At 36.6% G+C, this 72,089-nt stretch overlaps 1 pseudogene; it reads left to right on the top strand.

Annotated features, from left to right (window-relative positions):
• Nucleotides 1–27,876: 27,876 nt before the first annotated feature.
• Nucleotides 27,877–38,498, top strand: LOC131921543 (large ribosomal subunit protein uL1-like; annotated as a pseudogene).
• The last annotated feature ends 33,591 nt before the right edge of the window (nt 38,499–72,089 follow it).

Raw genomic sequence — 72,089 nt, 5'->3', positions numbered from 1 at the left:
TGTCACCTCCAATTTACCAGTCTATTCCAGCATTGTTAACATTGGGTATTACTCATAGCATCAATTTAATATTTGATGAGAAATTCCTCTTTCATTTCCACCCATTTCAGAACCATCTAGAAGAGTCTTATGCTGACATCCTCATATAAATTTAGGATCACTTTTGTCTTTTCAAAAATTTAACTGCAATTTTAGTTGACAATATTTAAATTGGAATAATAATCAATCTCAAGTTGGTTGGGAAATAATTGGCATATAAACACAGCCACTGAACTTTGGAGAGTGGACTATCTTACTGAACTTCATACGCCTAAGAAAAGTTTTATTCCTCTGTTGATTCAGGTATGACATAGAATTCCCTAGGTATTTGCTTTTGTTTTTCTATTCACTGTTCCTCCTAATTACAGTAACTGCTCTAAAAGAAATCTATACATTTTTCTCACAAATTCCTACTAGTTATGGTCTACCTCACTAACTCTCATAGTAATCTAATATTTTTCAGAGCTACTCTGGTTTTGACAGTGTATTATGTGTAATATTAACTTGATTTATTTTTATCTTTTCTTGTGTAACTAAGTAATGTAAATAAGACCACTAAGAAAGTGGGGCAGAACTGATTATTAGCAGTTCTCTAGCACACAGCTCTAGGGTTAAGTCATAAAAATTTTAAACTTCATTCAATATGCCTGTGCTTTGGGTGAATGACCACCAGTGGCTGGTTACCATTGTCAAGACAAGTAATTCCTTCAATGGGTAACTCTGTACAGCATGGCATTAATCTATATAACCTATATTCACCCTTTATAGTAAGCAATGGAATTGTGTTTTAATTTTAATTTTTCTTTTAAATGTATGTGAAGTATATTGAACCCAACTACAAGTACATATAGTTTGATACATTTTCCACAAATTGGCATGGATGTGGGATGAGTGACCAGACTGAGACACTGAACATATCTGGTACCCACAGAAGTTCCCCTCTGTGGAGTAAGCATTATTCCACTCTCCAATAGCTTATATTAGTTTTGTCCATTTTTCACTTAGATTGAAAGAATTATGCAGTGCCTTCTACTTTCTTGGCATGAAAGACAAAACAATAAACTTTGAAGTGGCTGAAGACATTTCAATTAAATATTTAGAGGCTCATGACTTCGCCACTGCTCGGGATGAAGCCACAGATCTCAGAGTAGACGCTTCCTAACAACAGAGCTCCACATCTTGTCCCTCCTCCTGCACTCCACGTTCTTGTTAGTGACTTAAAAGTATAATTAGCTGCATACCTGCTCTGATGCTGTAAGTGGCCTCCTTGTGCATGCAGTTAAACTCGCTGGCAAATAGAGCCAATCAAGGTTTATAGGGCTTGAATTTGGTCCCAAGCAAATTAGAATTTGAAACGATCGTGAAATACATGGAGTCAGTTTTTAGACTAAAAAATGAGGTGTTCATCAATCTAAGAGAGTTAGTGGTAATTGCTTAATCCATTCTCATACTCTTAAGTGTCACGTTCTGATGTGCAACGAAAGCTGTTTCTGTCGGTTCCCTACTTGGAGTGGGTAGGGAGGATAAGCTTCTTGTTTCTACACCCTTCACAGAAGAGCACTCCTGTCTCTACTTATCCAAATCAACAGTAAAGTGAAGCCTCTTTTACCTCTGCCTAACCATGCTGAAAATAAAGTACAGAATGTCTGCACATGGCTGACATAGCAGGCGGCTGAGCTGGTGGCACAAGGCTCCACCATAGTTACATGCAAGGACTCTGTATGGAGAGCCTAGTTGCAAACTCTACATTTGCTTTTCTGTGGGCAAGCTCTTAACCTTAGTGTTCTCATCTTTAAAATGGAAATGGAGCGCAGTTGTTTTTTGTTTTTTTTTTTTTTGTTTTTTTTCTCTCAGAGCTTTGGCTGAGTTTAAAGGTGCTTAGGTAAATAAATTCCCTACAGCAGTAGCCAGCAAATCATACTTAAAGTACAAAGATTTGATTTGCTATTAGTGGTACTTGTTTGAATCAGTTGTTTATTCCACTCGGTAAAGCAATTCCTGGTGCTCTGCCCTGCCTCCCTCCAAAGCACAGCTTCCCTGCAGACTCATGAGTAGCTCTGATGGGTCCTCTGCTTCTCATAGCCAGAAACACAAGCCACCACTGTTACCACTGCCTTCAGCATCAGAGCTTGTAGCCCTGGTGGCCCTATCAAGCCAGGTGCAGTCACACACCTTCGATAAGCTGATTAAAATAGACTAATAGTGAAAATCATAAAAAAGGAGATTTAATCAATGTGACCACAGTGTGAAAGGGAACAAGAGTTCTAGAGGAGGCCCCCTAACAAATGCCCACCTTCAGGAGCCTGACATGACTTTATGGTTTAAATGGGGGATAAGAGTTATATGTATTTAAACAGCCCCAGTCAAGGTCTGATCCTGCCTATCATTGACCCATCATTGACCTATCATTGACCCATCACTGACCATCATTGTCTGAGCTTATCCTGCAAGGTGGTCTGGCAAGCTGTCCCACTATGAAATCTCTTTCTTGGGACATCAGTTCCCCTTCTGACTGGCACTAGGCTTCAGCCCTTGTCTTCACCCATCATAAGGTTAGCAGATACTTTATTTCCTAGAGTCCCTTATTTCAGTCTCATAACCAAAGAGAAGGATACAGGTGTCTCTTTAGAGTATTTGCACCCCTTCCAGCATGCAGGTTACACCATGTGAGTAGCATATCTGCATTGCAGCACACTGTAACTCTTCCTCCTCTGTTTCTAGCCATTCTTTCTCTCTATCCCCTCTATGGATAGACATCTTTACATAGCTTCCTAGCGTCTCTCTGTACTCCTTCCAACTGCTTAAAAAAACAATTTGGAAAACAGAGTCTGAGTTAACCTTTGGTGGGCCTTGTGCTATATCTTCCACTCTATTTAATAAAAGTAATGGACACTCTCTGGTGGTTGATTTATTTGATACATTTTTTTCAAGACAGAGTTTTTCTGTGTAGTTTTGTTTCCTGTCCTGGATCTAACTCTGTAGATCAGGCTGGCCTCGAACTCACAGAGCTCTGCCTGGCTCTGCTTCCTGAGTACTGGTATTAAAGGAATGTGCCACCACCACCTGGCTTATTTGATAATTTAATGGGCTGAAAAACACCTTGGGGATTGATGATGACACCTCTGGGTGCATCTCAGAGGGAATTTCTAGAAAAGATTGACTGAAGGCGAAGACTCACTCTGGATGTGGACAAGATCACTGCATGGACAGTGGGGCTGAACAAAATGAAGGAGGAAAAGGTAAATGTTCTATAAATGCAAGCAGCCCACCTTTTTCTTTGGGCTTCCTGCCCATGATAAAGAAGCTCCTCTGCTACACATACCCATTGACATGATGCTTTGCCTAAGCACAAGGAGCCAGGCAGCCATGGATGGAAGGTTCTGAAACCGTGAACCAAAATAATTTTTCTGTTTTAAGTTGTTCTGTCAGGCATTTGGTTACAGTGATAGAAAAAAAGTTGAGTATAAGTGCCTTCCTTTCCATCCAGTGGAAACCAAATATTTCTGTTGATTCTTTTTCTGCCTATGTCTTGGACACATCCTGGGATCTGATGGAAGAACAATTCACGGCAACATGGTATAAACTAGGAAAGAACAAGAAATTCTAGAACCAAGGTTGGAGTTCATCTCACTCAGGGATGATTTTGGCCACTTTATGGATATTTATGACAGCAAAATGACATCAATATTTAAAGCATCTCTCCATAAACCAGGACAAATAACCAATGCGGAGTTTTGTAAAGATTAAGTGAAATTGTAGACTTCAAACCTTTGACACAAAACCTGCCATAGAGGAATTTCTCAGCTACTGAGAAATGTTTTACTATGATGAGCAGGCAATGACATTTTGAATATTTTGAAATGATCATTTTTTACTGAATTATTGAAGCAAGTATTAATATTTCTTTTCCCTCATTTTTTTATAAGATATGTAGTCTTCACTGGCCTTGGCTACAGACAATGCTGGCCTTGAACTAACAGAGAGCTGCCTTCCTTTTTCTCCCAAGTGCTGGTGTAATATTTTTATCCATTTTTATTAGTAATTAAAAATGCTATTTATGTTGAAGTGAATTATATTATATGGCTTTATACTAAAGTAATGTAAAACTTAAGTCCTACAAGTTGTGAAGATAACACCAGAAGATTTGATTTCTGCTCACAATCTTTAAAATATAACTTTTAACATATCCAGAAATAATACTGATAACTTAAATTTAATAGTTTAATATTTGTGCCAGATACTATTCCAATTATTTAAGTGTGTGTCTTAGTAAAGACATTATTAACCATGTTTTGCTTCTTACAGGGCTTCAAAATTAAAGCAGCCCCAACTCTACAAAACTGGCTTTATAATTCACTTTGTCTTCCTTAGCTCAAAGGTTTTAAAAGGGGGGAACACATTAGAGGGTTCCACACCACTGCCTCCCACAGTCCAGACATGAGCAGATAAAATGATCAGTAAGTGTCATATGGCAAATATGATTTCTGTAAGATCATGGATAAACTGTTAGAATTCTTGCTTCCAACTTTTTACTGTGCAAAAATGTGGTCTGGATACTGCAACATGTGCTGCAATGTAGTACAAAGACCAAGAGATGCTGCGCACTATAGGATTCTTCTGTCTGGTGAATCCTATATTCTTCTGCCTACTTAACTATATGAACTAATCATTCATACAGGACAGTAGATATCCTTTGGTAATACATTTTATAATATAATTTCCCAGTGGGAGATTGAGAGATTTCAGGTGTCTGCCTGTGTCATGCTTTTATTGATATTTTTTAAGTGCCGGCTGAGAATCACATTTTGTTAGCCAGATGTCAAAATGCACTAGTGGGGTCTGAAACTACACTTTGGAAACACTGGCTTAGGAAGTGATTGAATGAAAGTGTTAAATAAGCATTTCATGGAGAATGTTGCTTTGTGTTATGCTCTGCCATGCTGCATAGATTGAAAGTCTCAAATTCAAGTATTGTAAGAAGTGAGCTTCTATTTGGTTATTGATCAATTCTATCATATGCCCGTTAAATAGGATTTGTACTTTCCAATAGGTACTTACATGTGCAATTCTAATATTTTGAATAAAACAGACAGTAACAGCAAGTGCAATGTTAAGAACACCCATAATACCAGCAATTAGGCTTGGGGCTAAAGGATTGTGATTTCAAGTCCAAGCTAAGTGATGGGATCCTGATTTGTTTTTTTAAGGAGAGAATAGTGAGAACGCATGCTTGAAATGCTTTTACTGCCCCAACAGAACAAAATGGTTTAAATTTTTTTCTGCAATTCAAAATCTTAAAGTCGCCCTTGACTTCCCAGTGCATGTGGTTTTAGTGGAATTTTTAAACAACACAAGCGTGTCAAGGACTAGCTTCTGCACACAGGTCACTCCACTTCAAAGCAGTGCCCTAAGACTCTATGCTTTTCTGCCTTCTTTGATTGGCTGGGTGAAATGAGGACCAGCAGTTTATGACTTTTCTCTCTTTTCCAAGATTTCTGCAGGCAGAGAAGTCAGGTGAGGCCAAGATCGGAAGTGTATTCAAATGGTCAACTTGGTGGGCCACTCTGGCCTTCCCCATCCTACTGTGGCATCTTATTTGCCTCTGATTCAAGGCTGACCTTATAAAAACTCTGTACAGTATACACAAAGGTCAAATTATTTTCTGTTGTTTTCTTTCTCACATTGTTCTTTAATTTTATGTAGTACATAGTTTTGAATGTTTAATAGAAGGGAATACTAAATGAAACTCCTACTCCTAGCAAAAGCAAATACTTCTCCAAAATAATATATTTAAAATTTAATCTTTAAAAAATTGGTGATGTATTTTTATTGCATATATTGTAATTTAAAACTGTCAATTAAATTAATTCTTATTTTTGCAATGATACCAAATAATATTAATAGTCAACAACATATTTAAACATTTTCTATGAAAAATGTCTTCCAAGTTTCTGAATTTTGCACTATAGTTCTAAGAAGAACACTTGCAACCATTAACTTTAAATTTTTCAGTTTTCCATTTTCTTACTATCTCTCATCAACATAAATTTTATTCCACTATTTCCAAATAAACTTTCAATTTTAATTCTTGAAGTCTTTTGACCAAATGTATCATGTTACTTCCTGAATACTGCTCTTTCTAATATTTTGAGTGAGATGATTATACCATGAGCACTATGATGAAGAGTGCGAAAATTGTCTCTGTTCAGTTTTGGCAGTAGTTGTACATCATTTGGAACTCAAAAATTTGCTATACATCCTAGTTTTTTGAAAAGTCAAAATTGTATTTATTCTCATATAGCTTTGTTTGGTTTCTGAAGGAGCACACAAATGACAACCATACCAAGACATAAATCAGGAAAACAATTTCATTAACAACAACCTCAGAAATATCTTAGTATAAGTTAAACTATCAAGGGAAAAGCTTGTACAATGAAACTTTAAAGCACTGAAAAATAAAATTGAGGAAGATACCATAAGAAAGAAAGGCACCCCATGCTTATGTGCTTGCAGGATTAATATTGTGAAATTGGCCATCCTACCAAAGCAATTTATAGATTCAATCAATTCCCATCATAATTTAAGCCCAATTCTTCATTGAAATTTACAAAAATATATCTTAAATTTAATATGCAAATATAAAAGACCCAGGATAGCCAAAACAACTCTGAACAATAAAAGAAGAGGTATAGGTAACATCATCCCAGATTTTGATTTATACTGCAATTATAGTAATAAAAACAGTATAGTAGTGGCATAAAAAGATACAAATTGATTAAAAAAATAGAATTGAGGACCCACATATAGTTCCATACTACTAAATGTACCTTATCTTTTTGACAGGTAGTCCAATAATACACTTTGGAGAGAAAAAAACAAACAACAACACCCTCAAGAAAAGGCACTGTTCAAACTGGATGTAGAAAAATTAAGTTAGAATCTTGTCACCCTGAATAAAACTCAACGACAAATGGATCAAGAATTTCAATATAAGACATAAAAAGCTGATATCATGAATATGATAAAAGAGAAATTAGGGAACATACTTTGAATCTTCAATAGGTGTGCTTCATTTAGAATAAACATAGAGATCAAGAAATTAGTAAGTAAATTAGTAAATCAAGGTTTAGAAAATTGCCACTTTTCCTCTACACTGGTAACACCTAGACTTATAAGTAGAAATTAGTAAGGGACCATGATGGGGAGATTTCAAAGGAGAGAGATAAAATATAATGCTATGAAAAGCTAAAGGCAAATGATTTCATATGAAGTGTTCAATAATATGTGGGATGAAAAGGCAAGGTATAGGAGTGAATGTGGTGAGTGATAACACTAAAGATATTTTGAAAATGTCATAGAGAAATTACACACACACACATACACACAGAAATAAGAAGAGTAGTTTAAATGGAGTTATCTTATAATGGGAGAACAGTATCTCAAATAGATGACATGGAAGAATGAATAAAAAGCCCAGTGACAGGGATGTGCTTCCTGGTTTAAAGTTGTTGACAGATGTGGATGAGGTCATAATCCCCTAAACGTTACAGGTTATTACTGGTGCTCTAGGTTACCTTTCAGAACTTGACAGTAGGACCTTATTGCTGAAGACACCACACACTTGGTAGGACATGGAGAATTCAAGCTGATATGCACCTGGAATCTTTATCCCTAATGGCTAGCTTTCATGGTAATGAAATGTGCTATGCATGGTACCAGAGGAGAAAAGGAATCACCAATGTTACCTGGATTGGACTTTGCAAGCTACAGTGACTTGCCTGGCAAGAGATATGCCCACTGGCACAATAATGGCACAAGTGGTGTTTAAGCAACCAACCACTTTATGCTGAGTTTACATCCCATTTCACAAAATAAAACTCATACCTGGGCACGATTATTGTGGGAAAGAATCTGTAGGTAGAATAGTTCATAGGCCCTAGAAAAGAACCTACTACTTTATTCTGCTAAATGTGCACAGTATTAAACTTATTCCTAACAGCTTATTGTTATACCCTTAGATTAGTGCATTTGTCAGCTCTCATTAGAGAAACTTCTATTTGCAGTAGATAATGATCAACACAGAGATATAAGACTGGTACAAGTGCAGATTATTAGAAACTGTAGAATGTTAAGCCTTAAATGAAACATGTTTATTGAACCTTTTTTTCCCAAATAATCAGGGGATAACATCAAGGAACAGCAGTAAAATTTCATATATGAACTCACACCATCTGAGATAGCATGCCAAAGACCTGCACACACTCAAACCAGCAACAATTCTAGCATGGAGACAGAAGTTGGGAATAAAGTTTCACCCTTAACTACAGAGATATTGACAAATGATAGCTACTAGAAGAGGGAGAATAGAGTCAGTTTTCTGTAATAGTATGGTCTCCTGTGGGTTGACCATCCTCCACTGAAGGTCAGATGCCCACAATTGTATAGGAAGAATAAATTGGCCTTCATCATTCAAACAGTCAAATAGGTCACAGTGGTTGGTTTGAGAAGTGGAGATAGATCTGAAAGGAGTGGCAAGAGGGAATGAATACGATAAAACATGTATAAAATTCTCAAAGAACTACTAAAAATGAGAGAAAAATGTTTTAATTTGATATTTCATGTGCTTTACTAATGAAAAACCACATATTAAAATTTTGAAGTAATTATGCCTTACCATACTGCGTATTTTTACATTGATATTTAACTTGTAGAATTTTTAGTTAAATCCACGTTTTCCAGACTCTTTGTACATTCTTATCTCCCTTTTCCATTATACAATTATTTCCATTTTCTATATACAATCACAAACTTCACTATATACTGGAATTAAAGACTGAAGTGTGAAAGAAAATCAAGGTTTAGAAAATTGCCACTTTTCCTCTACACTGGTAACACCTGGACTTATAAGTAGCAATTTATTTTATTGCTCATCATAAAGTAAAATTACAGGGAAGAGTATGGCACTAAGATAGCACTGATTATATGTCAAAGAAAATGAAAGACTGAGAAACAATTTAGATGTATGTGTGACTGGAAGGGAATGAGAAAGGTAATATAGCTTAGGTAACTTTTAATATCAGTAACAAAATTTGGACATTATGAAACGACCATTTCATGTAAGCTAATCTCGAGAGTCGCATTTAATTCCTGTGTGTGTGTGTGTGTGTGTGTGTGTGTGTGTGTGTGTGTAGGATCTGATATACTAGGCATAAAATATCTTCAGATATTCACAGAACTCATCACACATAAAGGGCATTAAATGTTCTCTAACAAAATGCAACAGAAGGGATCTAAATAAAAGAGCCATGTTGTTATAGCTAGTTTAGTATTGCTATGACAAGTCAGCATAACCAAGGCGACTTACAAAGGGGTAGGTTTATTTGGCTTAGAGTTACGATGGGATTGAACTACAGTTCCAGTTCAAGAGCCTGTCCTGCAGGGAATTGTGGCAGCAAGCAACAGACAGAGTGGCTGGGGAAAACCTGAGGGATCACACCCTACACTGCCAGCAGGAAGTAAAAAGTGAAGTGGGCATAGCACTGAAACCCCCAACTCTCCCCAACAAGATCTCACCTTCTAAATCTACCCAAACAGCACCACCAACTGGGGACAACGTATTCAAATGCCCAAGATGAGGTATGAGGTACCTCTCATTCGGACCAAGATACATAGTGTAATGGGTAATTTTTAATTACATACCATACTTCAAGCTATCCAACAATGAAAAAGTTTCTCTTCAAAAGCCTGATGGACTTCTAATTTGTAGAGATCTCATCATTACACCAAAACAGAGGATACTAGAGAAAGAGAGCTTATAGATCCTCATCACTAAATCCTCCATGGAAACATGGCAAAACCCACAGAGGACTGTCGCACTGAATTCCCCTGAAATTCTTTTGAGAAAAATGGAAAGCTATTCCATGCTGATTAATTAAATGATGCTTAATATTAAAGTGTTAAATCTATAAAATTAACATATATATATATATATATATATATATATATATATATATATATCATACAAACTTTAAAAAAGTCACAAGATGAGGGCTGTCAAATGCTAAGGTTCACAACCAAATGACAAAACTCACAAGGTGATTCCAAAATAAATATGAAAAAGCAAATTAAATGAAAACAAATTTGTAAACAGAGAAAGGTAATTTGGGGTGATGGAAGGTTTAAGCAGAGATTGGGATAGAGGAATGGGGCACATGAAGGGGGAAGGATGGTTACCCAAAATGAAGGACACATAAAATAAAAGCATATGGAATCTTATTATTTTGCAAGCCAATTAAAATGTAAGTTTTAAAAGCTATTTATGAGGAAGAGATCCTGCATACCTAGATAACCCTACTCTTAAAAGTCAGGAGAAGCACAATGCAATACCATGAGTTGTTGAACAGGGAGTTCTCAGGTCCCCAAGATATAGTCTCCTACCACCATTCTTTATTGTACACAAGAACTAGTTGAAATGGCCCTATTGTTAGAAATACCATGCACCTTGGCTTCAAGGTACAGAGAAATTAAGTTAGAAATGATCTGGAAGCCTCTTCCTTTCTGGCTATCTTTCATAGTACCAAAAACTATTACATAGGTTGCTGAGGGAATAAACAAATCAATGTTCTTACCCAGCCATGAAATTATGATGAACATCACCAACCTTTGAGGCAAGACATGCCTACCTAAAAACCATGGCATAACTGTTATGGGGTTAACCAACTGATCTTGCAGCACAGAGGGAATTAATACATGGCACGGGAAACCTGGTCAAAATCCATGGCTGAGGTCTTTGACCCTACAGGAGAATTTAATATTATAACAGGAGAAATTGGTGCTGTTATCCAGATAAAGTTTCACAGTTCCATGTTGCCTTCTAAATATTTGTTTATATCCCTCGACAAATGTTATTCCTGGAATCAATCAAGTACACTTCTCTTTGCATTGAATATCAGTGAATTCAGAGACAATAGCTGCTTAGGATTCTGAGAATGAGTGGCAAAGTTTGAGTGCTCAGTCCTAAACAGGGCAGTATATGTGGCTCAGGTATCACCATGGATGAGGGTGCAGACAGAATGTAAGAGTGAGAAGACAGGGAGAAGAATGATGAAATGCTGTCTTCTGGACATGTCAGTCAATACTGTCATGCAGTTATGAGTTCGCAAAAATTACATCTGTATGAAATTGTTATACACAAGTCTGCAGACTTATCAACAGTCAATTCTGAATGTAGAGTGTCCATAGGACACTACCCTGTCTAAGAAACTCGGGCTACTGATGGATTCAGTAATTGTTTAGAGTTGTATGCCCATTGAAAAGTCTACAAGTCCTCAATGAACAGTTCCAAACCCATGTTCACAGATTACCCTGATTAAATTTAGTGGGTCTAAAAAGAAGTTTGATAGGTAACAGTAGGAAAATAATGGGCTTGAGCTTAATAGGAGTGGGAGGGAGACCAGAAAGAGTGAGGGATTACTGTAAGCATGCACTTTATACATAAAGGAAAATATTAAAAAAAACTGTGTTGGTTTGAATGGATTGGTAATAAAATCAGCATTATCCATAATGCAGGCATTATGGTATTGCTTTAAGGGAAAGAAATAAAACACATTTTCTCTTGGAGCAATTCAACCAAAGGCCAGTGCAGATTTGAATTCTCTACTCTGAATGCTGTGTCTTCATGGGTCTTCTCTTATTCCTTGTCTGTCTTTTATATGAGCATGAATCTGTGCTGTAGGAAGCTGTATTGTGAATCTGTCTCTGTCCCTGTGTAGGTCCCTAATGAAGGGCCTTTGCTTTGTATTTATTGAAGAGCACAGAAAGCATCACTATTCACAATGAAATACCACTAACTGACTTTGGACTATAAGCAAGAGAAAAACACATATATTGCACTAAGTCAACTTTCAAAAATTATTTTCAGAGTAGCTAAACCTGTCTAAACAGACGTAAACAAATTTTTAAAACAGAACTCTCAAAAGATATAAATTCCAGAGCACTAAGCCTACTAGGTTGTGTTTTATTTCCTCAAATCATATTCCAATGTTTAAGCCATGTGCATAATAGCAAACTATCCCCACCTTGGTACCACGTTAATGTCAGAGAACACTGAGGTTCCTTCAGCTGTTAGGCAGCAAATCAGAGAGGATGTTATGCATAATAAGGCTAATATCCAATTTCCTCAGTCTCATCATCGGTTTCTGCTTAATACCCCCTCATTTCTTGTACTTAGAATTCACTTGCTTTCAGAAATGAAAGATTAATTAGGTCAATTTTTTGTTGTTTTTATACCTGGACAGCCTCCATTCCCTAGCTGTACACCTAACACTCTGTCGAGGAGTGCTGTGGCTAAATACACCAGCATGTCAAAAGAATGATGCCCAGACTCCAGAATTCCAGAACAGTTTAAGTAATTTTTCATGATACAAAACTAATTTCAATCATTTGCATAAGACAATTTACTTCGAATACTTTCTTTTGTCTATTTTAAAATTCTAAAGCTCATTTCAGATGTGACTCTGAATCAACTACGGATTTCTAGAATGATATTAGCCCATATTATTTAGTGAAAAATATGACTATGCAATTATGATAATCATGATAATAATATGTTCTATTAACATTATTTGAACAGCTGCAAATAAAGTCAGCATTTTTTTCAAACTGCTAAGATTCAATGTTTATATTTTATCCAGGTTATTTTCTTCTTGGCTGACTTGTAAAAGCACAAAATAATTATTCTGAGTCAACTTTTTTTTTTTTTTTTTTTGGTTTTTCGAGACAGAGTTTCTCTGTGTAGCTTTGCGCCTTTCCTGGAACTCACTTGGTAGCCCAGGCTGGCCTCGAACTCACAGAGATCCGCCTGGCTCTGCCTCCCGAGTGCTGGGATTAAAGGCGTGCGCCACCACCGCCCGGCTCTGAGTCAACTTTTTTAATCATAGTTTCAAAGAAGATTATTTAAGATTTAAAACCAGTGTCCTTAATCTTAAAACAGATAGCAGACATCACTGATAGCTAAAGAACAAATGTTATTAGCCTTTGTGTGAAAAAAAGTAGGGCATATTTAACTGCTTTTAAAACCTTAACTGAGTCTGAATCATTACAGCTAAATTGTAGTCTATGGCAATTATGAAAAGCAAATCGCAGACTCAAGGCTCTGGAACCTTACAGTCACTTTTATCCATCATTCTGCTCATGGTTTTATGAGATTGCTCTTTTCACACACGGCTTAGCTACTGCTTTAACCTTGAACATTTCTTTGGAAATAAATGACCATGCTTGAAAAACAAACATTAAAGCAAACTAAATAATAATGTGAGGTTTCACATTATTTACTAATTTTTAAAAAGAAAAGTTAATTTGCATGTGCCATATTAAATCCCTAACCATGTCCTCTTGGATATATGGTTTGCAATCTGGTCACTTTCATAATTTTAAGGAATTTTTAAATACATTATCTTGAAGAAGTTTGCTTAGAATATGATCCTTGTATGACTCAACAATACAAGGATTTCATTACCACTTTCACTTGAGGTGAGAAAGGAATACACAGACAATAGAGAATAGTCTTTGGAACTATTGTTTTAGAAGCATGGAGTGTAGGAATTACATTTTGAGCCCAGGAGCCAAAATCACTACCTCATTGACACATGTCATGGCTTGTTCTTACTTTTGGTGTTTTGATTTCAGAAGTTTCTGTCCACAGCATCTATTATTTTGTGAATTTAGGGAAGGAACCACATGTACTTACTCCTCATTTGGGCCTTTGCTTATTGAGGTTCATTTTTACTCTTGTTTTGTTTTGTCCGTAATCTTTCCTATTCAACAGTCCTAAAGTTCACAGCTTTACTAGCTTTTGGGTAAAAGGCTACTTTAGTATGTCTGTGTGCTTTGGCTCTCTACCCTCCTCTCTCATCTATCCCCTTTCTACCATCTTCTTTCCTCTCTCTCTGTCTCTACTGTTCTGCTCTGTCCTCCTGTTTCTGTACATCCAATCGATTGTTACATTTCATCTTTAATCCTGGCCATTCGTTTAGTCCCTGGGACAAGAATCCTTCATATCTCTCACTGCTGATGTTTGATAACCTGGAAACATTGTGGATTCTATTTCTCAATCTATGTAGTATCGCTTGTCCTAGTCAATTCTCATGGGACTATTTTGTTTCATTTGAAGATTCATATCATTTGTGACTTGAACTGTAAATCTCTCTGCCTCACATCTCATCCATTTCACGTTGCCTCAACAGAGAGGGCAATGTTTACAGCACAACAAAATTACATATTACATTGATGTTAAATCCCTTAGTTTTCTCTCGTCTTCCCTCCATAAAACACACCTTTGACTATTCTAAATCCATCTTTCTAGTAATTCTACTTTTTACCCTTTGAACATGCTCATTCCACAACTCACAGTGACTTTCTCTTTGTTTAAATGTCCACAGTTACCACTTCTTTTAGGGTAAGCACTGTGTTGGGTAGATACTGCCCCTCCTTCTATGATTATGAATACAAAAGGGGCATCTGTAGGAGTCGTGGAGTGTAAAGATGATAGTTTGGTCATTAATCGTTGTTCTCCTCAACCATATGTTTTTGCTTTATGGTTTCTGTTTTGTTTTCCTAAAATACACTTAATTTGTTTTTGCCTATTTATTTATTTATTTATTTATTTATTTATTTATTTACTTTCTCTCTCTCTCTCTCTCTCTCTCTCTCTCTCTCTCTCTCTCTCTCTCTGTGTGTGTGTGTGTGTGTGTGTGTGTGTGTGTGTGTGTGTGTGTGTGCATGCATGTATGTATGTGTGATGTGATATCTATATCCCATGAGTATGCCAGGTGTATATGGGTACAGGAAATTTGGACAGAAGACAATTTGCCAGAATCATTACTCTTCCTCCATGGTGTGGGTCCTGGGTATCAAACTGAGGTCATCAGACTTGGCAGCAAGTGCATTTACCTGTTGAACCAACTACCTGGCCCCTGGCTTTGTGCTTTTAACAATTTAGAGGGTACTGACTAATTAGGACAGTTAGTGTGAAGCAATAGTCTAGACCCTTGAGAGATATTAAATAGGTATATCTGTCGAAGTCACATGTCCTAAATAAACTGAGAATGTGTCCAGCATCTTTTTGTTTCTTCAGGAACTGGTATTGATTCGCTTTAATTAAGAATAGATAAGAATTTTTTTAGTATGTTAAATAAATAGGGATGAGAATTTTAAGCTGATTTGACTGAGAAAATGAAGAAAATATATTTACTTCATATTTTTGTAATAATCTACTGAAATTTGTCCTTTCATGAAATATATCATTCAATATTTTTCAGCATAGCACTCCTCTGAAAACAACATTGGACACTGTGAATGATAGTTATCACTAATTGTTTAAATGCTTATCAAATTGCAGTGAACGATACATCTATCTTTCTCAAAATTGTTGACAGGTTTAGTCCTGTATGTCTTTAATGAGCTACTGAGTGTGGGTCACATCCATTTTGTACAGCAACAAAGTCTCTCCTTCCAGTGTTGTCTAAGTTCCAGAGTCAGACACTTAGGCGAGTTTCTTGGTACCTCTCAGTCTCTGAGCTCATCCAGCGCTGTGGAAGAAGACTTAGATGGTCAAAGCAATCCATTTAGAATATATTCTTACTCTCTCTTTTCTCTTTTTTTCTTGAGTTTCTTTTTGTTAGTTTGGTTGGTTGTTTTTAGAAAGGGTCTCAACTACGTAGTTTAAGACAGCCTCAAAATCATGATAATACAGCCCAAATGCTAGGATTACAGGTACAGCCACCATGCCCAGCTACAACTTTAAAAAATGACACTGTTTTCCACATATAATACCATACACATTTATTAAATTTCAAGTTTATTCAGCTTTAATAGTTATATTCAATTATATATCCAGCACCCAAAGATAATGCAAAACAATTCCATCACCCTAGAACACCCAATCATACCAGTTCTTAATCAGATGTTGTTCTTTGCTTTGGGATATCAACTAAGAGTGTTCCTTAGATGGAATCACTTAGTAAGAAAAAGAAACAATGTTTTAAAATCCAGCCTAAAAATCCACCTAAAGATTGGACTTACATTACCTCAGGGTGTCTGTAACTGTAAACACGATTTGACAACAAGCTATGAATTATGACATTGGCTTGCATTTTATTAAAAAATGCCAATACTGATTTCTGGATGCAAAATGTGGTACTCTAGTAACATTCAGAACTTGTATATCCTTTTTTTTTTGAAAATTTTACAGACAAGTAGTGTATTTTCATATTTTCTACCCCTCCATCTCTCATTCACTTCCTCCAACACTTAACTTTCTCCCTTAAATTTATGACTTCTTCTTTAATTACTATTTTTGTGTGTACTGTGGTATTTGAATGCAATTGGCCCTCATAACCTCATAGGGAGTGGTGCTATTAAAGATGTGGCTTTATTAGAGTGGATATGGCCTTGTTGGAGGAAGAGTGTCACTGTGGGGGCAGACTGTGAGGTTTCCTATGCTCAGGATATCACCCAGAATCTCAGTCGACTTCCTGTTGCCTACAAGATGTAAGACTCTCAGATACTTCTCAAGTATCATATCTGCCTGCATGCTGTTATGCTCCCTACCGTGACAATAATGGACTGAACCTCCAAAACTGTAAGCGAGCCACCCCAATAAAATGGTTTTCCTTTATAAGAGTTGCCATGGTCATGGTTTCTCTTCACAGCAACAAAAACCCTAACTAAGACATGTATGCATGTGTGTGTGTGTATATATATATATATATATATATATATATATATATATATATACATATATATACACATTATATATACATATATGTACAAGTTAATATAAATATAAGCTGCTGAATCTATTTATTGTTGCTCATATGTATGTGTGTAGGGATGACCACTTGGGATTGGATAACCTATCAGAAGTACATCTCTGGAACAGACAGATTTTTCTTCTCTTAACAACCATTAATTGACTATAGCTCTTCATTTAGGGGTAGGGTGGTGTGAGATTTTTTTCATCAATAAAGGCACTGTTAGCTGGTGTTGTTGTTCAGGTCTTGTTAGAGCCACTATATTTTTGCAGTTTCCTGAGGGCATCTTCCCTGTCCTATCTAGAAGACAATGTCTAGAAGCAGGTATTGTGGTCCTCTGCCCTCTATTTTGTGATATTATCCTGAGCCTTAGGTACAGGGATTGTGCTGTTGATGTTGATGATTGTTGGGAACCCCACAATCAGTTGTTATCTACATTTTGAGTAGTTGAGTCTTTTTTAATGGTCTCTGTCTACTGAAAGAAACAGTTTCCTTAATTAAAAATGAGAATTACACTTATCTGTAACTATAAGGATATGTATAATATAGTTAAGATTTACACTGACTGAAAAAAGTGACTAGTAGTTTTATCTCTTCTAGGATCTATGGTCTTATCAGCCAGGTGTAGTTTATTAGATTTACAGTTTCAGACAAGAATTCCCTCCTATATATTGGGGCTTATGTCGAATTAAAAGGCTGTTAGTTACCGCTAAGATACAGGTGCCACTATTGTATCCCTGGGACTGTCTTGCTGAGTGGTGGTTCACAGGCTTTATACATGGGGATGACTATTGGCTGCTTTTTTTTCTCTTGACAGCTTGCATAGAACCTTTGGATAGTATGAGAGGCCATCCTTAGGGAGGGAGCTGCCAGGTCAGATCCAGCTTGAGTCCATCAAGTGTAATCAAGTGTCTGAAGTACATAGGTTCTTCAGAAATAAAGGATTAGCTTCAAGTAGAACTTTTATGTTTTGTAGGATGGTTTTGATGATTTGTTTGCTGTGCTGGTCTTTATCTCATCATTTGATGAAAACATATACTTTTGATTACATTCCTGGACAAAGACATGGAAGCAGGGCACGAGAGAACAATGTGATTGTTTCAATCTTGGGTATACTAAAAGTCATATGAAACCTAAAATTTATCACCTCGATAGAAAGTACACATTTTCCTATCGCCTGAAGAAAATCAAGTTTGAAAAATCCCAAGCATATGCTCTGCTCTGTATTAGCAATATTGATCAGTTTAGTTTGTCTGTTAACAGTACAACCATTAGTCTTAACCCAAGTTAAATTCATTGTTTTGTGCAGATATAAGTGTATCTCCAGAGAAGCTAGGTTCATAGGGAATTCTGAGTGGAGTTATGAGCTCTTCTGTACTGATATCTTAGAACCCAGGTTCCGTTCTTGCAATTTATCTATCCTACTTGATATAAAATTTGCCAGTAATTCTTTCCTGCCTGGAAAAATGACTTGTAACATGAAAATCCAGAAGATGATTTGGTGGATCAATCTTAGATCATGATTCTTTTCAACTTCTGGATGTGAAATTCCCTGGCTAAATCTTCTGGATGTGAATTCAATTAGTATCTTGACCTCGCCTCAGTGCCCTGAAATGCATTTAACCTAGGCCACCAGCATTTAATTTACTGCTCTTATTGATCTTCAATGAACACTTTCCACTGTGCACTTATTGCAGGTCCATTTTGTACATAGTATTCTTGGAAACCCTAATTTCCCAGTGGCTGTCCTGGGATAGCACCTGGCACAGTACCATTTGTATCCAGTGAATTGATGTACAAATACATATACTGAAATTGGGACTCTCTGGTCATAGTTCTGATAACTGATTTGGACGTTTTTCAATCAACTTCATAGCAATATTACCTAAAGAAAAGAATATTTACATGAAAAAAAAATGATGCACAGTTAAGCTTAGAAAGAAAGGGAAATCAACCAATATGAGAAACTAGACAGAACCAATTACTCTAGAAGCCAGTTTAAAACAATAGTAAATCTATTACCACTGTTTGGTTATGCTGTGATTGGTCTTGATTATTAAACTATTAGCGAATGGGAATACTCACCATAGAACAGAGGAAAGCCATGCACCAGCAGGATGTGGGGAGCAAGAACTTAGAGCCCTACATGAAATGCAGACCTTTAAGAGATGGTAGAGGTGGTAAATGCTAGACAGAGAAGATTATATTATACTAAGGTGAAATCTTACAGAACCTTGCTTCCTCAGCAAATCCTGATATGCACAGATGACTTTTTGCATGTGTTTGTGTAGCACGAGTCTTAAATGGTCTTATTAATAAAAACAAACCCAGAGCCAGGTATTGGGGTGAATGCTGGAAGATCAGAGAAGTAGAACAGTCCACAGCTACCTCACCTCGCCAGTTCCTCAGCTGATCCTGTTTCCTCAAACTGGAAGCCTCTGTGTCCTCATCCGAATGGGTCTCAGCTGAACTGTTTCTCAAAAGCCTGAAGCAGTGTAGTTCCTGGTCCTCACACCTTGTATACATTTCTGCCATCACTTCCTGGGATTAAAGGCTCTTGTTACCATGCCTAGCTGTTTCTTGTGTGGCCTTGAACTCACAGAGATCTGGATGGATCTCTGCCTCCAGAAGGCTAAGATTAAAGGTGTGAGTGCCACCATTTTCTGGCCTCTGTATCTAGTGGCTGTTCTATTCTCTGACCCCAGATAAGTTTATTAGGGTGCACAATATTTTGGGGAACACAATACCACCACATGCTTGTGTGCTAAATATCAAAAGCATGAAATGTAAGATCTACTGAATACATTAGGGAACATTGTAAGCATTTGATAATATTTGCAGCATTATCATACTTTAATTCTATTGCCACTAGGTGTTGAGATGGGACTATATGTCATTTCAGTTTGTGGTATGTATTTAGGGTAGTTCACAGTTGCTTCCAGACACAGTTAAGTGCTATCTAGCTTGCTAGCATGAATGTAGCTTCAAAGGATGTTCCAAACACACCAGAATGCTAACTTGAGTTACGCTGGCAAGGAAGATGAAGATACAGAGATGATACTGTGAAAAGAGGCAGAAAAATGTACACAAGGCAAAATAAAATGTAGAATACATTGATTGGCCTGTCCAAACACATGGAAAAGTCTTCTAATGATAACTGGCATCATAAAACTGTGAGAAAATTCCCCTTGAGTCAGTCAACACAGATATTCTGCTTTAACAAGTGTATTTTATATATTTACAGTTACACAAGTGTAAAAACACCAGAGTTTTCCAATCATTGGTAAGAATTGTGTAAAAATGTTATTTACCACTTCCTATATATAAAGTACAGTAACAGTCTATAAAGTGCATGTTTCTGTATGTAGATGATTAGTATGCTTTAGGAATCCTATATATAGATGGAATCTAAGCAAACTTGATAATCTAATTATGACAGGCCCTGTAATTTCCTACTAAAATTTCCAGATATTTATATCATTAATTTTCTTCTGTGTCACAGGGAGTTTATGGACAAAAGTCCTACATATATTCATCAATAAGTCAAAGACTGTTGCATAAAAGGAATCTAATTGCAAAAGGATACAGTTCCAAATGAAGGAGAAGCTATTCTCAACCATATTTTGTTTTACGTGTGTGAGACAATATTTGGTTAATTTGTGTATTAAGGGATATCCATTGTTTAATAATAGAAGAACAACTCTGTGTCACGGAATAAGAGATCTACTACAGGGCTTTAAAAACCTGCATGCATTTTAGAGGTTGTAACTAAAGGTCTAAAAATGGATCTGGAGTGACTGAGAAGACACCTGCCCTTCTAGCAGATGAACATAAAGCATGTAGAGCTCTTTGCATGAGATTCTTAAGGGGTCTGACGTGAGGCTGATGGGCAGCTGCTGGATCCTCAGGATATTGCTACCCTCAGCTAATAATAAAGTATGTGGCATTAATGTTGGTTTGATCAGCAGGGCCCATAGTCTTATAGAGAGCTAGTTTGGAAATAGGGAAAAGTAAAGACAAAATTTTGCCTTCTTTTCCTAACTATAGCTACCAGTTAACTGCGGTGACTTCAGGAACTGGAAGCTGATGCTTCACTTCTGCCTCCCAAACTTTCTGTCCATCCTTACTTCTCTCACAAAAGGAAGAAAGATTTTCAAAACCAAATAGTATAATAAAAAAGAAAATAAACAATAAACAAAGATACAATTTGTACATTCAAGGAAACAGCTGCATTCTAATGAATGACTAGAGAACCCTTACTTCCCAGACTTTCACGCTGGCTTGTGAGGAGGAACCACAATTTAATTATTAATAAATCTTGTTTAATAAAAGTCAGTTTCATTTTCATTATGCAAAACTCATAATATTGCACTCTAGAAAGTATCGTGAGAGAAAGCAAATTGATAAATATTCAAGTTGGAAAATGCATTTAAGACTAATTATTGAAAAAAAGATATAAATATCCTAAGACACTATGGTTTATATATGAAAGACATTTGGAGGGGTTACTCTAAAATTTACAAGAATTTTAGCATCAAATGGTTGTTACCTCCCATACACTATCAAGTTGAAAGAAATGGTTCTAAAGTTCAATAACTAAAATTGATAATGATGGCTCATGCCTAGAATCCTAGTACTATGGAAGTTGAAACAGGATGTTTGACATGAGTTTGATGTCAACATAGACTATACGGTGAATTCTAGGCTACAGAGTTTGGGCTACAGCATGTAACCATGTCAAGTAAAATAAAATAGAAATCTCAGTAATTTAAGAAACATTTAGCTTTGCCAAAAGTTATCATTCTAATATTTTCTGCAATATGAAATTTTAACCAAAATGTAAGTTTAAAGATGTAAAACAACAAAACCATTGTAGCAATATGTTAGGTAAACACATTTGTAGAAATATGTTAGATAGACATCTTAAGTACACATAAGACACATTTTTTATTTTTTTCTGCATAGTTACCTATAATTCCTAAGATTTCTCCTTCTCAATAAAGGCTAATCTTTATGCCTAATTTTGTATTTGTGATTTTAACATCTATTTTTTCTTAAATCCCAGTATTTCTAGGAACACAAATGAGACCCTAACTGAAAGTAAAAATCAGTGTGTATTTAGAATATCTGTTATGCTCATATTGTCCGCACAAACAGATTTAATAGGTCTTCAATTCCTCTTTTCTTTTGCTTACATAATCGTACCACTGAGTGATTTTTTTTGCCTGCAGCACCGTTCACACCCTGTAGTAGCTCCAGTTTTTATTGCTACAACAAGAATACCTCAAAAAGGCGATAAAGGATGACTGCACATGAAACAGCTGGCTACATCACTTTCATAATGAGAGAGCAACGGATGCTGGCACTCAGCTTACATTCTCCTTTTATACAATCTAAGAAGACCCCAGCCACTGGAGCTGCACTCCTCACACCTGCGGTGAGTCTTCCCACCTCAGCACCATCTACAAAGTGCTTTAAGACATGCTCAAAGATTGTTCCACAGTGACAGCAGATCCTAAGTTGACACCATTAACCATCTCAGTACGAAATGCACACATGTATAGTATATAGTTATGTTTTTCTCTTTTTTTATTTTTGAGATTATAATAAAATTACATTTCTGCTTTCCCTTTCCTCCAATTTCACCATTACTCCCCAATATTTCTTCAAATTCATGGCCTATTTTTCATTAATTGTTATTGCATGCATATATATATATATATATATATATATATATATATATATATATGGAATATATATTCTTAAATATAATCTGCTCAGTTCAAATAATGTTACTTGTTACTTTGTTACACATATCCTTTTCAAATACACAAATTCACAAGACATGTAGAGGTACATTTTCTTCAAGTCTGATTTGTCTGGAAACGTAGAAAAATAGGTTGTATGATGGTAGCTATGACACAGCCCCTATGTTATCTCATGATGTTTCTTATTTTCAAGTCTGAGGTTCTTTTTGTGTGTATTTTTATTTCTTTTTTTTTTTGAGATTATGTTATAATTACATCATTCCGTACTTTTTTCCCTCCCTCTAAATTCTCCTGTATACACCCCTTCTTGCTCTCTTTTAAATCAATGGCCTATTTTTCTCAGTAATTGCTGCTTTACACACACACACACACACACACACACACACACACACACACTCACACACAATGTATGTATTCCTAAATATGTAAACATGACATGCTCAGTCATATTAGAGATGGCAAAGAATGGGTTTAGCTTGTTAATTCCTAATGCAAAAAAATAAATAAATAAATAAAGTAAGAGTGAGAAAAGTAGAAAATAAATATGAAAGGAGATGAAAGAAGTGTGGATGGTAAACATAGCTCAATGACATTATAAACCTGAAATGCAAGGGAGTCTCCAGTGTCACAGGTGTTTGACCAGTGTTTGCAATCTGTGTAACAATCAGATAATAACTACTTTGAAGAGCTGGAGTAGAATGCTTAACTGACACGTACAAGACTCTGGACTGGATCTACAGTAAAACAAACACTGACAATTAAAAAGATAACTTATTTTTTCATGCTATAGATCCTAAATGATAAAAGAAATAAATTTCAAGTCAATGTGGTGGTTTAATTATCCTGCTAACAAAGGAAATGACTATGTTCAGGAGACAAAATCAAGAGGGGATAAAGCTACAATAATAAATGACGTTAGTTATCATAGCCATTTGTCTTGGACTCAGGATCTCTGACTTTAGGGATTCATGTAAGAAAGCAATTATAAAAATGTGGAAAATACTTCAATACTAAGACCATAAAAACATCATCTGTGAGATGGAAAACTAATGCCCCAAGTAAGAATAATATGAGTGAGAATGGCTCCCATAGCTCATGTATTTAAATGCTTTGTAACCAACTGGAACTGTTTTGGAAGGATTAGGAAGCCAGCCTTGTTGAAAAAAGTATGGGTCACTGGAAGTGGACTTCGAGATTCCCAGTCAGCTCTCTGCCTCCCACATGCAGATCAAAATGTGAGCTCTCAGCTACTGTGAGAGCACTATTCCTGGCTGTAGCCATTCTGCCTACCATTATGGTCATTGACACACCCACTGAAACTGCAAGACCCCAGTAAAATTGTATTCTAGCAAGAAAATATTGTTATAAATCTATATGACCACCGCAAACATAACTGAGAAAAAATAAAATAAAATAATGTTAAGAATATAAGAAGATGAGGGCCGGGCAGTGGTGGCGCACGCCTTTAATCCCAGCACTCGGGAGGCAGAGCCAGGCGGATCTCTGTGAGTTCGAGGCCAGCCTGGTCTCCAAAGCGAGTTCCAGGAAAGGCACAAAGCTACACAGAGAAACCCTGTCTCAAAAAACCAAAAAAAAAAAAAAAAAAAAAAAAAAAAAAAAGAATATAAGAAGATGAGAGAAGTTAATATAAAAGTTTTCAAAATCTTCAGATTTGAAGAAAAACAAAATTAGAAGTCAAAAATATAACAAATGATACAACAAATGAAGAAAGAAAATAATGACATTTGTGTTCTACAAATATCAGACTTGCACCTCTGTGTCCATGTTTAAGAAATTTGATCAAGTGCTTATATTTTGCTGATTTTCAGATATGATTTTTCTTAATATGCAGTTTTATTTCACCCATTCTGAGGTCCCAGAATTATTACTACAGTGTCTTGTGGATTTCACTGCTGTGAGCAGGAGATCTGTTTTTCTCTCTCTATTACTCCTCAAAATAACCTTTTATTCTGTCTATTTTGAAAATTTGTACCTTTATCAATACTGTTTTCTAATTTTACCACACAGGTGTTGAGAGCCGGTTGTGGTGGCACACACCGGTAGGATTTGCTGAAGGAGGCAGAGGCAGGAGGATCATTTTGAATTTTCATTCTCAAATTCGTTACTGTATTTTTAGCAGTTCTGAAAAACTGTGAGAATTGAGCATGGTTCTTCTACATATTTTCTAAAACAGTTTCAGAATTATTTTTCAGAGAGCTCCAATTACTATTTTACAAACATTCTTATCTTTTTATTTCATTGTGTTTTAATTATTCCTATATTCTAGTTGATGTATTTGTTTGTAACTTGTTTAATTTTCTGGTTAAACGTCCCCATGCATAGGGAAATATATACTGACAGCACATCCTTCAGGAGTCACAACTTCAACTGAACAACACTTTATCTCATATGTTACTTCTACCATTATGATTCTAGTAAAATGCAGTCACTGGCCTGGCAACAGTCTGTGTATAGTCCTACAGAGTGATACTTCTGGGCATTGAAGATTGCCATTATTTTACCAATAATTTATATTAAATATATCACATATATTTGTATTTTATAATTTATTTTTATAAATCTCCATATATTCTATTTTGAATATGAAATTATATTTTATTTTCTAGGTATATTACTGAATATATATGTACTATCTTGAGTAACATTATATATATATATATGTGTGTGTGTGTGTGTGTGCATATATGTTTACATATATGTGTATTATATTTAGCTGAAAGTTTTCCTGTGTCCTGCCTGGCCCGTGGTCAGGACAAATCTCTCTCACCCGCTGGTCCTGCAGCTGCTTGGACTCAAATAAACACACAGAGGCCTATATTATTTTTAAACTATGGCCATGGCAAGCTTCTTTATTATAATGGCTATCTCTTATATCTTAAATTAACCCATTTCTATTAATATATAAGCTGCCATGTGGCCATGGCTTACCAGTCTGCTGGCATGTTGTTCCTTCAGTGGCAGCTAGTGTCTGCTTTGCCTCTCCTTTCTCTTTCTATCTGTTTGGATTTTCCTTCTGCCTCTAAGCTGCCTTGCCATAGGCCAAATGGCTTTATTTATCAACCAATCAGAGCAATATATTTTCACAGCATACAGAAAGACATCCCACAGCATTTACATGTGTATATTTATATGTGTACATATAGGTGTGTATATATATATGAATATATATGAATATATATGTATACATATGTGTATGTATACATATGTAATAGTATGGGACTACAGTAGGAAATTTTGCCAAGCATATAATCTATTCTAATTTTTTGATTTATAATTTTGCATGATGACAGAGATCTTCAGTCTTGACTATGCTTTCACAACATTTACAAGAAAACCAGAAATATTGCAAAAATCTAGGGAAAAGAAGGGTGACATGACATTTAAAACATTCATTTACTTCATAACATGTCTTTTGAGATAAATTGGATAATTCTCATATTATGAAATTCATCCTCTTAAAGTGTCTAGTGACTTTATTATATTCACAGAATTTTTACAAAAGTGGCTAACTTTAGGGCACTTTGTCTACCACATATGAACAGTTGACAATTACTAACAATTTCCTCAAAGTTCCTGGCTATCATTTATCTCCTTCCTTCTTCTATAAATTTGCCCATTAATGGTATTTAATGTAAATGACTCATACATCATTCAGTCATTTTTGATGTCTTCTTTCACCTAGCATGCCTGTATGTTACTTCATGTTTAAACACATTGGTACTTTACTTATTTTAATATTATTATTTATTATTATTATTTTATTATTTAGTCTTTTATATGGTGTGGTAAGCTGATTAATATTTACCACTAAGATGTCCATACTCTATATCCTAGAACCTGTGAATGTGCCTTTAAGAGAAAATGCAGAATAGTTTGGATATTCTGCATATGAGGTCTCAGAAGGAAGTAGACACAAAATAGACAGTATAATGCTTAATGAACAGCTAAATTAGGTGTTTTATAAGCATAAAGATTGAAAATGCTATTGATGACAGCTACCAATGGAATGAGAAAAACATTTATATTTTATAGAGAACACAAAAGTATTTTTCTTCTTTTATTGAAAATATGTGGTATATTTTTTATTAGCTGTTAAGCCAATGATAGTCCTGTTTAAAAGTCTAAGGTCCAAAGTCTCTTCTAAGACTCATGACAATCTCTGAACTGTAATCCCCTATAAAATCAAAATAAAAAAGCAGATCACAAATTCCAACACACAATGGTACAGGATATATATTACTGTTCCCAAAGGAAGAAAATAGAGCATAGTAAGAAAATACTGGACCAAAGCAAGATTGAAAACCAGCTGGGAAATCTCCAAACTCTGTATCTCCATGTCTAATGTCAAAGTACTCTTCAGATCTCCAACTCCTTTCAGCTTTATTGACTGAAATATACTTCCTTCTCGTGGGCTTGTTCCTCTCCCTATTAGCAGCTTTCCTGGGGAGGTATCTCATGATTCTTGCATTTATCCTTGACTCTAAAGCCAGAACCATGTGGCCAAAGCTGCCTAGTTATGCTGCTTGCTGGGGCTGGAAGATAGTCCCCTTATTCAAATACCTTTTCACAAGCTTTCTGTTTTTCATGCTTTCCTTCACGCCTAAACTGGTCTGTCCTGAAACTCACTTTGAAGACCAGGCTGGCCTTGAACTCAGACATCCACCTACCTCTGATTTCCGAGTGCTAGGATGAAAAGTGTGTACCACCATGTCCGTAAACTTTTCATTTTCACATTTCTTTAATTTCTTTTAACAAGTTAGAAGCTTACCTTGGTAAGTTCTTGCTCTCAGGTCACCACACCCTTCATTACACTTAGCATCAGGCTTTTCTTTAATCTGTTTACACTTTCTGATACTCCTTTTCTCCTCCAACTGTATATTTTGTAATTTTCCTTCCTCAGCTTGCTCCTTTTCATTATTAATCTGCCTAAGATTGGCCACTAATAGCCACTCAACATAGTCAATGCTAGGTTGTTTGAAAATGTCCTTTGCTAAATCTGGTAATTCATAAATTTTCAATTTAGCCTCAGGAAGATTTTTTTTTGACAGGGTAGAAAGCAGCTACGTTCTTTGCCAAAATACTACAAGAATGGTCTCTAGGCCACATACCATTCTTTTCCTCTGAAACCTAATAGGATAAATCCACAGAGTCTATTTGATGGTCAAAGGAATTTATTTGGGGGTTAACTCACAATAAGAATAAAATGAGTTGGTGGAGGAATCCTAGAGGTATGGGGCATGGTCCACCATGGTTCTCAGGAGAGCTCTGCCTTGATCCTCACCAGCATCCAAGACCACGAAGTAGCAAAGAGAGCCCAGGTATGTGCATCCCAGGTCTTAAGGGTCCCTGGTGGCCATGCCCAAAGGGCAGGTACCTAGCAGCTATCTGCTGCCTTACTAGGGACAGTGCTTCAAAGCATAACACAAATAACCATCCACTAAAGAAACCTCTTGAGCAAGGCCCCCACAGTTCAAATAACACTTAGCACCACTGTCTTTCATTCTCCTACTATTACGGCCCATTAAATTCTGCTTAAAGCATTCAGCTGCTTTTCTAATCCAAAGTCCCAAAGTCTACATTCCTCCAAACAAAAACATGGTCTAGCCTATCAAAACAATACACCAGTCCCTGATACCAACTTCTGTCTTAATTGGGGTTTCTATTGCTGTGAAGACATACTATGGCAACTCTTATAAAGGTAAACTTTTAATTGGTGATAGCTTATAGTTCAGAGGTTTAGTCCATTGTCATTATGGAAGGAAGGATGACAGCATGCATGTAGACATGGTGCTGGAGAAGGAACCAGGATTTCTATATCTTCATTGGCAGGCAGCAGGAAAAGAATAATCTACTGGGCCTGGCTTGAGCATCTGAAACCTTAAAGCCCAACCCTCAGTGACACACTTCCTGCTACTCCAACAAGGCCATCTCTCCTAATAGTAACACTCCCTGTGAGCCTATGGGGGTCATTTTCATTCAAACAACCACACCAACCAATAACTGATCTAAGCCCCACTCCACAAGATAGAACACATATCCAACACTTCTTGGGTAATCAAGAACATGAGACGAGATAGCCTAAGGACCTAGGGCAAAACAAAATAACAGTGGTTAAAAAAAAAATGAAAGAAAGAAAATTGTAATGGTAAGATGACTCTCCATGACACACTGCTATATTCATAGATCAATGCCTTGTTCAGCCATCATCAGAGAGGCTTCCTCCTGCAGCAGATGAAAATGAACCCAGAGACTCCCAGCCAGACATTATGCAGAGAGTGAGAGATCATAGAACATTCATTCCTAAATAGGACGTCTCCATCAAATCTTTCCACTCAGAGCTCAGGGAACCCCACTGAAAAATAGGCAGAGAGACTGTAAGAGCCAGAGGGGATGGAAGACACCAAGAAAACAAGGCCCTCAAAATCAACATGAGCAAAGCTCATATGAATTTAGAGACAGTGGTAGCATGCACAGGGCCTGCATGGGTCTATACCAGTTTCTCTATGTTTATATCATGGTTTCCAGTTCAATGGTTTTACGGGATTCCTAAGTATATAAACAAGTGAGTCTCTGACTCTTGTGCCTTCTCTTGGGCTATTATGTTTTATTTTGTTCTATTTTTTTTTAAACAGTAAGTGAATGAAATGCAGTTCAGGCCTTCTAGCCCCTGCACTCAAGAAGACTCCAGCAACACCTCTACACAAACCTCTGGTGCCAGGCTGTTGGGCACTATTTTGATCTCATTGTGATGAGGAAGCATGGTCCTGCCTATCGCCATGTCAGACTGAGCAGGACAAGGAGACCCACACTCCGGTCTGGGACAGTCTGTCCTGGGCTCTGAGAAGAAAACGTGTGCCCACCAGGCACCTTATAGCACCAGGCAGACAGGCACTATTATGGTGAGCAAATGTGTCTTATGGTGTGGTATGTGGGCAGAGGTATAGCTGAGGAGGAGAAAGAAATGAGGAGTGGGCTGAGATGGGTGGCACTCAGAGCCATGGTGATGTCTGGGCATGGGCTGCTGCCAGCGCCCATGTCCGAGTTCATGGCTCTGATGAAGCCATGGTCTCTGTTGATGTCCTTGGATCCTGATACCACCAAAGGCAGAGAGGATAGGGCTGTGCAGAGTTGGCCCTGTCCCTCGCTGTCTGCAATACTAGGAAGAACTGGTCCTGCCCCTCACTGGCTGAAGCACTTAGGAGAAAGGGTCCTCATCTGTCATATGGTGGTAGGGGTTGGGTAGAGATGCCCTCCCTCCCCTTACCACCTATGGCAAGTGGGAGAGCTGGTTCTGCCCCTCACCAGCAGCAGCGCTTAGGAGACTGGTCCCTGCACTTCACATGGGCCATACAGTAGAGTTGGTCCTGATGGTCCCGGTGTGGGAGAGCCCACCATAGGGGCATGGAAGCAGGAGAACTGGCCCCGCCCCTTGCTCATTGCTACAAGGGATGAACTAGCCAGGGCAATGCTGGAGAGCTTACCCTGGAGATAAGAACAACAGAGAGCTAGCTGGCTGACTAACCCTGCAACGACCCAGGCCCAGAACCAGGGTTATCAGTTAGCCCACCCAAACATCCACCCCATCTGTGATCTACAGAAACATGTGAAGCGGCCAGCCCTGCAGACCCAAAACTGCAGGATCTCCATGCACAGGGCAACAACAGGATATCCAAGAGTCGCAGTGAGGGCCCAGTATTATTATGAGAAATCCACGTGAGTCTGTTTAAGGGGGTAACAAGGATTTATTAAAGTAATAAAGGGGAAAATATACTCATGAATGTAGAACCAGATGAACAGCTGCGGTCCATTCTGCTCAGGAGTGGATGGATCCAGCCATCTGAATCCACCCCAAGAAGAAGAGGAAGAAGAGGGGCCCCAACCACCAACTCTCCCTTTTAAGCGATCATGTACACAGATCAGAAACCATGCCCTAAGGCTTATACCTCAAAGCTAATTGATGGGATAAATTCTCACCACACAGTATTGATAGTGTAGCAGAAGCCAGATGCCTTGAACCAGAACAAGAGCCCTTTGTGATGAACACCTGCAAGTAAAAATATATGGAGAAAAGGGTTTACTGTGTGACTCACTGTGTCACACTACAGCTTTCATGACAAGATTTTTCCTTTGTTTTCTTTTCTTTTCTTTTTTCTCTTAAATTTTATTTTACTTTGAGAGGGGGGTGTTGCAAGGGGAGAGGACAGATATGAAGGGATGGGGAAATGATTTGAGATCAAGATGCATGGTGTGACATACACAAAAAATAATAAAAAGAAAGTTAAAAACAGTGAGTGAATGAATAAATGAATGAAAGAATGGATGGATGGATGGATGGATAGATGGATGAATGAATGAAAACCTAGTCACCAGGGAAAAGGTTAACAACTCAACTCTCATTTACACCTGCTGAGAGAGGGGAAATCAGTTTTCTCAATGAAATGACACTGGGTCTATCAACTGCTCCAGGGCAGGCCTCATGTTCAGTTGTTGACCAATAAATAATGGGCTCCACAGCTTTATGTATGTTTTTATGTGGTTACAGTTTGTTTTTGTTTGTTCGGTTGGTTGACTGTTTTGGTCATTTGAGGGGAGATTGTTGTATTTTGTTTTCTTATTTTTGTTGTATTGAATTTCTGGTTTGATTTTTCAGTAAGCATTTAAAATTGGATGCATGGGGAGGAAGAGGGGATTTGGAAAGACTTGGGTGAGGGGATGAATATGATTAAAATGTATTTAAATTTAAAAATTATTTTAAATAATAAAAAGATAATAGTAAAAAAGTATATGAATTTTTTCATAGAATATATTCTGATACAGTTTCTGCTCTCCCTACTCCTCCCAGTTCCTCCCACCTCCCAGGTCCTCCCCACCTCCCAGGTCCTCTCCACCTCCCAGGTCCTCCCCACCTCCCAACTCCTCCCCACCTCCCAGCTCCTCCCTACCTCCCAACTCCTCCCCACCTCCCAGCTCCTCCCTACCTCCCAGCTCCTCCCCACCTCCCAGGTCCTCCCCACCTCCCAGGTCCTCTCCACCTCCCAGGTCCTCCCCACCTCCCAACTCCTCCCCACCTCCCAGCTCCTCCCTACCTCCCAGCTCCTCCCCACCTCCCAGGTCCTCCCCACCTCCCAGGTCCTCTCCACCTCCCAGGTCCTCCCCACCTCCCAGGTCCTCTCCACCTCCCAGGTCCTCCCCACCTCCCAGTTCATCCTCACGTCCCAGCTCCTCCCCACCTCCCAGCTCCTCCCCACTTTCCTTCCCATCCAGATCCATACCCTTTCTGTCTGTTAGAAAACAAACATGTATCAACAAAATAATAATAAGATAAAATAAAAACAAATAAGAATAGGACAAAACAGACAAACAAACAATAAAAGGAGTAAAAGAAAAAGCTCAGCACGGCTGGAAAGATGGCTCAGAGGTTAAGAGCACCAACTGCTCTTCCAGAGGTCCTGAGTTCGATTCCCACCACCCACGTGGTGGCTCACAACCATCTGTAATGAGATCTGGTACCCTCTTCCATATACATAATAAGTGTGCTGGGCTCTGCTGACTCCCCATGGGAGACCTTGATTTGGGGGATGTGGGGATGTGGGGTAGCTTAGGAGAGAGGGCTGGGGGATGGGGGGTGGGAGGAGGGAGGAGGGGGGAATCTGTGGGTGGTATGTGAAGTGAGTAGAAAATTACTTAATAAAGAAAAATGAAAAAGAAAAAGAAAAAGAAAAAGCTCAAGAAACACAAATACAGATGCAGAGAAATACACATTTGCACACACAGAAATCCTATAAAAACACAAAACTGGAAGCCATGATATATACACAGAGCACTTGTAAGGCTAAAAAAAATCCCTGTCACAACATTACAAGATAAAGAACCTCCAAAGACGCCTCTGAGTTTATTTTGTGTTGGCCATCTACTGCTGGATATAGAGCCTATTCTTAAGAGTGATTTGTTTCTCCCTTGGAGAAAACTAATTTTTTATTTGCAAGTGGTTATCAATTGCAATATCAATTGAACATAGTTTCTGGGAGTTTACTTCTTTTTTGAGCTCTAGGACCCTATCTGAAAACACCAAAATATAAAAAGCAGATTATTGGTAGAAATATCAATATGAGAAGCAATGCTGAAGATGGTTTAAACTATTAAATGAATAAATGGCATATATAGCTTTAATATAATAAAAGACAACAATTGCAATCTTTCCAATAGATCTAGAACAAGCAACTGACAAACTTCCATATCATTACACAATTAAAAACTGAAAAAACAAAAGCAAAACCAAGAACCCACCTAGATATAGAATGAATGTACTAAAACATATTAAAGGCCATGTATTAGTTATATTTTGTTTTTCTGATAAAATACCGTAACAAGAGGCAGCTTAAGTAAGAGCTTATTTTGGCTTATGGCTCCAGGAAGCTAGATGTTCATAAGGATGAGGAGGGCTTGAGCACAGGAAGCCAAGAGGCCACATCTCAACTCTACCCAGAAGGCAGACAACATGGACTGGAAGTGGATGGGGCTGTAAACTCCCGAAGCCCACTCCATGAGATCCCTTCCTTCACCACCTCTTTGTTCTCCAAGTTCTATATCCTCCCAAACATAGCCACTAACTAGAGACCAATATTCAAATACATTAGCCTACAAGGGACATTGCTTATTCAAACAACAGGCCACACAGGACAAACCCAAGTTATTACCAAACAGGAAGGAGAGTTAAGCTTTTTTTTTTTTTTTTTTTTTTTTTGGCTTTTCGAGACAGGGTTTCTCTGTGTAGCTTTGCGCCTTTCCTGGAACTCGCTTTGGAGACCAGGCTGGCCTCGAACTCACAGAGATCCGCCTGCCTCTGCCTCCCAAGTGCTGGGATTAAAGGCATGTGCCACCACCGCCTGGCACGGATTAAGCTTTTCATCTAGTAATTGGAGCAAGGCAAGTGTAGCAACTCTTACTAGACGAGTGGTCTGAATGAAATGTATGCACAGAATTTCAACATAGCAATGCAAACAAACCTCTTCAGAAGTTTCAACCTCATTTGCTCTGATGTTTGTTAGCTTGTCAGTAGCTAACAGCATACTGATGCTGCTCCATTTAAAGTCACCATGGAGGGAGAGAATAATATTCACTTGAACATTTTAAAAATTCTACCAAATTCAGTTTTACCAGAATCAAACTTTACTTAAACAAACAAACAAACAAACAAACAAAAAACCAACTCCTCAGAAGGCCTTTGCTTTTTCTAAAATCCTGGAAAAAAATATGGCCTCATAAAAAGAATTTGGCAATGTTCCTTCTGTTTCTACTTTATGGACTAATTTGAAGAATATTGGTATTATCTCTTCTTTGCAAGTCTGGTAGAATTCTGTGCTAAAATCATCTGGCCCTGGTCTTATTTGGGTTGGGAGACTTTTAATGACTGCTTCTATTTCCTTAGGAGTTATAGGTCTATTTAAATGTTTATCTGATCTTGATTTAATTTTGGTATGTGGTATTTATCAAGAAATTGTTTTAGATTTTCCAATTTAGTGGAGTACAAGTTTTTGAAGAATGACCTAATGATTCTCTGGATTTTCTCAGTGTGTGTTGCACACACTATGCACCCCTTTTCACTTCTGATATTGTTAATTTGGATATTCTCTCTCTGCCTTTTAGTTTGGATAAGGGTTTTTCTATCTTGTTGACTTTCTCAAAGAACCAACTCTTTGTTTTATTGATTTTTTGCATTGTTCTGTTTCCATTTTATTGATTTCTGCCCTTAGTTTGATTATTTCCTGCTGTCTACTCCTCTTGGGTGTGTTTGCTTCTTTCTGTTCTAGAGCTTTCAGGTGTGCTGTTAAGTTGCTGGTGTGAGATTTCTCCAAATTTTTTAGTCAAGCAATTAGAGCAATGAATTTTCCTCTTAGCACCACTTTCGTTGTGTCCCATAAGTTTGGGTATGTTGTGCATTCATTTTCATTGAATTCTAGGAAGTCTTTAATTTCTCTCTTTGTTTCTTCCTTGACCCTTCGTTTAACTTCCACTTGATAGGCCATGGCCATCTTTCATTGATATTCATGGGAGGCCTGCCTCTTTCTGAACAGAAATGGAGGAGGAGTGGATTGGCAGGAGCAAAGGGGAGGTGGGGGGAGGGAATGGGAGGAGAGGAGGGAGGGGAAACTGGGGTTGGGATGTAAAATAAATAAATAAATAAATAAATAAATAAATAATTTAAGTTTGTTTTTAAGAAAATTAATGGCAACAAAAGAAGAGAAAGCAAAAATTATTAAAAATCACTGTTCTACTAAAAAGAATTGGTTTGGTTTTAACATTCTCTCCAGTATTCTCATTGTTTTCAGGGGGTAAATCTTCAGAGGCTCTATACCTCATCACTCCAGAAGTGATGCTGTGAAAAAATCATTTGCTTTAATATAAAGTAAAGATGTAAAGTAAACCACTTGCTTTAATGGTTCATCCATCGTTAACCTTATTTTTTACATGTCTTGTTTTCAGTCTTTTCCAAGTGGTTCCTTTTCATATCATTGAGACATGTCCTCCTAACCTAAAATGCTGGAAAACTACTTTTCCTGATGAGAAACTGGATGAGGAAGTCTTTATAAACTGGCACACTGTGCAATGAGATTATAACAGATTATGAAATCTGTGTTCTACCTAGTACATACTTTATATTGCTGTTATGTGTACCCACAAGTTTTAGAAAACTTCCTGTTATATCAACTGCATTTTATTGCCATAGTGAAAAAGCAAAACTTAAAAAGGGCCAAAGAGGGACTCCATATTGACTTGATTTACGCAGGTATTTTCTAGTAGCTTCTAATTAATTTCATTTTAATCAAGAAAACCCAGAAAAAAAATTGAAAGAAATATTTTACAATTGACTAAGGCTGTTGTACACATTTGGGAATGTACAATATAATTGTCATATAGTATGTTAACCTTCCTAATTATAATATATAAATTTAATGGTTACATGGTTTGATGGACCATTTTTTGTAAATCTGCTGTATATTTTAAAGACTTGAACATTTGTAGACTAGAAACTATTGTAGTCAATTTGACAAGTTTAAGAATATAGAAAAATAAGATTTTATCATAAAAATTTAAATTTGAAAAAATTTAGAAACCACAGAATTTCAGACTTCTTAATAGACAAATAAAATGTGTGATATACAAAAGGTCACACACACACACACACACACACACACAAAAGGCTCTCATAAACATTAAGCTTTGATGTCATGAATACTATAATTTAAAATAAATCATAGTTCACCTATAAAACCATTAAAAAGAAGCCTTAAACGGTTTTCCTATACTTGCAAAATATTTGCAAAATTCCCAGACTGACTACATACATAACCTATATTTACAGTCAATTCACACTCCTATGGTTCTGTGACAATTTAATTCCATCTACCTGGGACCCCAGTTTCATGCTCCAAGGCCTGAAAGTCTACTTGTTTTTACCACACCAGTTTCCTTAATATCCTATTTGTTTTTTATTCCTTTTCCTTTTTTTCTATCCAAGTGTCAGTCAAAGACTTCCTCCTCTTACTTCACCTGTTATACAAATGGAACCACTGATATACTTCTGAGATCCCTTTGATAGGCTCACTGTAGAGGTCTCCCCACTGATATATCCAATGACTATGCAGCAGTAAGCAGCAAGATCAGTCATTGTCCAAATTTCCTGAACAACACCAAGTCACCTCTTCAGGGAGCAGATGAGAGCAGGAGATTAAAACTGGTCAGAGAGTTTAATGGTATGGACCTCAATTCATGTCCTTGGTCAGGAGCCAGAATGCCCTTGTCCCTGTCGTGGGTAGAGGCCATAAATGCCAGAGTATCTGGATCCTCTGCTCCTTTGTCTGGTTGCTAAATGATTTAAGGACTTCAACTCTGGAGGGGAAATACTCTAAGGATTAATAGCCTTGGTAGACATCGAGAATGGACCCTGCCCCCTTCTGTAACTTTGGACTGTACCTCAGTTTCCTATTAACACTAGAAAAGGAAGTTTTTCCATAGGCTTTTTGTAGAACCACTGAGGCACAGCTACTTCTTCTCCATCAGAATTATAGAATCTGAGTTCTATCTCTTGCCCTGGGTGGAGACATGAAGTTCTGAATTACCTCAACAATTATGTGTTATTTTCCCCCTTTTAAGAGTTAACTCAGCTGAATCTGGTGCGTGTGTGTGTGTGTGTGTGTGTGTGTGAGAGAGAGAGAGAGAGAGAGAGACAGAGAGAGACAGAGAGACAGAGAGAGACAGAGAGACAGAGAGATTTGGGCAAATTTCATATCTTAATTTTTTTTCAGGAGTACTTTATAATCATGTCATATATATGGTTGCACATACGCATGTATCCAAGCTTCTGGAAAAAATAGGGACTATAGTAGTATAGTCAACTCAACACTGAAGTCTTGCCTTTGCATTTTCTTACCAAGCAATCAAACCTAAGGTAATAACTGAATTAGCAATCATCACAGACACCAAAAACATCACACATTATACACACACACACACACACACACATTTCCAAGTAGACATGTATTTCTAAATGTTTGGATTCCATTTGTCATTATATTTCAATTGTAGGTTGTGACCTACTTGTGGGTCACAAAATCAATTTATTATATTTCTGTAATTTTTATATGAGATAGGAAGTATAATAGGATAAATTATATCATAACATACCAAAGAAATTCATAAAATATATTAAAGTTTTGTTTTGAGTATAAGAATAAGAAAATATATTCATAGGTATGTTAAGAATGTAAAATAAATTTATTTTTGTGGCAAATCAAATTTTAAAAATATTAATATACTCACTCATTGAATGCATTTTTGGTTGTATTTTGCTAATTGAATAAAATTGAAAAATATGAATGTGAAATCTTTTAAGATTTTAAATAAAAATTAGTGAATGGAGCTTAGTACTTAGTAGATTTTTCATAAATATACTGGATACTGAAATAATAATAATATAGTCTGAAATAAACTGATGATGTCAAATTATTTATTTGGAAATATTAGTTTAAAATGTGGCATGTTTTTGAGTTTTGCATATGGATAATTTTATTTGAAGAAATGCACTAGGTAACTATTGAGTGGATAAGAGAGATTGGAATTCATTGAGATATTTCTGAGATGTTTTTAAATATATCTCACTCATTTCTGGTTTTCCATGCTTGAACAGCCACAAGCAGCAAAGTCTCTTGGGAAAAACTGTGGTGGTACAGGAAATTCCCCACACAGGCCAGGGCAAGCAGCACAGTTTCTTGAAATGGTGGAGGTGAGGACCACCCTGCAGATGGACACTATGCCCCTCAGAAGGACAAACGCTTCTTGGGCAACACTAGGCTTAACTCCACTCCTAGTCCTATGTTCTCGGTGTGTATCCTGGGGAACCAGCAGCACTGTGATGAAGCCAAGACCATGGATGGACCCACACATGGATTTTGAGATGCTGAAGAAGCATAATAAGAACAAGAAGTTGTTCAAAAAGCTGGCTGAGAAGTATGATGCCATTTTGGCCTCCAAGTCTCTGATCAAGCAGAACCTATGTATCCTAAGCCTAGGCCTAAAGAAGGCTGGCAAGTTCCTCTCTCTGTTGACACACAGTGAAAACACAGTGGCCAAAGTCAATGAGGTTAAATCCACGATCAAGTTCCAGATGAAGAAGGTGCTGTGTCTGGCTGTTGCTGTTGGCCACATGAAGATAACTAGTGATGAGTTGATCTACAACATCCACCTGGCTGTCAATTTCTTAGTGTCCTTGTTCAAGAACTGGCAAAATATCCAGGCTTTGTACATCAAGAACACACCAGCAAGCCCAGTTCCTGGGCTAGGATGCACCAATAAACATTAGTGCTACAAATAAGACAGATAGGTAGATAAATAGATAGATAGATGATAGATAGATAGATAGATAGATAGATAAACACATATAATAATACAACATTTGTAGGTCTCTTTAAACCTTGAGTCCCTCCATTGGAAAACAATAATATGGCATATCAGTACATTGCCTTATTCATTCTTTTTTCACCTGCTTATGATTTGATTAATGCATCAACACCATCCTTGGTTCAGAAGACAGAGTACTGTGTATGAGGAGACACTTTGATCTTTGTAGAACTTTTGCAATGAGAAAAATGAAATAATAAATATAATAAATAATGAATCTTAAGTAATCAAATTCTAGGAAGAAGTTTAGAAGAATATAATGATAAGATGTACCCGATAAGTGGATATAATGAAGGATATTTTTCTCTTCTAGAATCACATCTTTGTAGAAGCAACATCTGCTTGAGCTCTGAAAAATAAGAGACAACTCTTTCAAAGGTCCTGGATTAAGTGAGAAGATGTTAAGAACTCTGCAACAGCAATGAGTTTGTCAGGGTTCAAGATGAGGATGAAGAAATTGGAACTAATTATGTGAAGATAATCAATGAAAGAAGAGATTTGATAAGAAGTGGAGTGACAAGTCAGCTAGCTTATCGTAAACTAATATGATGTGTGCGAAATTTTATTGTGGTCCATTGGGTAGCTATTGAAGCATTAGAACAAAAGAAATACCATCATAATTCAATGACTTAAATAAATACTAGTGCAATACTCAAAAATTAGTCTGGCAAAGATAAAGGTAGAACCTAGAGAAACATGTAGATGTTGTTTCATTGCATATTTTCTTTGTTTGTTTGTTTTCATTGTGATGGCAGATAAGCTGTGGGGGCCATTAAATAACTACAGGATAACATTTGTAATTATTACCATAAAACGTGTATTCAGAATCTTTTCCCTGATTGACAATATCCTAAATATTTTCCATACACTATCTCAATGAAGCCTTTAGACAAATCTAATCATGACACTAAAATCAAGTAAACTTAATATTTTAAATTAAAGTTGGTTCTGAAGGTGTGGAATGGTTGTGGGCAAAAATCATCTTTTCATTCTTTTTGAGATATGAATATGGACATGTGCCACATTATGAAAGAAACATGGAATGTTATGGCATATTCAACTGTTAAAACCACATGAAAATAGGAGTTAAGCTAGAATGATAGAAGGGAAAAAACCAAGTTTGTAATTAGGAGGAGAGCTGTCAAAGAATTTGTTTAAAATATAAGATAACAGGGTGGGAGAGATGGCTCAGCAGTTAGGAGCACTTGTTCTTGCAGAGCAAAAGACCCACACGGTGCACATACATACACGTACACAAAATATTCTTACACATTAAATAAATATTTTATATCAATTCTTTTAAAAGCTCTCTGTGGCTTTCCAATGTTACAGGGCAAACACATGCAAAGGCTTGTATAATGTCACCCTCCTCTTCACTTCAGATCTCTGTTCCCAATACCTTGTCCTTAACCTGGAGAAGTTCATCTGCATTGGTTCCTTATGTTTTTTTCATTGTTACAGACAGGACCATTCAGCTGTTTTTCATCTGCCATTCTCTCTTCCTAGGAAGTTTTTCCAAGGGTCATTTGTATGATTCTTTCATTTATTCTGATCTCTTCTTAGGGAGACTATCTCAGTTATCTTCTTTCTTGAAGCCAGCTTAAATGATGACTTTTTTTTCACATTTCATCCATTAATGTGCTGACTCTCCTTCAACCAGGTGTATACGTTTTTGTTAATGTCTCACAGACATGTTCTTGACATCACTGCAATATCCCAATCACCTGGACTCATTCTAGGCACATAGTCAACAGTAAGTAAATATCTTGGGATGAATAAACCAATGAATGCTACAAAACAAATGGAAAACAATCTTTTTGTCACTGAGCAGAATTTCTACACAGTGACTTCCTAGCTCTGCTCCATGGAGAGCCAAGAATGCTGACCTGGTCGTACAAGTTTCCTTGTCCTTTCTGTTCTCCTGAACAGAACATGGCTGGAAACTTGTGTGTTCCTCATGTATTGTTTGACTTTAGTTCATTACCTCATCTTTCCTTATTTCCTTTCTACATTTTTCCTTCATGCAAATTAGATGGCTTTAACTATTTTTCAAATCTTGCCACTTGTTAACTCATGAAATTATTCACATTAAAAGCAGTCAGCTGGTGGATGAGGTTTCTGTAACAAACTCAATTACTGGGCATCTACTTTTGTCCCCAAGTACCCTCCACATACCTTATAAGATCTTTTTCAAAACCAATCCCCTGCTGCTATCAGAATGACTTAGTACACTGAGCAATAAAATATTTTATGCTTGTTAAAATTGAAGGTTGACAACCTACATTCATTTCTTGAGATGGAAAAGAAAAAATAAAAATATAAAATACAACCAAACTTCTGAAGGCAGGTAGGAACCAAGAAACTATGGCCATTAGAGAGCCACTCTGCAACAAATCAGAGGATCTCTGAAGTGGAGACTTTGGAAGAGTGCTTGGGCTTATACCCCTCTTGGATGAAACCCACAGAAATACCTCTACAGCTCTCAGGTTTTACTACAGGCTTCTGCTCAGGGAATGTTTTTAAGCCAAATAAGCTGAAAGCCATGATATGCTGAAGATATAAGTTAGAAACTTTTCAGGCATGTCCGATCTCCTGACATTGTAGGACAAATGTTGTCATCTACAAAGTTCATCCTCAGAAACCTCATTGTTAAGTTAAAAAATACTAAGAAAACAATCATGCTTTAAGTAAGCCTGCTATTTTTATATTAAGCTTCATTCATATTATCATGAGATACACATGACTACAGGCCACAGGTTGGACATGCCTACCAGGTTTTACTCAGAAGATAACTTCATGCATATTTTTCATTTATTAAACAAACTTCTATGCATTAAAGACTTGCTAGGACAGGAGAGATGGTAAAGGATGCTGACTGCTTTTTCAGTCCCCAGTTCAGTTCCCAGCACCCATGTTGGGTGACTCACAACTGTCTATAACTGCTGCTGGAGGGAATCTGATGCCTTCCTCTGGCCTCCGTGGTTACCCACACATGCTGCATGCACAGAGAAACACATGCATACACTTACGCATAAATGAAAACAAAAAGTATGTATTTTTAAAAGAATTTGCTTCAGTTTACTTTCTGACCACATGCCATTATATTTTCCAAAGCTACAACAAAAACAAAATGACCTTGTTCACAATGCAAATCTGTTCAGTTATCATAGCTGAGTGTAATAGTTTCCATGTCTGTAACCTGGATTTATTTTCAGTTTTGTAATTCAGGAAGCTAGGAGTGAAAAGTCAATGAACTACCATAGTTAGTTTCTGGTAAAGACGATCTTTCTGGCTAACAGGCAACTTTCATTTCACTCTGTGCCCTATTCTGTTGTGTATATACAGAGAGAAAAATGGTCCCCTCTCATTGTGACCTCAGTGTATGACTCACTTGGTCCTAATTACACTCTTTTTTCCCAATACAGTGGCAGTGGGAGTTAGTCACACATTTTTGTAGATGGACATAGTTCAATGTATAGAACTCACAAAGTGAAAGTCAGTTGTGTGGGGTTAGACAGAAGAGGGGCTTGACTTGGTTTCAGTTTTTCCTGTGAATAAAATTCCTTCTGATGTTTTTGTGCTGTTTTCCTTTATAGGAAGTATCAGTGTAGAAATTCACCTTTGTTATCCTTTATCCTTTTGAATTTTAACATTTTGCATTTGTGATTGCACTGAAGCAATCAGTTTAGAAAAAAATAGATTTCTCAGACTAATATCCTAGTACCAACTGTTTCAAAGCCTCTTAAGAGTTAACTCCTACGTTCTTTCTCCAGTAGGGATGAACATCTCTAAACAGAAAATACTGTTTTTGGCTTCCAAAGTAACACACCAAAGAGTAAAAATGTTTGAGAATCCTTGGCTAGATGGCAACTGTAAGCATAATCAAAACTGGAAAGCAACTTGCATACTAAAGCGAAATTAGCATTTTGCATAATGATGAACATTTTAATAGCTCAGTGAATCCATCTTGGAGACAAACATTATGTTTCCCTCAAACTAGACCCTCTGAAAGAGTGTGCTCCTTTCATCAGTTTTCCTGAAAGGGTGGTATTGTGGATAGCAGAAAATTAAGCCCATTAACCATGAATGTGCTCAGAGGTTCAGACCCACACCTGTCTCATTCTCTCATCTAACAAATGTGTGTACATAAAATGCCTATCAAACCAACCAGATGTGCCTTACCAGAATCTTCAAAAGAATTATGAGGAGTCATGAACACCTGTTCTCAATGCTTTGATGTCAGAGCTTCACGATCCAAGATTGTGCTTAACAGAAGTTTAGCATTAAAAACGTTTAGAGACGAATTTTTTGAAAGATACCTTCCTTGTCCCCATTAAGCCTTGCAGATGACAATGAAAACAGTAAAAAGGCACAAGTCCAAATTGAAAGACTTCAAATCAGTCATCTTTAGTGAACTGATTCATCTTGGAGTTACTCACTACACATTGTATGCTTTTCCCATTTCTCAAAAATCTACTTATTTAGAAGGACCTAAAAATGTGTAGAAAATGAATAAACTTTAGTAACTGGATCAGAGCTAATGAAACATAAGTGTTATGAAATGCATATGGAACTCATGGAGTTATAACAATACTGATTTTGATAGCAACTCTTCCATACCCATTTATATAGGTAAGGGGATAGAAAATCAAGTACTTTTGTATAAACATGATAATGTTATGTGTTAATTAACTAAGATGATACTTTCAAAAATAGTGTGTGTGTGCATGTGAAACATATGACATTATATATTCATATATGTAACTTTCGTCTTACTCTAATGTATCTTTGGAGATATATCTTTGTGAAGACCTAGGTAAATGGAAGTGGATTGGGGATTTTGGAGAGGAATATGAAAAGAAAAAAAAAGTCTTTGTATTAAAAAAAAATCACTTTTCTATAGACTTCGTTGGCTTGAAAATAAGGCAACTTTCAAAGAAAATTAATTTCCTAAGTTTTAACTCTCTCATTGAATAGATTGAAGACATAATAAATTTGTTTGGGACAAACGAAATGCTGGGCATGCAAGAGATGGTGGATAAAACAAAATTGTACCTCCTTCAGCTTTGGGAGGCTGTGCAGAGGGAAAACAGATAGGAGCTGGGTGACAGATGTGAGAGATGCCGACTGTCAAACATCCCCTGATTGTCACTGTTCCGAGCGAGGAGTTGAGGATGATTCGAGGACAAAGAAACATTTTATCCTCCCAGGATCCGGAAAGATAGCCCTGTGCTTGTTACTTAAGGATAATTTCAATACATTATTTGGGGTTCAGTATGCCTTTGCTTCAATATCTCTTTAGGATTGACTTGTTCCTAAATATGAAACATTATTTAGTATGTCCCATGTACATTTAGACACCAATCAAAATGGAGTGTTAAGAACAGACCAAGTAAAAACCGGATCAGAATTCCAAGGGTAAGTTTTTATAATAAGCCTTCTCATTCTACTTTCTCAGACCCATACAACCTCTGGAAAAATTCTGCATCTGCATTTAAGTTGTTTTCTTGTTAAATGGTGTGAGAGCATAGAAGAAACAACATGAAATTTCAATAATATCACCACAAAGCAAAAACTGGTTTTCTATTGTATGCAACTACTTATTAATCAGTTAGAGAGAGAAAATACACCCAAGCCTTCATTTTCTCTATAGTAAGAAGACAACATTATCTTTGCATGACTAATATAGGGGTAACTATAATGTATGCCAAGTGCCTAAGCATGAGACTCATTCAGTAAACAGAAAGTTCTATTACTACTGCAGCAGCCCAAACTTATTAGTGTCTCATTTCATGTATCTCCACAGATAAAAGATCAGGAACCTGCCAGGATAGTTTTAAAAGCCCAGTAATCATGAAGCAAAATTATCATACGCCATGCATAGTGGTTTAAATGACAATGGCCCCTATAGGCTCATATGTTTGCATGTGCTTAGTCATCCCGGGGGTAGAAATGTTTAAAAGGATTAGAAAGATTGGAGGGTGTGGCATTGTTGGAGAAAGTGCTTCACTGGGGGTGGGCTTTAAGGTTTCAAAAACCCACATCAGACCCAGACACTCTATCTATCTATCTATCTATCTATCTATCTATCTATCTATCTATCTATCTATTTATCTATCTATCTGCTTACAGATTAGGCAGGATGAAGCTCTCTGCTATTTTTTTTAGCACCACACCAGCCCATTGCCATGCTCTTCATCATGATAATAATGTATTAACCCTCTGAAATTTTAAGCAAGCACACAATTTAGTACTTCCTTTTGTGAGAATTGCCTTGGTCATGGAGTTTCTTACAGCAATAGAGCAGTGACTAAGACACCATGGCCTTGTTTAAAAAATCTCAGTGAAAGAAAACATTTAGAGAGCCCACACATTATTACTATATCTTCTGTTCTATGACACTGCCATTAACAATGTTATTAAATGATAATAATTAAGTTGGACTCGGTCTTTCATCAAAAGTTGGCTTTCAAAGATAATATTTTGTAATAAAAGACTTTCCATAAGATGATAATAACTCCTTTATTGTAAGACTTCCTACTGTGAATTTAATGATATGCAAAAGGATTAAATCAGCTGAGTGCTTTCCTACACTGATGAATAGAAAGGTCCTTGACAATTTTTTTTAACAGTACTTCAGTTTGCTCACTTTAATTTTGACAGATTCCCCTCAATATGATATTAATTTAATACTGATAAATAATATTTTCATCTGAATTAATGAAACAATGGCTGATTTAGTTTTTAAAAGCTTCAAGTCTGGGATGTGCTCTCATACAATCATTGACTTATTTACAGAGTTTCACTAGACTATAGCAAGAGATACTCCTCTAAATATCTACCCCTCACTAATTTTAGTCATTAATGTGACATTTAGTAAACAAATTAAATTTACTGAATTTTTATTAAATTATTTGAGCTATCATATATAGATAATATATCACTATATTTTTTTAGATGAGGAACTTTGATCTGGCAAGATGAAATAACTTAATAAAAGAGCCAGTTAATGAAAGTTGCATTTCTCCAAATCATCACACAGAAAATTAGTGACATCTCTCAAGTGTGTTATTTCAAATCCTGACTGTAAACATACATACAAGTTTGGTGTTATTTCCACATAGTAGAGTAAAGAAAATACACTTAGACAATAGAAATAAAAAACAAGTAGCCAAATGGAGTTTTACTTCAAATTTTCCCATGTATAGAATATGGAGCAAGTCAGTAAGCAGCGATCCTCCATGACCTGTGTCAGTTCCTGCCTACAGATTCCTGTCTTGAATTCATGTACTGCTTTCCTTTGATGTTGGACTGTGATAGGGAATTGGCAGGGGAAATAAACCCTTTCCTTCCCAAGTTGCTACTAAGTTGATACCAATTGTGGGATATTGCTATAACAGACCCAACCATGTTGTTTTGGGGAGAATTGTGGAGATGTTTGCAATTTTTTACTGGAAAAACTATTGAGTAATCAGAGATTAATGAGCTGTTCTGTGGGAGCTTTGAGATGAGGATGCTGAAAGAGATGCAGGTGGTGGAGACCTGTCTAGTCAAGTTTCAGAGGGAAGCAAAGACTATCAAAGTCATTTATATATTTTGAGTTAAGAATATGTAGTTCTGGTCAGTTGGCGCTGAAGAATCAGTAGTATTAACAAGAGACCAGAACCACTAAAGTGAAACCTTTGCTTTGCTGGGACAATGGATGCTGTTCAGCTGGAGCTAAAAAAAAAAAAAAAAAAAAAAAAAAAAAAAAAAAAAAAAAGTGATGATTGAGAAGAGACCAAGATCGCTGAGGTGAACTCTTCTACAAAGTGTTTCCTCAGAGTAAGCACACAGAAGCTGCAGTCCAGAGAGGCCCAAGGTTTTGCCTTGTGCTGTCAGCCACACTTGCAAGTTTCCCAGGTAGCATGGTTTTGAAAACATGACGAGATGATGGAGAGAATTTGACGCTTGGCATATGTGGCAGGAACTTTGGAGTTCTTGAAGAGTGGCTATTAATGGAGACACAGTCCAGCTGCAGTAAGAGACTTCAGTATTTCCGATGCCAGTAGTACTGAATGACAGTCAAGAACAGCAGCAGATAGGGAGTGAAGCTGGCCGGAAACAGTTAGACAAGCTCCATGGAACTGTGAACTGCAGAGCTTAGGAAATGAAACTGTACGGAATCCAGAGGATCATAAATACGTTTCATACTTCAAGCACTGAATATTTTGCACTTGATTTTTTGTTTTCCTTTGATTTGGTCATGATTATGCCCCATCCTTTCCTCTTAAAATAAGAAAGTATATAATTCATCTTGATTTTATAGGAGCCTACAAGGAAGATACTTTGAAGTTTGCAAGAATTTTAGAAAGTCTTGGGAATTTTACAGAGATTTTTGGAATTTTATAGACATGCTGGATATTTTATTTATTTTTATTTTTTAAGGAATTTTCCATTCATTTTACACATCAACCACAGGTCTCCCTCTCTTCCCTTCTCCCACCCGTCCAGCCCTTACCTCCAACCCCCTCCCCATTCCCTCCTCCAACAAGGTAAAGCCTTTCATGGGGAGTCAGCAGAAACTGGCACATTCAGTAAAGGCAGGTCTAAGCCCCTTCCCCCTGCATCAAGGCTGTGCAAGGTGGATATTTTAAAGAGAGTTAACTTATCAAGTGTTTGAATTTTTAAAGGCTGTGGGACTTTACTCTATGGAATGCTTCACATTGTCATATTGATATTAATATGAGATCTTGTGGATAAGTAAAAAGGAGAGGTTAGGGTTTAACAGTGATGTGTTTGTGTGTCAAGTTGACATAGGCTCAGTTGTGCTGGCTACTTTTTGATGTCAACTTGACACAAGCTAGTACGATCTTGTATAATTGTCAGCCTAAGCAAATCTTAAGAGATTTTAAACCAGTGTAATTGAATTAACTTGTTAATTTCCCTTAGCTATACATATATTTCTGTGGGAAACACATGCTATACCACAGAGTGCATAGTTGCTTCCTTATTTCACCTACTAGTTAGGTTTGGAAGCATCCTTCAAAGCATGAATAATTTCCTCTTTTGGTTGGTAAGAACACTGACAGTTCCATAGAGGTGTGTTGAAATCCTCCATATCTTATTCTTAATAAATGGTGCTAAGACTGTAATCAAGACTGCTGACTCTAGGTCCCATATGTTTTCTATAATTAAAGACTTAGAAATAAAATATTCAGAGATCTTCCTTATATAGTTTATTTTTCCTGTTAAAGTACCTTCTATTTGCAAATTCAGTAAAATTCTATTAAACAAACACTGCTTTTTAATGATCTGAAGTTCTCACCATGCCACAGTATTACCTCTTCATTTTATTTGCAGTTATAATTTTAGCTAGTCTACATTAAACATCCGAAAGAGTGGAACATTACATAGGAAATATATCAATACTTGCCACAGAAAATAAGCACATGCCAATATACCTGTGCCAATTTTTCTCTGTGTATTCAAATTGAATAAATTGTTATAAAATGTAACTATAAATCCCAAGCCTTTTAACTTTCTTTATTACAGTTTAGGTTACAATCCTGAAAATGAAATACAGTTTTGGTTTACATAATTTTCTATATAGTATTTTACAGACACACCAGTTTATATCTAGTCTATTCAACACATTATTTCACTCATGAATTTTTAAAACTTAGTTTATGAAAATAGAATACAAAAGCAAATTTGAGCACCTTGAATATGGGATGCATTTGAGATATTCTATAGGTACACATGAATGGATTATGAACTTTTTAAAATATATAAATTTCTGCTAAACACTAAGTAAAAATTCAAACTATAAGCAGTATTGAATAGAAGTACCTGTTTTCCAACATTCTCAACAATATATAGTATCATAAGACATATTTTCAAACAATTTACATGTGACTATCTTACAGTTTTAGCTTTCATGCATCTGATTTCTCTTAAGACTAAATGTTTTTTCTTACAGTGATAGTTTACAGCAAAACTTAGTTTCTTACTTTGTTGGTCACTTCCCATGTCCTTTTATTATTTTCCAAACTTTCGGGTCTGCTCTTTGGCAACCCTTCCTTTTCCTTCTCCCTCTTCATACTTGTGAACAGAGCATTGCCGAAAGAGCTCCCGCTTCCTGGTGGAAAGCTACCTCCTCCGATTTCTAGCTACAGATGATTAGAGGGGCAGAGGTTTGCTTTACATTTTGTACAATTCCAGTCACTGTTGGTCTCATCTAGTCACGTTTGCCAATATGATGTGCTCAAAAACGTTGCTGGCTTTCCACATATCTAATTCCAATTCCTGAAAGACTAGTGAATGGATTCTCTACTAGATTTGCATCTCTTTCTATACTTGACTTTGCACATTTGAGAACTACAGTAAGATGGCAGACCATGTCCATAATCTTTAGAAGTATCTATGTTTAAGGTGTCATCTTGATCCTTTGAGAGGTGTTTATTTAAAAAAAAAAAAGACATGATAGTCACATCTTTGATTTGATCTAAAACATCCTAGGGTTGTATTTTAATAGACACATTCATGATGTGTGCCAAAGTTCTTTTTCTTCATTTTCTTCTCTTTTTCTTCCTCCTCATTCTTCTTTCTCCTCCTCCTTCTTCTTTTTTCTCCTTCTCCTTTTCTCCTCCTCCTCCTCTTTCTTCTTCTTCTTTGAAATTCTGCATAACTGTATTCTCTCTTTAAATTGGTTAGAATCCAGAATTATTTATACATTAATTGCCTTCTTTGGATTTTAACTTGTCAAGTATGTGTGGTATTAACAAGCCTACATACATTTAGAATAGTTTTCCTTAAAATTTTTCACAGTTTTAAAGCTTTAACAGGTAAACTTACTGTTTTCAGACAACCAAAATTGAATTATCCATTTAGTTAATCAGTATACAGCATATGTCACTCTTTTCCAGTTTACTGCAATAGTCTATTATCCTAGTTCCAAAATTTATTGAGTTTTGTTTTGTTTTGTTTTGTTTTGTTGTTTGGTTTTGGTTTTGGTTTTTCGAGACAGGGTTTCTCTGTGTAGCTTTGCACCTTTCCTGGATCTCACTCTGTAGACCAGGCTGGCCTCGACCTCACAGAGATCTGCCTGCCTCTGCCTCCCAAGTGCTGGGATTAAAGGCCTGTGCTATTCCTGCCTGGCAATTTATTTATGTATTATGTATACAATGTTCTGCCAGAAGAGGGCGCCAGATCTCATTATAGAGGGTTGTGATCTACCATATAGTTGCTAGGAATTGAACTCAGGACTTTTGAAAGAGCTGCCAGTGTTCTTAACCTCTGAGCCATCTCTCCAGCCTTCCAAAATATATTGTAAATTTTCAATCATGCTGTACCCCACTTGACTCCACTTAACTCATTTTAAAAATTTATGATGTAAACTATGCTCTCAGGGAATAGTGTCAAATTAAGTCAATAACAGAGCAATATTTTGAGAGTCTTCATACGTTTGGAAAGTAACAATATTTCTAAATAACCTGTGCTATAAGAAGGAGAAAAATAAAAAATGTAATTTGATGAAATTAAAATACTACATAACAAAAGTAATGGGTTGCAGATAACCTAGTGTTGACAAACAACTATAACTCACAGAGACTACAAGCAGGAAGGCAAAGTTGAATGAACATTTGGAGAAATACTTGGGTAGCTTCTTGAGACATATAGGAGATGCATAGCATAAGACTCAGCAATGGCACTCGCAATATCACCCCAAGAAAAGAATGATGAACCTGAATTTATTTCAAAAACTCTTAGCTAATGAGAATCTTAATTGTACAGTTGCTATGGTGGAGTCTTAGTGAGAGATGCTTGGATAATTAAAGCATGTTGATGGTTTGAGATTTGAGAGTTGGGATCATTCATCTCTGCATGTATTGGAACATATCTGAAAATATGAGAGATTTTCTTGTTTTTATCATGGAATTCCTATCTCTAAATGATGATATGTTGATTTTCTATGAAAACTTGTAGTCTTGAGGTTATCAATCTTATGCACATTTTGACCGTTTGTCAAAGTATTTAAGCCTATACATAACTACTGATATTAGGCTACTGTTATATTATTTTAAAGACAATTAATGTATAATTTGTGGACTCAAGAGAGAAAAATAACATTAATAAAAATATTTCTTGAAATTTAAAATAAAAAATTTATAATTAAGGCAACCATGAAGTATATATGTTCTGTAGAAATATCTTATTGTTTATTTTAAATTTTGGTGTGACTAATTATTATCAATTTTACATCCTTCAAGTGTCAAATTATGAATAAATATACTTAAAATATAAAATTCTAGTATTTCTTAAAAATCACTTCTGTGTATGTGATACCCAAGCTATTAAATTCCTGTAATTTTTCTAATTATTTATGACTAGATCGGAAATGCTTTGTTAAGCTACCTACAGCCAGATCTACTTTGAATTTCTCTCTTTTATTTTATTCCTATAATAGTATTCATTAATGTTTAAACATTATAATTGAATGATGCAAAGATGTCTCCCTTAACTAAAGTAATTTACTGAGAATTCTTAGGTTTTTCTAACCAATAATGACTTTGTTAATCACTGCTAGTCACAACAAGGAATACTACTCTATTTTTAGATATTCAAGTAACTCACTTAAAAGCATGGCCTTATTTTATAATTTATGATGATACAGAATACATACTATAAAATAAGCCGTTGAGAGTGGCTTTTTCATGGTGATACAATAGCTAGAAACATTTCCTGTGTGATAGTGGTATAATATGATTATGGCATCGGTTAGAAAGATGACTCAGCAGTTAAGAGCATTTACTGCCCTGGCAGAGAAGCTGGTTCAGTTTCCAGCTCCCATAGTCTGTAACTCCAAGACCAGGTGATCTAGCACACTCTTCTGGCTCTTATAAGCACCAGACACACAGTTGGTGTACACACCCATGAAGGCAAGACACTCTTACATATGAAATAAAATAAATATGCCTTTCAAAGTTATCTGTGGCATTATAATGAAATTTTTAAAAGTCAAGCTCTAGTTCTAGGTCATTTAAATATTGTAATCAAAAAAGGGAATGTGGCAGATATTTTTACTACCTCATGTTTCTGGGTTCCAACTATGCCCATAAAATCAACTGAAAACTGAAGTTTAATGCTCACTCATAGAAATGTATCTACCAAATCTATGGTTTGTATGTGTCTCCCACAAAACATTCATGTGTTGAAATTGGTTGCTGTGACATTGTTGGGAAGGTTCTCCAGGCTTTGGGAGGTAGTGTCCAAGTGGGGGGAGTGGGGAGCAGGTATAAAACCTTGGGAGTGTCTTGTGCGAGTGAGGTTCTTTCTTTGCCTTTTTCTTGCTATCTGCTTCCTGTCTACAACTATGTAAATAAACTCTTCTGCCACACATTACTGCTGCCATGATGTTCTACAGAAGTGTACGGAGTCAAGAACTATAGGCTGAATCCTTTCAAACCCAGAGCCAAAGTATTCTCTCTTGGTAGAGATATATGGTCACCTCATCCTCGTAGAGTAGGTATACCCATCCCTTAAGTTATGTCAGGTGTTTCAGTTATACAAATGATAGATCTAATATCGTCAATAAATCAATAGTTTCTCTGTTAATTAATATTGAGAATTTCAATGTTCAATGGTATAAAACTTGTTGATTTCATTTCAATGTATATGAAACGTCACCTCCAGCATTTATCCTAATCAAACTAATATTTTTCTTTCCTATCAGCTAACCACTGATACTATTTGAGAACTGAAGAACAATTTGTGTATTAGTCTAATATCCCATCAAAGAGAAACTTTTCATAATAACGTATGCTAAAAGTAATACAAAATCGTATGACAACTCTTATGTGTAATGTCTACTGTGCCTTTGATGGCCTGGACAGAACAATATTAGACATATTCACTTGTATTGCCATAGCTCTTCTGAATTCTAGGAATGTTTTAGAGGTTAGGACAACGGTTGCAACTAGAACACCAGATAATCACTAGGAATCACCACTGTGTATACAAGTAAAAGAAAAGTGGTATTCATAAAAAAGCATGATATTTAGACTATCAACATTCAGTTTGAGGAATTAAAGCATAAAAAAAGCTGAAGGAATTTAAAAAATGTTCCTTATGTTATATGAAGTGTCAGATTTACTGGATGGTTGCATAAAAATGCATAGTGATTGTTTTTTAGGATAGCATTTACATTTTAAAAATTAGAATATTTTTTTAAAACTTTTCTTTCTAAAAGGACTGTTAAGGTGATACAACAGGCAAAGGCATTTGCCACTAATCTGACAGCATGAATTCAGTCTCTAGAAGCCACATGTTTAAAGGGAAAGGTTTGTTCTCTGACTGCACACGCATACAAAAACACACAAAAACTTCAATGAAAGCTGTGAAAAATTTTAAACCACTTTAGAATTTTTTAAAAAAGCTTTAGAATTAAAAAAAAAAAGAAGAAGTTCTCAGGTCTTACTTCTGTGCATGTGACATCTCCTGTATTGTCCTCAAATGCTAATCACACACGGGCAATTAGTTTTTGTTTTCTGTGATGATTGGTTTCAATTTCAACTTTATGAAACCTAGAATTACCTGGGAGGTATGTCTCACTCTGGGTATGCCTGTCAGTGATTGTCTTAGCAAGGTTAATTGAGGTAGGAAGACTCACAGACTCTACATGACAACACCATTCCAAGGATAAGGGTCCTGGACTACAGAAAATGGAGGAAGTGACTTGATCACTAGCATTCATGGCTCTCTGTTTCCTGATTGAATGCAGTGTGATCAGCTGCTCCAAGCTCCTGCTGCCTTAGCTTCCTTGTCATGATAAGCTGTGACCCAAAATAAATCCCTTCTAAGAAAAAGTAAGGAGTTGTGTCCCTAATGTGATAAATCTGAACATGTGGTTTTTAAAACTTTGGAACTGTTAGGGGGCTGGAGTATTTTCGACTTTGGACTAGAAAGACCATGACGTTCTGGAAATAGAGCTTAATGGGTTCTTCTGAAAGAAACATGGAAGACAGGAATACTGAGAGAAACACATGCCATAAAGGCTGAATTAACAGCAACGTCATCAGGACTGGGATAGGGTCTATTCATGTGATATGTTGACCAAGAATCTGACTTTATTCTGGCTGTGTTCTAAAAACTTGAGTGAAGTTAAATGTAAAAGCAGTAGACCTTTTTTTTTCGGGGGGGGGGGGCAGAGCAAATTTCAAAATTGGAAAGCCTCAGGCTGGTGCTAAGAAAGCAACTCTAAGTATTTAGGAGAAGAGTATCACTGAATGGTAGCATCTTGTGTTGCACTAAGACAATAGGAAAGGTTTCCTGAGGCTTAGTGTTATGAAGATCATGCACACGAAAGAAGAAAGCATAGGATGAAGGGTTCCCTGTTCCTCAAAATAAAGAACTGTCTTGCAAGAGTTTCCCCAGAGTTAGCATACATAAGTTGATGCAGTTCAAGGAGGCTAGGCTACACCTCCAGTCAACAGCACAATTAGGTACAGACATCCTTTTGGTGCTAGTTTTTCAGGCATAGAAAATGAAAATTTGTAGAGATCATGGAGTCTTGCTCTATCGTTTCAGATAGCAATACAGAGAGTGTGATAAGATCAGAGTTCCTGGAAGGAGGCCATGAGATATCATGGTGAGAAGCTGTGGAGATGAAGCTCCAGCTGCAGGAGAGACTCTGGGGTATTGGAGATGCCAGCACCACAGAACGTCCACCAATAAAAACTTCAGGGATGGAGAAGAACAGGCTACAGACTCTGTATGCTCCAGGTTGCCAAGATGCAATAATGAGATTAATTATCAATGAAGACACTGTTTTTGTATCCCTGTTTTTAAATAGTAGAAGACAGAAAGTTAATTTATCTTTTTAGTTCTAATTGTCCTTTGTAATGTCTCTCTCTGTCCTCATGTCAGACTTGTATAATAAGGATTCTTTGAAATAAAAGAAATTTACTATGTAAAGATTAAAAGTTAACTATAAAGTGTATTTTGCTAGATACAGACTATTACCTAATTACTGTGTCCTTTGTAGCTGCAGAAAATATTTTTATGTTTGATTTTTTGGCAATTTTGCTTTAAAACTCATGCAAGTTGCTAGTTTAACCTCCTACATCTTTCCATGGATAAGTACATCCATACTCCTACTGAGAACATGGACACATATGTTAAATGTCTTTGATCTACAACTTGGCACATGGCACTTTATTCTATAAAATGAATTATACAGTACCTTCATACCACTTGGAAACTTCCTTAGCACACAAATAATTAGAAACCCAGGTACTTTTATGTTTCAATCTCTTGGACAAGAATACTACAAAGAAAATCATTTTATGAAGGAAAATACTAAATAAGTGTATTGGGATCTGGGGAAAGATAGCTAGTTCTAGAGTTTCCTTTGGGGTTGGTGTTTTACTGTAGCAGAAATCTTAAAAGTTCTTATTAATAAAATCAAACCTGAGCCAGGTATTGGGGTGAACACTGGAAGATCAGAGAGACAGAACAAGCCACAGCTAACCTCACCTGGCCAACTTCTCAGCTGGTCTTGTTTCCTCAGACTGGAAGTCTCTGTGTCCTCATATCCGAATGGCTCTCAGCTGAACTGCTACTCAAAACCTAAAAGCTTAACCAGCCAAATGCTTCTAGTTTCTGGTCTTCACGTCTTATATACCTTTCTGCCTTCTACCACCACTCCCTGGGATTAAAGGCTCGCTTTCTGGGATTAAAGGCATAAGTCACCATGCTTGGCTATGTCCTTGAACAGATGGATTTCTGCCTCTGGAATGCTAGGATTAAAGGAGTGTGCTACCACTGCCTATCCTAAGTATCTAGCGGCTTTTTTGTTCTCTGACCCCAGATAAGTTTATTAGGGTACACAATGTTTTGGGGAACACAATACCACCACATTTTACTTTAAAAAAGGCCTTGCTGTCTTTTGAGGGGTAAAGGCATTGTGCTTTGGTGTGGATTACTCGGAGACAATTAAACAAAGAAGGAAACCAAATTTCCCTTTAATTGAAATTAAAGGGATAGTTAATGCAGAAAAAGGAGAGGAAAGGCTGAATTAAAGTGTCAAGAAATGAGTGATAAGCCTCATAATCTAGATCCCGAGCCCTTTAATAAACAAATTAGGCCAGAGAAGACTTTTAGAAAAGAAATAGTCAAAGAAATTAAAATTTAATATTTTAAATTTTTACATACATTGTTTTAAAAATTATTTTTATTCATGTGACTCTGTGTGTGTGTGTGTGTGTGTGTGTGTGTGTGTGTGTGTGACATAAACCTACTCCAAAAATGCCATACCTCCTAATCCTTCCCAAAGACCTCTACCAAGTGGGGACCAAATATTCAAAGATATGAGTCCATGAACTACCATAATCACTAATAATACTGATTTTTTTAGAAGCTATATTATGAACAGGTACTATACCAGGGACTTGAAATTATTGACTCATTTAGTTAATAAAAGGACTTATTAGTGAGAACACTTATTTAATCCAATTTTAGATACAGAGTTTATATCTCAGTGTTTGTACAACAGAGAATGTAGACAAGGAATGTGTAATTTAATTGTCTTGTTTCTGTGACAAAATACCCTGATGAAAGCCAATTGTGGAAATAAAGTTCTTGTTCATTTTTGTCCATTACTCATGTTCAGGGGTATAGCCTATCACAGTGGGGAAGGTTGGTTGCAGTCACTGATGGAGGCTATTGATTTTGCATTGGCATTTAGGAAGAAGAGTGGTGGATACTTAGGATCATCTCTCTCTTTTTTTATTCAGTCTGGTAGTTTGGGTACATTTTCCTACTTCAATTAACATATCAGTTAAACCCCTCCAAGACATCCCACAAGGTTTGTCTCTGGGTGGAATCTCGATCCTTTTAAGTTGATAATTAGCATAAATCATTGGAATCCACCCTTGCCAACTAAACACCCAAACATATCATTTTAAGACTTAATCTCCCGCTTCTTGTCCTCAGAGACTCATAGCTGTCTCGTACTACAAAAAGGCATTCAGTACAAATTCAAAAGTCCCCATAGTCTTTAATAGTTCCAACATGTCTAAAAATGCAGATACAGAGTCTCTTCTGAGACTCTGGCAATCTCTCTTTAATTGTTGTTTTCTGGGTGCTTTATTTTTTTTTAATGTTTGAGATTAAAATATAATTGCAACATTTCCCCTTCCCTTTCCTCCCTCGATACCCTCCCATAAGTCATATCCCTAAATATAACTTGTTCAGTCAGTATAATGTTACTTATATGTTTGTTTGGAACCCCCCCCAACAAAAAAATAAACAATTTTCAGGCATCCAATATACAGCAGTGTGTAGTAAACATTCTCATTCTAAAAGAGCCAATTTTAGGGAATAACAAGGAAAGATGAGTCTGGTATGACCAAAGCCAGACCATAACCCAGCAAGAGAAATACAAATCCTAAAACTCTATGTATGGCATCTCTAGCTTGTGACAGAACACATCTTGCACTTTCCTCACCCCACCCTGTCTAGCTCTGCTACCTGCTGCACTCACAAGATTCTCTTGAGTAAGCTTCTCTCTATGCATTCAATGTTTCTCGATGGATATCTCATCTTCTGGTACATATAATATCCTGAGGTCTTCATTGCAACTTAGCTTTAACCATCACAGTTTCACATGATGGCCTCATATGTTCTCCTTCCAGAGATTCTGACCCTGCTAAGTATTGCTTGTCTCAGTAGCACTCTTGAGTTATGCTCTGATAATCATGATGTCTTCAATCGTGCATCTTTGATGAGTGTAGAAACAGTAGAACATGAACTACACTTCCAAGTTCTTTTGTCAGCTTGAGAGAGAACCTAGTCCTCTTGGACAACAGCCTCTATATGCTGACCCTAGGAAATGCTTCCATGGGTAAAATCTTTCCATGACCAGAAAGCATTCTCGGTGTAGACTCTGTCCTTTCAAACTGATTTGCATTTTGCCAACTTGAAGCCTTCGGTAGGTAAGGTCGTGTCCGAAGGGCACCAATTCCCTGTATAGAATAGCATGTCTGTCTCTAGTTCTTTCAGTCCCCTTTATCAGAACCACCTAGGCTGTAGTTTTAAACTTGCTAGAGCACTTTGCCTTAACAAACAGAACATTTTATGTCTTTCTGTCCCATGTATTAATCTGTCACTTTAGACTTAACTAAGTATGGTGAACATTAGCTAAGTATGGTGAACATTAACTGTCACATCCCTGACTGCTATCATATTTTGAAATTTCCTCCACTGAATACATTCATTCATCACTTCTAAAATTCAGCTCATATAACTTCTGAAGGCATGTGCAGAATGCGTCCATATTCTTTGTTTCAATAAAACTCAAATGACCTGTAAACCAGTTCTTGATAAAGTTCTTGTTACCCTCTGGAATCATGGTTTAGGCCTCTTCTTTCTTGCTTGTCTTCAAAGCTCTCACCAGAATTGCTCATTAAATTATGCTTACAATGGCTAAGGTGTTTTTTTTTTTTTTTTTTTTTTTTTTAAGCTATAAGCACCAAAGTCTTCCACATTCCTCTAGTAAACTAGTTTCAAAGTCCTATGACTGATAGGCAGGTTTTTCACAGCTATGGCCCTACTTGTACACGCCAGTTTCTATACTGGTTACTTGTCTTGTTGCCACAGCAATTTGAAGGTATAGTAAGTAATGTTGAGAAGTCAAAAAGGCAGGAGCTTGGGGGACCAAGTCATACTGTATCCACGTTCAGGAAGCAGAGAGCAATGACTTTTTTGGACTAAGTTTGTTTTCTTCTTATTCAGTTCAGGTCCCAACCCAATGGAATGGTGCCACTCACATTTAGAATGGGATTTCCCACCTTAACTAACTTAATCTAGGAAATTCCAAATAGATGTGTACAGATATTTGTCTTCAAGGGATTCTGTATCCTATCAGGTTGACAATCAAATAAACCATTGCAGAGAATAAGGTAGGAATCTCCACAGTCTCCCCATTTTAGACACCAATTTAAAGGCATTAGTACAGTGGAAGGCAAGTAACTACTTGGAGATTACACAGGATTATCAGCAGAGAATGAAAAGGTGTCAAATGCTGGAAATGTGCCATTGGCTCAAGAATAATTAATCTCACTAAATTAGTAGACTAATTTTAACATACAATTTAGAAATGGGTTGAGTGTTCAAACACAAATAGTCTGTATGGATGGGCAATATTACCCCCCAGAAGACATTATTAAATGGAAATTGCAGAAAGAGGCATGAGATATCTCTTATGAGTTATTTGTGGAAGGCCCCAGAAATATCTAAAATAACAAAAACTATTGGCATTTTCCTTGGTTATTCACTATAACTATATGATAAGTCCCGATTGCTCAAGATACCATGCACTTTGATTTCAGGAAAAATAGAAATCAATCTCAAATCTACCAGGGAACTTCCTTTCCAATATATAGTGTTCATAGATACTGAAGGTGCTACACAGACTGCTGAAGCACAAAAGACATCAATGGTCTTACCCAGTGCTGAATGCTGAATACTGCAGAATTGGCCTAAGAGGGAAGATATACCTACTGATGCAATAATGGTACAACAAAGCTACACACCTTCCAGTTGGATTTGAGACCTGCTTCACAGGAGAAAATTTCATGCCCATTGCTATATTATGGCCCAAATCTGATATTTTTATTTTACTATATAGTCATGCTGTCAAAATGCCTTATAAATCCCCATGTTTATACCCATAAACCTGAGCTGCTCTCAGAGGTAAAGGAAATTATTTTTCTGCAATGTGGTAGTTAATGGAGAGAGCATAATTGATCAAAGTGCTAAAAATAAGAAACTGAGTGGTCAGCCTTAAATGAGACATTTATATTAACCCCACTACTGCCAACAAGACTCAGGGAACATTATGGAAGATGAGGTTGAAAAATGTAAGAGTTGGAATGTATTACTTATGTTTCCACCACTGTGATAAATGTCATGGCCAACCCAATTCATAGAAGTAAGTGTTCATTTGGAATCACAGTTCCAGAGGCTTAAGGTACATAATGGTAGAGAAGGATGTCCTCGTGTAGCAGACATAGCAACTGGAACTGGAAGCTGAGACATTAGGGCTCATAAATTGAAGTGCATGCATGGAGAGGGGAGAATGCATTGGGAATGGTATGAGGCTTTTAAACCTCAAGCTTTCACCCTAACATAATTCTTTCTACAAGGCCATACCACCTAAACCTACTCAAGTAGTGCCAACAACTAGAATGGCATGACTTTTGAAATCATGAAATCACAAGCAGTTGTGTTACCTGCACAAGACCCAAACAAGGTCAGACCAGCACTAACAATCCCAGGACAGATGGTGCAGATGGTCTCTAGACACTAACTGAGGACTGAGAGGCTATTTCCAGTGTGGGAGACCAGTTGGGACCAGCTCACACATTTTACCCCAGGGTACTCTTGAGGACAGAGGGATAAGAGATTTAGATAGAAGGATAGAGGGGAGAGAAACAAATAGAAACACAGGAGGGCCTGCATCCGTATCCACCAGCCCCTCCTGTCTTATCTAAAGGACTATTTATAGAAAAGCCAAGAGGTGGAGCAAAAGACCTCCCCCTAGCTCAGCCAAGTGCAGACTCTTCCCAATCACCTGGTACCCACACATGTGGTCAAGCAATCCTCTAATGCAGCACTGCTGGGCGAAAGCAAGCTCAGATCTCACTAGGAAACCTTTATGGGTCTCCACATTCCAGTTAATAGTTGCTCATGGGAGGTACACTGTTTTTGAGGATGTGGCCATTGGTAGGTTTCCTATGAAATAGTGAATGCCATACCTTTGCACATATAGGCATTACTTACAGATTTGATTAGTTACCAGAATAAAGGAGTCATGAAGTTGGGATGGCATGTTGGGGAGGATATTGTGGAAGTTAGAGGAGACAAAATTGAAGGTATATATCATGTTTCATTGTATAAATTTCAAAAATAAGGGATTTTTTTTAACCAATAAAGCATTTTTGTTCCCTTTCCTTCAAAACACCAGGACATGTCTTTTAAAATGCAAGAGTGGGACTAGAGGACATCTAAGTTTACTGTAGCAATGCCCTAAATGTGAAAAAAATTGAGCTAACTTAAAATCTTCTGACATTAATTTCATTCTTTAAAAAACACAGCACATTCCTCTTTTGGTTTTCAAGCAACATTTTGGAAATTTCCTTACAAGCATTTTGGCCTTGGGAAAGGACATCTCCGTTTGCACCTTGAGTTTTTGTTTAATAATTTTATAGCCTTTAGCAAAATTCATCCCTCCCTGAGCCACATTTTCCTACCCTGCAAATTAAATGTAAAACAGCTATGCCCTGAGTTTTTTTATGAGTTTTCACTGGTATTATGCACACAAAGCACCTACTGCCGAAGAGAAGTTGAAGGAAAAATGTATTCCTTGTAGAACATAAATGAACACTTTCCAGGATGACCTGTGGTGACCATTACAAGAAATGTGGCTATATGGGATGCAAAGTCTCTATATTGTTTTTCTAAATGACCCCAGTCTCCAATTTGCTTCTGCTTTGCTTAATAGCAGATAACTTGCCCTTGAGATCAGATGACCCTTCTGAATGTTGTAAATGAATTGAAAGAAAAGTTTTAATGAGAAAACAAATCTCTGTGGCAATTAAGTAGATAATTTAGTAAGTCTAAGTCTTCAATCATAAGCAGACATCAAAAATACAGTCTTACAGAGATAGTTCCAGTATACATTCAGTGTCTCAAAACACTCTTATGCAATCACCAATATTGGAAAGTTAATGTTCATATCTTACTGCCACCTAATCTACAGATATTATCCAATTTTTCCTGATCATCCTAAAAATATTGACATTTATTTCAGTATAATAGACATGTAAAACACTACTTATGTAAGAACTGTATGCTCTGGTATGTCTTGATGTATATGTACAAGTCAGTGAGGCCATCATCACAATCAAGAGAGTGAACATGTATATCATGCTTGAAAGTTTCTCATTCTTTTTCATAAACTCTGTCATGTCCTAGGACCCCCCATAAATAAATATTCTCCCCTCCTAAAGCAACTACAGAACTACAGAAAACTATGTTCAGTTTTTCATTGCATTTTAGGTTTGCATTCAGATAATTATATATTTCTCTTTCATTTCTAAAATTATGATGAAGGATATCCAAAAGGAAAAGTAAATTTATACTCCTGTAATAAATTCTTAAATGGCAAAGATGTGTTATATATTATTGGATCTAACATTTAAAAATCTAATTATGATGTTTGTTCATATGTTCATTGGAGACATGGTTTTAGAGATTTTATTTCTTTTAATGGCTGTTTTTTTGATAGCTGCACATTATTAGCCTCCTGATATGCCTGGGAAGTAAGCAATTCTCTTCAATTTTCTGAAATGCTTCAAGTATTTCAATTTATTTAATTAAGAAGCTGTTATAATTCACCATTGATGCTTTCTGCATCTGTAGTTTACATTGTTGGAAAGTTTTACCTACAATTTCAATTTCTCTCATAGTTGAAATTTCTTTTACAGTTGCATGGCTATCCATCTTTATTTCTCTTTTTAACACCTGCTAATTTTGCAAAATAGCAGGTTTCAGCATCTCTAACTATTTCTCCTTTAGTGAAATGGGTTACTGTTTGTCAGGGAATGTATTTCATCTGATATTGAATCTATCATCATAGTTGTGAGTGTAGCATTTTATGATCCTTAATAATTTGTCTTTTTTTTTCTTGTCATTCTTGCTGGAAATGTATCCATTTTATTGATGCTTTCAAATACCACATTTAGTTTTCTTTTGGGATTTCTTGTTTGCTTTATTGATTTTTTTAACCAGAATGCTACCATTATTTCTCCCTTGGACTTTCTTATGTCTGAGCCATCAGTAATTGCCACCCACTCTGAGGAGGAGTTTATACGCCCAGTTGATCTTTCCAGGATGTGCACTCACAGACCTGCCCATTGATATGGGTATGTCTCTTACTCGATTTCAGATCTGATCAAACTTACAACAAAATTAACCATCATAAAGATCTTTGTTATTTATAATGTAGATATTTGGTACTATAAATACTCAGCTAGCCACAGTGAATCCCTTTGTAGTCTTTCATTATCTCTTTTAGCTAAAAATATCTATTTTTTCTTTGATTTCTATTTTCCCTATGTACTATTTGGATATGATATTTTATTTCCAAATATTTGAAGACTTCTCAATTACCCTTTTCTCAAAAGTGAATCTCTAATCTAATGACATTTTAATCAAAGAAATTTATTTTATGAATTGAATAATTCTAATTTATGCAAACTTGTTTGATGGCTAGAACATGCACTAAATTGGTAAATTACTCCCTGTGCATTTGAAAAAATTTGTATCTTGCTAATATCAGGGGGGACTCTTCTACAGAAGATGACAACTAGTTTTGGCAAGTGGTATTTTTCACATTGTCTATGGGCTTCCTGCTTTCTTCAATATTTCTCTGTCAGTTTTTCAGAGGTAGCACTAGGATCTCTCACTATAATTCCTTCATGTATTCAACAACTTTTATTAGTGGCATAAACCTTTATGATTGTTACATCTCCTAACTAAAAAAATATTTTTATCATTATGAAATGATCCTCTTTATCCTTACTACAAATGTTACTGTGCTTACAGTACCATAGTCTGATCATGTGTGATACATATCTACTGTAACACACTCTGAATAAATCTTATCTAGTGAAAGGACACCCTTCTCATCATACTTCTGACACTGTGCCAAAATAGCTGCTCTCACACCCTCATCTCTGAATGAATGTCTGTCTGCTAATCCTTCATAATGTTTCAAAATTCCAGGTTGGGTCCCCCTTTATTTCTACTCACTATTTATAATACTTACTGCTATATAGAACACTTGTACAAATGCTCTTTTCCCACAGCCCACCATAGACAGGAATTTGCTCCATCACACTTGGGCTCCAGGTCTCTTCACCGGACTGGCCACCCTCACACTACTTAGGCTCCCACCCCAAGTGCCAGCATTTCACTAACAACATTTATATAGAGAGAAATAGACACAGAGCCCTTAACTTCAACACAGCTTTATTAAATGCTTTTCCTAGGCTATTACAGCTCCTACATCTCCAACTGAATTGCTGATTGCTTTACTGAGTCTTAACAAATGGCTTTCGATAAAGCCACTTAGGAAGAGGGGAGCAAACAAAGAGGAAGCCAAAGCACCCATCTTCATGCTTGACAAATTTTGTTCCAAGATTTTAGTCTAGGTAAGAGACAATTGTCTTTTAAAACCATTTTTGCCAAGGCAAACTGTTTGTGTCAAGGTATAATCATCTGGATAAGATTTTAAATGCAGGGTAAACAAATGGAGTACAGAAAACAGACTTTCCCACATGCTTCTATTCTGAAATTAGATCTACAGTGGAACAATGAGGAATTCCAGGGGAAAGCAATAACTAAGTGTTAACCTTAAGCATTAGATGAGGAAAATGAAAACAAGATATGAGAATGGTCATTACACTCTGAGAAAAATTAGGATGTTTCCAGGAAAATAACTTGTCTCAGGGCTAAATGTTTGGTATCTTCATTGTTGAATCTTATATAGTGCATTCCCAAGTAAAGCAAGGTTGAAATCAGTGTTTAGCTTTCATTTTGACCATGTTGATGGGATATTTAAACTCACTTGTACATTAAACACACCATTCATATTGTGGATAATGAAATCTATTTGTAAGACTGATATCCACAGTATAAATGAATGTAACTCATCTTCAACTAATATTCCACAAGATTTGCCCATTTTTATCTAAATAAAAATGAAAGATTTTAACTTCAACATAGTAAAATTATATACAATAAGAACAATTATCAAGTAAGAATTATATTCACAACATCCAACCCATTTGTGTCTGGAAAGTTTAGAAAAAAAACTTCATTATCTATCTTATCTTAGTGAATCCAAAGTTTTATACCTAATTTACTTTCTATACTAAGGAAAACTGCAACTCTAATTATTTAGTCTTTAACTCCATCAAAGATCCCAGAAGGATATAATATTACCTAACAATGGAGACATCTGACTGCCTAGACAGTCACCTAAGTTCCTCTACAATGTTGGGGCATCCATCTTCAGCCTACAAGCCTAGAGTATCTGATAGACTTTTTAGTGAAGCAGAAAATTTGAAGGACTGCCCTGCTTTGTACTGGCAATGTTCATCTGTCACTTTTCTCTGTGTTCTGCAGAATATCTGGCAGACTCTTCTATGAAGCGGGAAGCTTGAAGGACTGCCCTGCTTTATTTTGGCAAAGTTCAACAATCTTTTTCCTGTGTACCAATTGTCCAATCTATATAGCATACTGTCAGCAGTCAAGCCATGAGCAATTTCTTGCTCAAATGGCTAGCTTTGCCACAATGAAAGCAAACTCCATAAGGAGTTTCTTCAATGCCCATCATCCTTTTATGAAGTAAATTTGTGCTGCCAAGAGCAAATGTGTTTCATTGTCATGAAATACTTTAGGTTATTAAAATCCTAAATGCTATATTCTGTAGGTTTTTGAAGAGTTTGAAAATCATCTACCTGTCTAAAATATATCTGTTTAACCTTGAAACCATACCTAACATGTGGCTACAAGTTTGATTATTATAGATTACGTATAATTTTATTTCTTAATTATACATTGAATTTTTAAATGAGCTGCATAAGCACAATACTCTAAACAAGAGTAGAAATGTATATTCAGTATAACAAAAATAACTTTAAATTTGGATCACTATACCAAAATCTGCACCAATGCAAAATATCTGAGATTAATAATTGTCTTTTTATTCTATATTCCTATATTCTACTAAATGATAACAAATATCCACAAACCACCCAATAACAAAAGAAGGTCTACCCCTTCTCTTTGGAATGTGAGTTCCATGCTCTCCAGACTGCTTTCTGTTGTCTGTGGGTAAATTCTAAAAGTAATCTTTAGGGGCCTCTGAGAAAAAATGAGATAATGGCCAAGTCATGGGAATACCAATGGTAACTTTTGTTGTTATATATCACCTGTCAAGTTTCAGGAGGTCTTCCATGATTATACCTCATCCATATCAACCCTGAAGGAATCCATAGCCTCTCATTTCCTGTGGGAACAAAAGTAAAACCTCTTTTCCAAAACTGTATAATTTTTGTGTTCCATTTTAAAGTTAAAACATTCCTAAAATATTTAGGATGGATTATTTTGACAGGCCCTCTTTCAATCCCATGTTTCTTTGCAGCTGTCATTTGCTGATCAGCAATCAAAAAATTCAAGGTCAATACAACAACATACAGGATCCAGACTCCCTACATATTTCCCACCTTCAATGTGCCTTATTCTTTCTTAAATACTTTATTATTTTAAACTATTCATTTTTTTCTATGACTGTCTATATGCTTTCTCTTTCTTTCTTAAGCCTACACACATTGTTAAACACACTGTAACCTGTTTAGAGTTTTTTATATCTGGATCTGTCTTTACTGCATATCTCTAATCTTATTTTGTCTGCATGAGCAAAAAACTGCTAAGATACACCCACTTCTTGGGTCGTGAAAGCCAAGCCTAAAGCTCACAAATGAATTTGACCAAGAATGGTATTCAAACCCCCAACTCTGGAATGCCAGTGCCCTACCTTGTGGCAGGTATTTTTTACTTAGTTTTTTATTTCTATTTAGCATAATAAGACTGTTAAGTGTTCTTCTGTAAGGCAAGTTTCTTAAAAGAGCAGTATCTATTTGTTTGTTTGTTTGGTTGGTTAGTTGGTTGATTGGTTGGTTTTTAGCTTTCTCAGGTCCTATGGATATTCAAGCCTCATGTTGGTACAACAAATGTTGTTAGCTTTTTTATTCTTTTCTCTTTGGAGATCCAAAACCCAGCTCCCAAATAATCATATGGAGACTTATTATTACTTATGAATGCCCAACCTTAGTTTGACTTGTTTCTAGCCAGCTTTTCTTAACTTAAATTATCCTGTCTACCTTTGCCTCTGGGCTTTTACCTTCCTCTACTTCTGTATATCTTTTCTTTCCTTCTTATTCCATGTCTGGCTGTGTGGTTGGGTGGCTGGACCCTGGCATTTTCCTCTCCTTCTTCTTTTCTTGCTCCTACCTTTTCTTTTTTTTCCTTCTATTTATTCTCCCTGCCTGCAGCCCCACCTCTCCTCCTTCTGCCTAGCTATTAGCCATTCAGATCTTTATTAGACCAATTATGTGTTTTAGTCAGGCAAAGTAACATAGCTTCACCAAGTTCAACAAATGCAACATAAAAGAATACAATGCATCTTTGCATCATTAAACAAATATTCCATAGCATAAATGAATGTAACACATCTCAACTAATATTCCATCATACATGCCTACTATTTTATAATTGGATTTTTTTCACTTATCATTTTAGTTTTTGGAAATAATTGTATTTTTCCCTCCAAGACTATAACTATTCCACTATGTTGATATAGCAAAAAGTCTCTGCATAACATGATGGACATTTTAGAAATTTCTGTACCTATTCTATTACAAGATATTCTGTCATAAAATTTTAAAAGTCATAAATATTCATACAAAAAATACACTTGTATATAATATAACTGGTCAATAAAAATAGACAAACATTAATATTCTTTTTAAAAAAGAATATTTATTCATTTATTTATTTTTATTGTGTGCCATTATTTTTTTTTTGGATGTGGTCTCTTTTTGTGTATATGTTGAGGTACAGGTAGTGGGCAATTTTTCATTGACATATTGAGGTTGTTGACAATAAAAATAATTTGTGTTCTTATCCAAAAATTATTTTTATGATTATTGTCACTTGGATACATTTTTTTCTTTATCACAATTTTTCCTCCTATGACTTTTATGTTGCATGACATGTTAGAAATAGGCACATTCTGTAGGTATAAAAAGAAAATTATAACGTGATTTCTTACAGTCACACAAGCACAGCTAGGTAAGAACTTGGAAAATAGAGTCTTCATTTGAATTGGTTATGTGTCAATTTAAGTTTTGATTATTAGTTAAAGGAATATGACAATGATCAACCAAAACCAACATATGTGTGTATAAATAGAATTTATATAAACATATAGCTTAGAAATGCATAATTATATACATTCACACATGCCTGTATACAACAGACATATATGAGTTTGAGTTTCAAAATTAGTATAGCCACATGACATAGTAATTTCCCTATATTTGCAATAGAGCGTCAGGAAATGTTAGAAAGGGTACCAGGAACTTACTTATAAATTAGTGGTCAGACAAGTTTCTGTTGTTTTGCTTGAATATGAAAGAGGCAAAAAAAATGTATAAATAATCTAATTTCTCTAGGTGTTGACAGATTTGGAATTTCCTTCCACAACAAGTAGATCCAAACAGTGGTGTATGTGGAAAAGGTCACAGAATGGGCTTATTTGTTTTCCAAACTTTAAACCACAGGGACCAGTTTTGATACAAGCAGCTATGCGTGACGCAAAGCATAATATACATGAACAGCCTGGACGTGAGTGGGGGTAATGAAGGGCGAGGGGCGAGGGAAAGAGAGCTTGGGGGAGCGGGAGATCCCAGCTGGATCAACAACAGAGAGGGAGAACAAGGAATAGGAGACCATGGTAAATGAAGACCACATGAGAATAGGAAGAAGCAAAGTGCTAGAGAGGCCCACAGAAATCCACAAAGATGCCCCCACAATAGACTGCTGGCAATGGTTGAGAGACAGCCGGAACTGACCTACTCTGGTGATAGGATGGCCAAACAACCTAATTGTCGTGCTAGAAACCCCATCCAATGACTGAGGGAACTGGATGCAGAGATCCACGGCCAGGCCCCGGGTGGAGCTCCGGGAGTCCAATTGGCGAGAAAGAGGAGGGTTTATATGAGCGAGAATTGTTGAGACCAAGGTTGGATAAAAAGCACAGGGACAAATAGCCAAACGAATGGAAACACATGAACTATGAACCAATGGCTGAGGGGCCCCCAACTGGATCAGGCCCTCTGAATAGGTGAGACAGTTGATTGGCTTGATCTGTTTGGGAGGCATCCAGGCAGTGGGACAGGGTCCTGTGCTCAGTGCATGAGCTGGCTGTTTGAAACCTGGGGCTTATGCAGGGTCGCTTGGCTCAGCCTGGGAGGAGGGGACTGGATCTGCCTGGACTGAGTCTACCAGGTTGATCTCAATCCTCGGGGGAGTCTTTGCCCTGGAGGAGATGGGAATGGAGGGGTGGGCTGGGGGGAAGGTGAGGGGGGCGGGAGGGAGAAGAACAAGGGAATCCGTGGTTGATATGTAGAATTAAATTATATTGTAAAATGAAATAAAATAAAGTTAATTAACTAAGGGAGTTTTTATATGGCAACTACTTGCTAGGCAAAGACTAATGGTGTGAACCAAAACAATAATTTAAGTCTTGTAATCTGAGAAACAGCATGTTGACTATTGCTACTTCTATGGGAATACTCAAGTCGGAGATCCCAAACTAACTTCTCTTCTGTACTGTTTCTGTTACATGGAAATGAATACTAATCTCTTCCTACATTTACAATATTCATTCTTTGCAAGGAGGTTATCTCTTATGAGCTTTGGTGAAAGACAGAGAGGCTTTAAGACATATTTGATTTTAATGAGCTTATAGGGAGGTTGGGAGTGGAAGAAGAGAGAAAGAAAACATATAAAATAAGATACCAAGAGGGTAGCTTTCCCTTAAGTTCTATCAGAATTTTCTGACATGCTCTTGTTGCTAATAGACTCAGAATGTCCCTGAAGATGGAAGGAAAAAATATTAACATAACCTGGATATCCCTAAGATCATTATTTTACAGCTATGCCAAGAACAGATTGGCTGAAATATCATGTTATCTAAGACAGATACAGATAAACTTAGAGAATACAGACTTATTAGTAATTGTGAATGTCCATTATTTCTACAGTGTGCATGTGAGTTTCACATGAAAACATTCCAAAAGACTAGAAGATCCAGGAAGTGACATGCTCTAATCATGCTGTAGAAGGACACAGGCTGAGCCTGTATTCATTCTCTGCATTGCTGAATCACTCCCACTTTGCTAGTCCTTCATCCTCACTGTTTTGTCCCTTTAGACTTTTACTTCACGTCAACACTGTCAGAGACAAGTTGTTAGAGACATGTTCTCTTTATCTTCCACCCTCTCTCCACACTGATATGTAATAGTCATATAATGAAACACTGCTTTGGAAGGTGTTTGTACAGAATGTCTGGCTCTTAGAATAGTTTATTTATTTTAGGTTACATTTAATGGAGTGGTATGGAGGTAGGAAGAAGATAAACACCAACTCCCTTTGTAAATAACAGCAGTCTGCATATTTCTAAGACCAGAATGTCCATTTGAATACTCCAGTCATAACAGGTTATGTGGCTGAATAGAAAAACAAAAGGTCAAGTGGAACCAGTTAAGCCAGGATCATCTCCAGAATCTGCTGGCAAGGTCTATTGTGTTCAAAAGTGTGTGAAATTAGTCCTCTTTCAGCCTCCACAGGAAGACAGCCATCCACATTCATTTCCTTACTGTCTATTCCCTCTCAAAACTTGCAACTGAGCAGTCATTTCCATCCTTACTAAAAGTGCTTTGAAATCTGGTATAACTAATGACTGCTTTCTTTCATATTCTTATTCCTCCTAGATATCTCTGCAGCTATTGACACCAAAGCATTTTGTCCATTTTTTTTTTATCTAAAAGAACATCTTGCTACAGTGTCATGTGTGACATTAAATGGGAAATTGCGACTGACTATGTGAACTTGCATGGAGGCACAGGAAGCAAGATACTCATCATCAAAGAAAGAATACAAATTATAAATTTCCTTGAAATCCTGTGTTCCTCTCAGTTGTTTTTTTAAATCAAGTGACTGAAGGCTTGAACATCATTGGAGAAGTACCATTTCAGGCAAAGGTGCTATATATATATATATTTTTTTTTTACTGAATTGTCCATACTAGGTTAACAGAACTCACTAAAAATGATTAAAGAATTGACTAATTGGCAGAGGCTGAGAATAATCATGAGAAATGAAAATTCTCTTAAGGACACAAACATTCATAAAACATTCATAAAATGAACTCAGCTTAAGCATCTTCCAATAAAAGAGAGTCTCAATGTTGTTATGAAAGTCATTATTCAAGTAGGACCAGTCTTTCTTCCCTTTTGCTCCCTCATTTCCATGCCAGAGGGGTCAGAATTCTCCATGAGCCAGGTAGAGGTAGGTACAGAAGTAACAGAAGGGGAAAAACACATTTGCTACACATAGCTTTTCTTTTCTATAGAAATGAAGCCCCAGTCTATATTAACGTTTAGCCAAGAGAAGATAAAGTTTTTTGTATGATCTCCACATTTCCACATCACAACCTCTGATTTTAAATAATGTTTAATTATGTCAGAGTTAACAAAGAGACTGTAGGTTTTGATTAATAAATAGAATATTCACTGTTGAACATATTTAAATAAACAGTGAGAAAGAAAAGAAAGATCTTCAGAAACAGAAAAAGAAAAATGACTATGGGATACACATGGGATGTTTATCACAGAATCCTGTTAATCTTAATTATAGAGCATTAACATGTTTTGACTTTCTTTTTATTTATTCTTTATGTCTTTCACATCATGGCTCCACATCACATCTCCCTATCTCACCCATTTCACTGCCCCCAGAAAAATAAAATAAAATAAAACTTAACAGAAGGGGAAAGAAAAAAAGGAAGAAAGGGAGAATCTCATCATGGAAGCTGCAGTGTGATACAGTGAGTCACACAGTAAACCCTTTTATCCATACATTTCTATGTGCAGGAGGTCATCCCAAAGAGTTTTCTCCTTCTGTTCCTGTGGATCTTTGGTTGTGTTCCACCCATGGAAAGACATCCTGCAATGCAGAAGACAAGGATTTAATGGAATAAGCCCTGTCAAAGACTGAGTTTCTGCGTGCTCCAATTATGTCAGTATCCACTGGATCTAACAGCTCAGAATATCATTAAGTCTCATCTTGTCTCTTGATTTTCCAGTAATAACACAACCAGACTTAAGAAACAAGAAAGGAAAGATCTTAAAAGAGGTAATAAAACACAAAAGTTATTAAGGGGAAATGGGGGAAAATGGGGAAGACTCAAATAAGGTGGATTAGAGAGGGTAGAGCAGAAGAGAGGAGAGGGGTGGGTAGCTGAAACACTAAAGGTACTTGAAACTGTCAGAAGGAAACTTCATATTTCATAAGGTCCCATACAGTTTAATTGAAGTTACTCTGCGTGGGGATTAATATTCCTTCCAGAAGTCATAAGTTGTCAGAACCCAAACAAATGAAAAATAACAACACAAACCAACCAAACAAATGAAGGCAACTGCCACATATGGAATGCCCCCCTTTGAGTAGTTGGTCAAGGGAGTCAATAAGTTGATGGGGCATATCAAACCCCTATAAGCAATACAGGCTATTGCCATCTCTCTTGCTTTCCCAGAAC

This window comes from Peromyscus eremicus, chromosome 11, assembly GCF_949786415.1.
Source record: "Peromyscus eremicus chromosome 11, PerEre_H2_v1, whole genome shotgun sequence".
Taxonomy (NCBI): Eukaryota; Metazoa; Chordata; class Mammalia; order Rodentia; family Cricetidae; genus Peromyscus; species Peromyscus eremicus.
The sequence above is the reverse complement of the archived record's forward strand: the minus strand, read 5'-3'. Positions and strand labels throughout refer to the sequence as shown.